The sequence below is a fragment of the Coloeus monedula genome, assembly GCF_965178545.1.
Source record: "Coloeus monedula genome assembly, chromosome: 1".
Classification (NCBI taxonomy): Eukaryota; Metazoa; Chordata; class Aves; order Passeriformes; family Corvidae; genus Coloeus; species Coloeus monedula.
The window spans coordinates 90876433-90948521 of NC_138781.1; positions in this window are offsets into that span (position 1 = coordinate 90876433).

The following is a 72089-nucleotide window of genomic DNA, read 5'->3' on the forward strand; positions in this document are numbered from 1 at the left end:
TAAAAATAAAAAATAAAAAAAAAAAAAAAAGGGAAACTGGATCTTCAGAAGCAGTTCCTGTCATATGGTACATAAAGCCTGCATGAAGATATGTAAGGCTGTTGAAAAGATCTCGAGAACATAAGTAAGTTTTACAAATAAACGACAAAATTTCTCTAAACAAGCAAGGAAGTACAAATCTCAATAATAATTACAGGAAGATATTGAATGCCAAGCAATATCATACAATGCTACACAATTTAGAAGAAGAGCATCCTCACATCTGTTGAAAGAAATTTGCTTACTTACTCAATGTCATGTAGATTTTTCATATTTTTAGAATAAACACATAATTATGTACTATTTTTAAACAAAATACTGATTTTTTGACTATTTACTCCAATTGTTCTCTCTCAAGCCTCCTTCCTCAGCCTTCCCTTCACTACCAAAAGAGAAGTATGAAAAATTCCATGATTTCCTCTGATACTAATTTTCTTAGTTTGTGTTCTGCTAAGTCTAACTTTGTGATATATGAAACAGAACAATATTAGGGCCTAAATGGCACGTGGTTTAGAATCACCTGGATTTCTCAGCATATTAAATAATTCTCCCCCTGAAATCCAGACCCCATAAACTAAAGCTGAAGTATCAATATTGAACACGATACCAAGAAATGTGATCCAGAGAATCTGTTCCAATGCTGTTATTCAAAAGCCAGCAGAGCTTCACCAAGGGCAAGTCCTGCCTGACCAGTCCAGTGGCTTTCTATGACAGAGCGACATCCTAGGACTGGGGAAGGGCTACAGATGTCATTTATCTGAACTTTTGTAAAGCCTTTGACATAGTCCCTCACAACACCCCCTCTCAAAATTGGAGAGAAATAGGTTTGACGGATGGACTTTTAGATGGATAAGGAAGTGGCTGGACGATAACATCCAGAGGGTAGTAGTCAATGGCTCAGGGCCCCAATGGATAACAGTGACAAGTGGTGTCTGTATAGAGACCAATATTATTTAGTATCTTCATTAATGACATAGACAAAGGGATTGAGTGCACACCCAGAAAATCTGGAGATGACAGGAAGCCGAGGGGTGCAGTTGTCACACCTGTAGCATGGCATGCCATCCAGAGGGATCTGGACAAGCTCAAAAAGTGGCCCACAGGAATCTCATGTGGTTTAACCAGACCAAGTTCACGGTGCTGCACCTGGGTCAGTGCAACCCCTGGTATCAACACAGGCTGGGGATGAACAGATGGAGAGCAGCCCTGTGAAAAGGACTGGGGGTGCTGGGTAAGAGGCTGGACATGACCCAGCAATGTCCACTCACAGCCCAGAAGGCCAGCTGTGTCCTGGGCTGCATCCAAAGCAGCATGGGCAGCAGGGTGAGGGAGGGGATTGTGCCCCTCTGCTCTGGTGAGACCCCACCTGCAGTGCTGCATCCAGCTCTGGGGTCCCAGCACAGGGAGGACATGGACCTGTTGGAGTGAGTCCAGAGGAGGCCACCAAGTTGTTTAGATGGATGGAGCACCTGTCCTGCAAGAAAAGGCTGAGAGAATTGGGTTCAGCCTGGAGAAGAGAAGGTTTTGAGGTGACCTAACTGCAGCCTTCCAGTGCCTGAAGGGAGTCTACAAGAAAGATGAAGGGGGACTGTTTACAAGGGCATGTAGTGACAGGACAAGGGGGACTGGTTTCAAACTGGAAGAGAGTAGGTTTAGATTAGATATTGGGAAAAAATTCTTTACTGTTAGAGTGGTGAGACACTGGAACAGGTTGCCCAGAGAAGTTGTGGATGCCTCCTGCCTGGAAGCATAGGGTAGTGGCGAAGCTGTCTACCATTGTTCATTGTCTTGGGCTCCATGGTGAGCATTTTTGCATGTGAATTACCCTCTCTTTTGTACCTTTTGTTATTAATATTGTGGCTGTTATTATTCCTTTTCTAATCTCATTGCTGTTTCCAGTAAAGTGTTCTTCTCTTAACCTATAATATTCACCTTTTGTGCCGCCAATTCTCAACTCCACCCCACTGCAGTGGGAAGGAGAAGGGGAAGGCAGGGGTGAGGTGGTGTGAGAGAGCAGTGTGTGGTTTGGGACAATCTCAGTGGGAGCACTGGATTTAGGAGTACCATTCCTAAACCACAACATGCAGATGGTATTTACTTGATACATTTAAGTGCAGATCAGATAGCCTCGTGTGGGAGATGTTCTTCAACAACTGCCTGGAATTAAGCCGTATGATACTAATATCATACATAGAAGTGGGCACAAAAAGAAAGGGGAAAAAAACTTGTTAAGGTTGGAGAAATATTACTAGTCCCTCTCTCAAGCATTACCTTACTGAGCCAACTAAGTTAGGTAACTGAGTTACCTGATATGGGAAACTACTTGAGGTGACATAAGAAATTGGTGGACATAAATGGATAACATCAAGCTGCTTACATGTTCCTGAAAGCACACTAAGAGATAGATGGATTTCACAGATGACTGAAGGGGGAGTTGTGCAAGGAATACCCAAAATTCAGTTGCTAATTGAGGGGAAAGTAGGAGATCTTTGGGGAGACAGCTCTTCCAAGATCAGCAGTGCACAGATAACCGCATTAATAATGCCAGTCTTATGAGCTGAGTGAGAATACATGAGTGCATGTGTTCCATGAGCACACATTAAGCCAAATTAGCCGAAGAGAAGAATCATGGAAGGCCAGTAGATTTGTTCATGTTTTCTGGGGAGGACCTGTATTGGGTTGACCCTGAGTTGATGGACAGTCTTTAAGACCAATTACGCTTCTCACAATTTACATATTTAAACCGCACAGAAAGGCGGGACTTGGTGGGAGCTCGCTTGCTGGGAGGTGGGGGCAGCTCGGGGCCTCCTGGCCCCGCCGGGCCGGGCCGGGGCCACTGCCCCTTTCCCCCTTTTCCCCACGCTGCGGCACGGACCCTGGGTGGCTGGGGGGGACTGCCTCAGAGCCGCAGGCAGCTCAAACCAGCCATGGACTGCTCACGGCTAAACCCATCCAGCGCGGCTTCTGGGGACCGGCGGGTCCCTCTCCTCTCCATGCGGAGCCGGCGGAGTCAACGGGAGCCGGCAGAGCCTCCTGTCTGCAGCCAGCACACTTCGTGCTGAACTGAAGAAGACACCACGCAGCCAGCAGCACAAAGGGAGCGAGGCTTTCCCCACCGTAAAGGCCGAACAAAAACACCCTTCAACATGGCGGCGTCAGTCAGAGAGAAAGAGAAGTGAGTCCCGTGGGACGGAGCTGGAAATGGCGACAGGAGAAAAGAGGGCGGTGCCGCGATTCTGGCGCGCAGCTTAAAAGAAACCTTCTTGCATGCCGTGGTAAGAAGCTGTAATACCACAAACTGTTTGTCTCTTTAATCCATTTGAAGAACATGGGGGGATGGAGTATCTTCGTGTGCCTGTGAAGATTGTGAAGAATGCCGATGCCAGGCTTTATAGTAGTAAGAGGCTGTTAGAGACTTGTGGCGAAGAAGAGCCTTTGTGTGCAGGCCAAAAGAACTTATCCTTAAAAAGATGAATAACCCCATGTGATGGCCCATGTTTTGCAGTGTGAAGGAACTGTGAGATTTTTCATGGGAGAGATGTTCTACACACAGCAGATTGTTTCTGGGCGGATCTGCCGTTGGTGGCAGTTTGGGAACCACGTGCAACTGAAGGAAAAAAACCCTTTTTTCCCTTAAGCATAAGAGAGAGACTTTTCAAGAACTGGAACACTGACTAACATCCCATGTTCTGTTATCCCTTGTGTGAGCTAGGTAAAAGGAGAGAAGTGCTGGCTGGAGGGGGGGGGGGGGGGATTTGCTCTAATTTTGTTTTGTTACTGTCTCTTTACTTTTAATTCTATTAGTAATAAAACTCTTTCATTGTACTGCAACTGTTTAAGGTTTGTGCCTGCTTTGCTTTCTCCTAATTCTTATCTCACAGAAGGAAAATAAGTAAGTAATGAATATTTTGAACCAAAACCACTACATTTAATTGGTGTTTTCTGCCCGGTTTCGAACTCAACCCGCTACAGGACCCCAAAAGTGTTTTTTCCCTGTCTGTTTTAATCTCTGTACAAAAATTTTTGTCTGTATTGTGTGGATGCACCAATTGGAAGCACATGCTCTGCCTTACAGAATCTGGAAACTGCAGACAAAAAGCGGAGAAATACCCTCAGGTCTCGAAGCCAAGGTATTTGGCTACTCTTAGCAATTTAGATGGAGATTTGAGAGAGACAGAAAGAAAATTGTTTTCTGTTTGAGAGAGGAAAGAAAAATGTCAATAATAAACAGATGCCTGAAGTTCTTGGTTTATCAAATGACCTTTCCAATCAGTTATTGCCTACTCTTATGATGCCACTTTCACAAAAAGGTACTGCTCACCAGTAAGTGATTTATGTCAATACAAAGACAAAATTATCATCTTTTATGGCACATTATTGTTACACATACTTGAATAAAGCTCTACTTTTTTTCTGCAATACTTTTATGAGCAGATTCATGCTGTTACATTGCTTTGGGAAAACCTAATTTGCAAAAGCATCTGCAGTCATGTTTTGGCAAGTGTATCCCCATTGCCTTCCCCATGGACAGCACAGATCTGACAAAAAAAAAGGTAGGAATCTGATGAAATCTATTTGTCACTAAACCAAATAACCTTCCTTATATATAATAGGAAAGATTTACTAGTACTGGGACCATGATTGCACATTGCTGGAAGCAAATGCTGTGTTTTCTAAAAATAAATGCAGCATGTTGATAATACTCCCTCATAATCCATTTCTTTTGTCCAAAAAGACTTTCATTTCCAGAGGCATTGGGTTTATACATATTGAAGATTTAAGCAATCACATCTTTTGAAAAATTACACACTTCTCTTCAAAAGTATCTCAAAGAGCCAAAATTGGACAGTGACTCTTTTGCAGGGATTAGATTACAGAATGATAAGGAAGGGAAATGTTGACACTTTGCTTTCTTGGCTCCAGACTCTGCCAAGTTACAAACTGTGAGCTGAGTCCTTGTGCTTTCAAGTCTTCAGTGAACCAAAGTATCTAACAAGATTTTCTCAACTATTGGTGGAACAATCATAACTTTTCAGAGATATTTTGGTCGCATAACCACGGTGTTGTTCTGGTCCTTAAGAAACAGTGGGCTTCAGCATATTTGCATACTTGGTATCTACTCCTATGTTCTGTTCTCCACTCTCATCATGCCTTTGCCCAGCTTCCAAAACAAATTGGTTAAAACAAACTCCACATTTAAACAAATAATTCTGTTCTATTACAAAAGGGGGAAAAAAAAAATCTTCTTTTATAAATTTATTTGTCCCATTACCAAGCAGAGAAAACTTACTTTATTCTTTTTAAGATGGCAAAGTTCCATTAGATTTGTTTAAACACTTTAGAGGTAAATCAGTGAATTTAAAGAGGGAATACACATGTATTTTCTGTTGGCCTACACACAGAATACCTGCAATACAGAAAACCATTGCTCAAACAGCCTACCATCATCATGACACAGGACTTGCCCTCAGGAGAGCTACCTGGAAGAACTACTTCTGCACTCCACACTATAATGTCTCAGGATAAAAAAGTGATCAATACAGTCAATAACAGTTATTTACAAGGCTGCCTTGAATACTCTTTAAAGGGTTTGTAGATGCAGCTGTGGCACTTGGAAGAGTACATTAAAAAAAAAAAATTCATACAAGTAGTTAAGAGAGCACAAGTCGACCTTATGAACTCAGGGCTAATAAATTAAAAATACAAAAATTAATATTACCCAAGGAGGACTCCAGTTTAGTTCAAAATCATCATTCAAATGGCAGTGATAGTACTGGAACAGGTTGCCCAGAGAAGCTGTGGATGCCCCATCCCTGGAAGTGTTCAAGGCCAAGTCGAAAAAAGCCCTGAGCAACTTGCTCTAGTGGGTGGCATCTCTGCCCACGGCAGGGGGGTTGGAACCAAGTGATCATTAAGGTCCTTTCCAATCCAAGCTATTCTATGAGTCTATGATTTTTCACCATCAAAACTTTTTTAGCTATTGAGGAAGGAAAAATGCAACAAATAAAAAACAAAACAAATAAAAAACAAAAACAAACCAAACTGCCACACCCAAAGAAAAGCAAGGTGGATGCATCGGTCTGTAAATTCTAGGAAACAAGTATACATTAATGCAAACCTCATAAAATTTCAAGGAAAACCTTCAGAGAAGGCTGCAGTTTCTCTGTTTGCTAAGCACTCATTGAACTTTAAAGCTTGTTACTTAAAATGCACCTTAAAAAGCATTCTACTTCAACAGTTAAATTTAAAGTACTTTCAATGCAAGACATGCAAAAGAGAACAAGTCCTGTTCTTGGGTGGAGAATGAAAAATTCTCCCAGAATTTCTGCTCACTTCTCCTGGATGACATGAATCAGCCTGGTGTGAGAGTGTCTTTCTGAACTGAGCTTATAACTGCACTTGCTGGGGTAGCAGTGATGCCCTGCAGCCCTCTTGCATATCAGGACAGGGCACTGAGGCAGCCACAAGGACTCAGTTTAGCTGGAACAGCAAATTAAACCCTCTGTAAATGCTCTAACATGAATTTTATCCTTGGTTCCCTGCTTCACCCTAATCTGGACCATGGCCTGCTTTAGAGCAGGGGATAATGCTTACACCTGTTTGGAACAATTATATCCTGCAGAGAAAAAGGAGAAATCTTTCTTTTGTCAAATTCTCTCATGATCATAAGAGTTCACTTACTGCCACTGACAAGGGGATATAATTAATTTGCTGTGCCTGTCACAGGGGTAGTAGGAGCAGTGCCATACTTGCAGTCAATTATTACCTTGAGGAGAGATTTTTTCCAACACTGTGCTGATACCAATATTGCAGGGTGACAGAGAATAGTGCTTCCCACAGACAACCCTGCAACGAGCTTTCCCCAAAGAAAGGCAGAAATTTCTTCTTGCTCTCCACCATAATGCACATTGCTCTCCCCAGCATGAGCTCACTTACTCTTTATGTTCCCCAGCTCTCAAATACAAACAAAGTTAGTAAGGGAGAACTGCTCTACTCTCCTTTTCTAGGAGCAGAGTTACCAATCCAAGTGATTTTTGATGTTTTGGAAGACTGCTCAAGATGACCAACTGTATGATGTTATAACAGGATTCAGAATCATGTCTGTGGGTTGAAATATTTAAGGTAAGTAGAGATCATTGAAAACAGGGAAAGAGGAAGCTGTCTGAAACCTTCAAGGTCCAGGACACTCACAGATTACACACTCTAAATGTATTCAATGATGGACTAGTGCAAAGATACAAAGATGTTCAGGTTGTAGGTTAAGATATGCTACAGCATTTCTGAATAAGCTTTCTTGTAATTTCTGTATTACACATGAGTGTTTAACTGAGACTTTTGCCAGCTCTGGTACAATACAAGCAGCTGCTGTTCTAAAAAAAAAATCTGTGGGTACAAAGGAATAGAGAAGCACTGGTAAATGGAGAAAAACATTGCCTGGATGCATTGCCAGAAATACGTTTTATAAGTAAATGGTCACTTTCCCTTTCAATACCTGTCCTTGCAGAAGACAGCTACTTTTACAGCTGTTTGGAATAGTCAGTGCAAGACATCCAACAAAGCTATGGACCTTGGAAGGGATTTCCAAGCAACAAAATATTACCTGGCATTTTTATTGTGTAATATTGTGTAATTCACAGAGCTGTTTGTTCGTTGTTATTTAGGTGCACTGTAGTAGCAAGCTGTGTAAAAACAACACTTGCAAATCCCAAAAGTCTTATGAATTTTTAGAATGAATGCTTGTTCATTCTCATTAGTAAGATAGTGTAGCATTCTTCTTTTCTGCGAGACACAAAATGACAACATAACAACAAAAATAGCACAGAGAATCACAAAAAAAAAAAACCCAACACTAACAAAACCAGAGTCTGATAGCGACTCACACAGATTATGTTGGAGATATCTACCAGTAACTTTATAATACACTGAAATCACAACTTAGTTGTTAGAAAGGCTATCTGTATCATGACATAGGATTATTCACTGAGTGAAATGATTTAATTCATCCCAATCTGTCTTCACAAGACACAGAAAGTGTGATCGGTTGTAAAATGTAATACAAGCCAGTTCTTTAAAGCACCTTCTCAGCTAAACTCTACATAAGATATAGAGTTCACCCTACAAACAACTTGGAAGTACTCACAAAAGATAATAATTTAACTGGCTTAAGGGGGTACAGCCTACGCAGTAATCAACAAACAAAACTCCCCAACTTTAAATTCAAATGTTGCATATTCAATGAGAAGTAAAGTACAGCTCAAAGGACCAGTGACTCAAGACAATGCTTCTAATTAATCCTCAAGTTTTGTACAGCCTTGAGGTACATCTGTAAGGTTTAAGTCCTAAGACACAAGCTGTCCTTTTAGTAAGAAAACAAAATAAGATTTGTTCTTTGGAGCTGGTAGAGCAGAGTAGTGAGATACCGAAGTGCCAGTCAACTGTTTCATACCACATTCAGAAGGCAAGAAATATGTCCAAGCTTTTCATAGAGCTACCTTACTTAAATACTGCATTTTGCTACTACAAAAGTCAAATAAATAATAGCACATAATAACAATGGGGAAAACAGGAAGAAAAAATTAAGATTTTGGTTTAAGTAATTTTGCCAATTGACTGAAACATCTCCAACTCTTATACCTATGAATACAACTGAGTCTGAAAAAAAGGTAAAATTCACAAACACCATCTGCAAGTTATTTACATTCTCTCTCCTGTTTATCCATATAACCTTATGAATAAGTGTTGATCCTTCCCAAAAGGGTAGTAAGATCACAACTGGAATAACAGGTAAACCACTATTGCTGCCTCTAATCTCAAATTTGAAACACAAATCTAATTATTTTTAAAGCCTCACTTAATAATATTCTGATTTTTTATTTTTCACATTCACTTTCTTTCTCTTAAAAACTGGTCAGCCATACATGACTTATTTTCCTAAGACCATTGGGCATGTACTTACAGAGGACTGTAAATCACAACTGCAAGGATGTGCTTTCACAACACTCCTCCCCCCTTAACCACTTCCCAGCATTCAGGGTGAATTTAGAGAGAGTTGTACACCAAAAAACTGCTTTCAGAATCATCAACTTAATCATCCTCATAAAAAAAAAGTACATAAGGGGTGACAAATTAAGAAAAGCTGAAAACCGCAGTTCCACATGTTACAAAAACTTAGCTACAGAGGTGAAAGTTAAATATAAATTTTCTTTGATTGGCTTATTATTCCACCTCTCCTTCCTCAATCAAGCTATTATTTCAACAAAGATTTTTCAAGTTGGGTTTGTTGAGTGTTCACACATCATATTGCCAACAAATTAGCATAAATGGAAGACAGCACTAATGTACTGTGGCAATAAGTAAGGAAACTCCACATACAGTTTTTTTAACTCCTGAAGAGAGAACTTAACATTTTTCCCCCCACAATCAAGTTACAGCATGATTCACTTTAAAAGAAAAAGAATAAGATACCAGAGGATTTCTTATGCTTGATCATAATCAGACCAATAAATACATTCTACTTTAATCATTCAGGAATGGCTCTGTCCAAGCATGTTCACACACTGGAAAGGGTCTTTTTCTTCTCAAAATCTTTCCCACCAACCTGACACATTTAACACACCAATGATCATTCCTACTTGGATTTCATATTTGAAAAATTGATCTCTCAGCAAGACAGAGGTACACTAAAAACAGAAGAATAATGAGTTATTGATTCCATGCAAAAGGACCAACAATTTGAGCAGTAACACTGATTTTGGGGAATGAGAACTCAGAAATTGAGAATGCACAGAAACAAGCTTGAGGAGAAAAAACAATGTTGAGATAAGTGGTATTATATTTTGATTGCTTATCATTTTGTTTTAAAAAAACAAATGACCAAAAAAACCCCAAAGCTGATCAAGTATCCATTTTCTTATATTTAGACACAATAGAATGAAGCAGTAAAGGATTTTACCTTCTGATGAAAAACATTGTGTCCATTTTAAATCTCCCATTGAAAATTTACTTGCTCCTTCACTTACAATGTTAAGGACAAATAGTTTAGAGGACTAGCTAAACTTCACCAGTAGTCTATTTATTGTGAACCCCTTTGCCAAATCCCTTCCAAGGACAGCACGAACTGCTATTATTGATTCACTTGCAGTATTAAGGACTTCTGAAAAGTACCAAATGACATTGCTTTTGCAGTGGTGGTATACCCAGAGTTTATATAACCACTAAAGGAGTGATAATGCTCAGTCCAAAAAATAACCTGCTAGAACTGGAAAACAGGCTGAGTTAAACATGGTCTGTAACCTTCCCACAGCTATCCCCTATAGGAAGGCTGGCTAAGACTGCAAGTGTTGATGCCTTTTGAGTTAACCAGGAAGACTAATGGAATCAATATATCACAGACATGTGGCAAAGACATCATAAGTATTCATGAAGCAGAAAGCAAATGAATAAGAAATAACTAGTTCACACTTAAAATTCTAGAAGAAGATAACTGTTATTTGCTTAACTCCCTTTAAGAAGAATAGCCTGCACTGCCACATGCAATCTTTAAAGACCATGCTTGCTTACAGATTAGTTCAATTCCTTTGAAGAGTCCACCACGTTCCTAGCATATATGCAAGAAATAGTATTTATAGCAAAGATTTAATATTGACAAGGGCATCCATGACATTCAGTTCTAATATAGTAACATTTGCAGCAATTCAGGCTGCTGAGTAAGAAACTCATTTCTTTATATCACATCTAATTCATAAACATTCCTCACTTCATTTACTCAAACTATTTCTTTTCTTTACCTGGAAAAAAATGCTGAAATTTTAAGTAAATGTGTTTTGCCATGCCTCAGCAGTTACCTCTGTCAGCAAGCATAAATCCTCCTACTACACACCAGAATTGGATATTCCAAAAACAAGGTTTCTCAAGCAGAAAAGTGACATTTCCAGGCTAAGCCTTCAAAAGTTTTACTACATAAGTTATAAAGTTATGGAAGTAGAATTTCAGCCTTCGGAGTGCCTAGAAGAAAACTTACTGTATCAGGAAAAGATAGTCAGAACGGGTAAGGATGTGGCAAACTAGTAGCCAAGTAATGCCTGTGAGTTCTGCCTATTTCTACAGCCAGGGGGACTCTCAAGATGCTGCCAAACAACTTCAAACAGAATGGGGAGTAGCAACATCACCACCTCATTTCAGCCATACCAACGTGCTTTGGGAGTGTCTCGGTTTTGGAGACAAAACTTCAGGAGGAAACACTCCAGAGTGAGTGTCTCCTCCGAAGGGAAAAGGGCCTCCCCTTTTCCTCCACCAATTAGACAAGTGGGTCACAGCAAGTGAAAGTGGAAAAAACAAACTGTTTATTAACACCAAACAAAACAGGGTAGAACAGGGAAAAAAAAACCCTCAAAATACAACAAATTCCCAGACAGAGAACAGAGACACCGGCTCGGACCAGCTGGGGCCACCCCATGGGCCTGCCGGGGCCAACCCACAGGCTCCATGGGCAGGAAAGGAGGGAAGGGAGGCAGTGACGCAAGGGGGGAAGGGAAGAGAAAAAGAACAAGACAAACCAACAGAACCTTTTCCCAGCTATCCGGAACACAAAAGAAACCCAAAAAGCAGCACAGTGCTCCCAGCACACTCCCTCCCGAGCCCTGCCCAGACCCTGGAGCCCTTGGGCTGAACCGTTCAACTGCCCCCTCCTGTCAGCGGCTCTGGCCCCGCCCCCGGGTCCATCCCAAAGGCACAGAATCCTTGGGCACTGAGCGGAGAGTTAAGGAATAAAGCGGCTTCATAACACCACCCCAGGACAGGGAGACAGAGCACAGTGCTCATGTTGTTCCGAGCCAAAATTCAGTTCTGTCTCTTGTACCAAAAAAAATTATATGTCATCGCAATCTTTCTACAGGCCTCAGATCCAACCCTCAAGCAAATGTCATGACCAGATTTACATTTTTCTAGGTGGCAGACATGAATCTGAAGAACAAGCACATATGTGTATGCCATGTTCTTAGACCTAATTTTTCCTACTCACAGTGGATGAGATTTGTCACCTTCTTTCCCTTCCCAAGTACTATCAAACACATCAAAAGCTACTTCTGTGCCTTGGAATGAACCCAACCAGAAGGTGTTCACACACTTACATAAAAATCTGATTACAGCATGGGGTTTTTGTGGTTTTTTTTTTCCTCTGCACAGGTGAAATACTCTCAGGCTCCCAAAGGCTGAAAGCAGGTGTTAGTGCAGATGGGGACAAAAGCAAGAAAAACAGTCATCATCTGGCTGTTGCTTGTTTTTAGTGCAGTTATTCTGAAGACACAAAGATTATCAGATCAAAGATTAAATGACTTCTAATAATAAATTGCAGTCTGCCTACTGAACATCTTCCAGAACTAGCAACAGCAGTAGCTGGAACGCTTTATGTTTAGCCTGCTATTCATAGATGGGTAGTTACAAACTACATTCTACAACTAACTCCATCCTACAACATTCAGAGTGGGCCAGTCTGTAGAACATTTTAACTACAGATTCACACGCCTCCTTTTTCAAATCATTAAAAATGAGCGATTTTCCTACAAGACCTCAAACAAGTAAGGGTTGACATAAACATGATTTACAGTCTCAGGCCTTTTTCAATGAAGGTTCAAGACAAGTTTAGATGACAAAAAGGCCACCACTGTTTTGGTAATGACATCCACAGAAGTCTCTTTTAAAACATAAAACGATCTTTAAATCATTAGCTTTCTAGTCACTAAGGAATGTGTACAGACTACAAAGTAAGCTACCCTGACATAAGTAATAGTACCACTTTCAGGAGGTAATACAATGTCATAACGTAGCTCCCACAGTCATCCAATATAACTCCCCATAAAAACGTCAGCAGACAATATACACCTGTTCTGCCTATGAAACTGACATGAAGGGCAGTAAGAAAAAAGGCACATTATTGCATGTATGCTCTAGCGTAGACACTGTTAAGTCCGCACCCAAAAGGTTTGCTCCATTTTCATGCATTGCTGGGGTAGGTATGTTGCACCCAGGGCAATAGAATAAAGGCTGAATTTAAAAAAACAATTCTTGTGCTAGACCCTATCACCTACTCTCTTGAAAGGAATTTACACATGAGAAGAAGGTGGAACCCTTAAGAATGCATTTGCTCATGTTGGAGTCCTGGTCTGCACTGCTAGACAGAAATCCATGGCAAAAAGTATTTAAAGTGCTGCCACTGCAAATCAGTCACACTCGTTTAAAGAATTTGCTTCTCTCATGGTTTAACCCCAGTGGGCAGCAAATCACCACCTAATCCCTTGCTAACTCCCTCACTGTGGGATGAGGGAGAGAATCAGAAGGATAAAAATGCAAGAACACATGGTTTGAGATAAAGACAGTTTAAAAGATACAAAAAAAAAATGTACACAAGCAAAACAAAACAAGTTATTTGTTCACCACTTCCCAAAGTCAGGCAGCTGTTCAGCCATTCTCCAAAAAGAAGGACTCCATCACAGCTAACAGCAACCTTGGAAGGCAAACACCATCGTACCCAAGGTCACACCCTCCTCCTAATTTGTCCCCCCCCCTTCCTTCTTTCCTTTGTGCCCCCTGGGAACATCATTATATACTATGGGTCATTTGGGGTCTGCTGTCCTGGCTGTGTCCCCTCTCAACTTCTTGTGCACTCCCAGCCTCCTCCACTGCTGGTGGGACAGTTTGAGAAGCAGAAAAGACCTTGATGATGTGTCAGCACATCCAAAGCATAGCACCATACAAACTGCTCTGAAAAAATTAACTTTATCCCAGCCACAACCAATGGAATCACATTGCTTAAATAGTCTGAGACAACTGTCAAAAAGATAGACAAGGAAAGAATTGGGGTTTTTTTATACAAGAGTGAATGATCAGTCAAGCTTAGTCAAAACATAGATCTTCCTGCCAAAACATTCAGAGCAGTGGCAAAGATACCACTCAGTTCAGCAGAGTTCACTCATTCTGTCCGAGGTAAAGGCAGCACACATAGCTTACTGCTCTTAAGAAAGACATGTCTGGAACAGACCTGCCCATGGAAGCATCTCTCTGGTTATTAATTTTGTCTTGGTCTGAATTTTTACCTGGTACAACTCCACTAAACATTCCTCAGAGAGTATACATTTATGAGCACATGTCTGAGTTCGCACAAACTGTACAAATTAAGTGTGGTTTATTGAAGAAGACTCTCTAAGTCCCCTTCAAAGCTAAAGATATTTTGCTGAAAATGGAAAAGGTTTCCTAAGATGCTACAGGTTTTATCACTTCCACATCATTCACTGATAATTCACACATAATCCCATTTGTGACTATTGAACTGATGGACATTTTTTTTTGCAGACATGGTCTTGGTCCCTCTAGCATACAGGCCTGTTGCCATGTCAATCTCTTCACAAGATCACCACAGTGATGATGCAAAGTAGGAGTTATTGGCATTGCAATACTACAACTGAAAAGGCTGCTGTAGGAAAGAGCTTTTAAAATTCATTTTTAAAGTTGGCAGAGTTTTCTGGGGCATCAAACTAAGACATCTGAACTTTAAAGGCTTTGTGGGTAAGAAGGGTTGATGGGCAAGTAGAAGATTAGGACTTCTAACAATATGGTAATAGTTGCTTGTAGGAAGGTTTATAAATACCCTTTGGGTTACAGCAGATTAAATTTCTTCAGGAAAAAAGGAAACTCTGTACAATACAGTGGGACGGTTGGTTTGGGGGGTTTTATGTTTAAGGATCTGGAACACTGGGATTGTGCCCCTCATAGGAAAAAAAGAGAAGGAAAAAGAAAGCAAAGATTAAAAAGCACATTATACCACATTCCAACACAACCCCACCCACACTAGATGTTGCAGCTGCAAGAGAGTCCAGAGTTTGTTTCAGTGTGAAGAATCAATGAGGAAGAACTGTTCATTTAATTTAATAAATAAAAAACCCACAAGCAGAAATCTTCCAAGCAGTCTGCAGAGACCAAATGCCCTACTGCATGAAGAAATGAGAAAAAAAGGCTCATTGCAACCCAGGTTAATGGTTAATTAAAGAAACCACCTGCACAGTGAAGCAAAAAGTCCTTCCAGCATATCTGAAATTCCTAGCAGAAATAAGTAGACATTACTGCTGTCCTCAAGGGAGTCAAGTAGCCAGAAACATCTTCAGCCCTACTATACCAAAGCATTCTCCTGTTAAAGACAAGGCCAATTTGCTGCCTGTTACTTGGTAATAGATGGGGAAAATATAAAGCAACAGAGTCAGAGAGAACCAAAATAAAAGGGAAAAAGAAGTGAGCCTAAAACCTCGGTCTTCAAAAGGGGTAGGGTTGGGTGTTTCTCAAGCTAATGAAATATCAAGTCACGCTCATCACTTGTAGTAAAGCTTACAAATCAGTTCAGTTGTTTTAGTTCCACTTGCATTCTTCCCAAGAAAAATGTTCATTAAATTCAGCTATTCTTGTTAAATAAATTCAAAGCATATGGCTGCTGTTGCTTAGAAAAAAGGAACAACTAGTAATGGTGAGACTCCCTAAAACTAGAAGTAGCAAAAAAACCCACGAGGTTCAGTTTCAAATTTAATGTAAATGGAATTGTCCAGGATTGTATAGAAATGAGTCAATATCATTTTAGTGAAGAGCAAGCAGAAGACAGTACAAAAGAAGTGAAAAAATAGTAACCCTTACCACTAAGTACAACAAATGTGAAATCCATTTCAATGAGCGTCTGAAAGATGCCAAAATAGTATGTGTAATGTTGTTTATTTGGGTTTTGCCTGATTTTTTTTTTTCCAGTTTCAGTTTTGAGACTCTGGCACCTGTTATACTTCCCAGAGCTTACTGAAATACTCTTCTGTTACTGAGTTTTCCTTCCCTGTGAAAGTACTTTTAGAATGATCTTAACCTTTTCACAGCAACAGTAGCAGATGATAGTAAAGTGCTGCAGGCAACATAACCACAAACATAGAAACTCAAAACATTAAGTACTTTCAATGTAAGCAGATCTCAAGAGTGTTTAGCTGTCAACAATCATAAGGTTAGGAAATATTTCTTAACTTCAGTTTTAGATGAAAATAAAGTTTGACAGAACTTCTAAAATCCTATAGTAGAGAATCTAAACAGATTTCTGTTGTGGGAATTTAGTTCACTTTCCAGTATTAAAGAATGTAACATCATTCAAATAGATCAACTGATACGACTTAGGACATTTTAATTTTTATCTGTTCTAAATAAATTTTGTTGTCTCCAGATGAGCAGGATCATAGTCTTCCATTTCATATGTAGTGCTATATAACAAAGTCATCTATCTCACTGTGTTTTTACCTGATTTGAATTTTGAGTCTTCTCCATCTTAAGTATCTTTATCTTGTTCTCCTTCATGTCCCCCTCAGAGATCACTCTACCACCTTATTATTCTCTGTAGAGCTTCATAATCATCCTGTATTACTTGAGTTGTAGTTCAACAAGTATTAAAAGTGCCATACTCACACCTTCAATCTATGCTACTACTTCAGTGTTCCTAAATAGGTGTTCTAGTTAAGCCCACTACATCTGCTTTGAAATTAAGAAAAGTACTTGAGTTGGAAAAGATAATTAGTTAGGAATTTTCTTCTTGCAAAGAGGTGCTGAGGAACATCTTGCCCTTATCCCTCTAATACTACCACATACGGACATACCAGTTCACCCTCTGAACATCAGGTTACTGTTTAGTTACTTCCATGTGTCTCCTTTCTCCTAAGATTATGGTCTGTCACAAAAGTCTTCTCCAATATCTAGAAAACTCCTGAGGCAACAGAGCAACTCCCACCCCAGAGAAGTCCATGGGAATGCAGAGCTCCATGAAAGCAGAGCTCCCATCCCAGCCTTAATTAGGTTGGTAATGCCTTTGACCACCAGAGGAACTCCATTGAACAGTTAGAGTAGTTTGTTATTCAGAGCCCTTGCTCTCCAGATCCGCTGAATTCTGAAATACTTCCAATAAATTTTCACTTACTTCGCATGTTAATTATTCACAACTACAGCATTTTGAAGGGCTATAACTCTAAGCATGATAGTCATTTATTTTACCAGCTACTGCCCCAGAGCAAAGCCAGGAATACATGTTAGAGGATTTTAGTGCCTCCTGGAACCCTAGGGGCTTGTGCTTCTGCAGGTCTGTGAATTATCTTGGAAATAAAGTGAGAGGCTCTCATACAAGAAAAATTGTAGAAACAGACTTGATGGAAAACAACGCATTTTCTAGGTCAACACTGCCAATATAATAAATGTTTCTCACAGTTTAAGAGTGCACCAAACTCTGAGTACTCACAAGAGCAGCTTCAGCTCTGCAATGCTGTTCACTTTTTATAACCCAGAGCAATTTAGCTAATCATTTCAATGAATAGTGTCAGATGACTGTGTTTTAATGTTGATGACCATTTTCTGCCCTGGAAATTTAGATTAAGCATCTAGGATGACTTAAGCTAAAATTCAAAGAGTTAATATTTTCCTATTATCTGGAATAGGCACTGTGTGTTCTGACAGCTGTGTTGGGGAAGGGGAGGGGATCCTTCTCTCTAGCATCGTAACACAGGGCTAGGAAGTGCAGCTCTTCAGATGCCTGCAGATCACAGATCTATCAGTTGTCTGCTCATCTGGTTCTCTATGACCCTTTACAGCAGTAAGAACAAATCTCTGGAAGTGAAGAGAATTCTAAAAGCCTCATAGAAGTCAGTTCCAACCAAGGAAAAGTGATTTGAAGAAAACACATTGTTCCACTTCTTACTGGACCAAAAATACCGAGCATTGACCTGGGGGCACTGAAAAAACACAACTTTCTTTGTCCTGGAGAAAGGCCAAAGAAGTCTTTCCACAAATAATTTTAGAGTAAGACAGAAAGGAAAGTTTAGAAAAACAAAAGCAACAACAAAAAAGAAACAATATGTAACCATGCAGAAAACACACATAGCTGAAGCACAATGTTATTCTGCTCTGAAACAGCCTCATGTATGAAACATTCTCCACAATGAAAGGTTTTTTTTATCAGCTGTGCATAGAGAGGACATGTACCTAATTTAACCATCTAAATAGTGGATATAAAACCATGACCTAGGAATACATGTGGATTGTTCAGTTTAAAATATATGGTTCAAATTGCATTCCAAGTGATTTCTCAGTAAAACATCTTTTGAGACAACAACTAAAAACTATTAGCAAGAGAGAAGAGGGTTTGTGTAAAGTAATATAGTGGAACCAGGATTTTTCCTCATTTCACACACATCCCAAGAAAGAAAAAGAATAAACGTTTCCTTTTGTCCCTAAAGGAATTTGTTTTGATAATTTGTTCCCAAATAAAAACATCTCATAGAAACATAGAATGGGAAGGTTGGGAGGGACCTTAAAGATCACGTAGACCAGTGTATCACAGGTCTTTTACTGTGCTTTGAGATACCTAAAGAGGAAACATGCTGAAATACCAGTGGAGACCATATTAATTTTTTATTATTTGCTACCTTAGTATGGGTACAAAAACAACTTGGACATTTCTGAGGGTTCATATTATCCTGCATTACACCCTTAAGCTCAACTGAAGGCATTCACATTAACGTGACAGCACTTCCTTAACTCTTTATGAAGAGACCTCATAAAAAAATCAGAATTTCTAATATATTAAACAAGACACCACACACATGCATTCACAAGAGATTCACTGGGAAGGAGAGACCACCATAAAGTTACTTCAAGTCTGCAGAAAAACGAGCTGCAGAGTTGAATGTGAACTCCTACAGCAATACTAAGTTATACACTTCCAATGCATATTTCAGTGTTTTAAAGTAATTTTTCCTAAAATAACACTCCCATGGAAGTGCTCTTGTTGAATGACACAGACCTGTTTAAAGAGGCTTTTTTTAACATTATTAGAGATGTCGTACTTAGCAGTCCATTCATCCTCATTTTGAATTAACTGTCTGCTTTTGGCACAGAGAAAATCTTCAGACATTAGCATCTGTGTGTATTTTCAGGTATAATAATGGTCCATTACATACAAGGAAAAAAAAAAAATTCTAGGACATTTCAGCTTTAAATTATGATTTTATAACCGCAATAAAATACCACCTGTTTCATCAAACTAGCGAGACTACTAAAAAAATCAAGGGGAACACTCTCACTGTAACAGGATAGCAGAAAAGGCATGCTTTCCTAGTTAGTTAGATTTGTGTCAAACACAGCTGCTTGCACTATCCATAATCATAGCTTCAGCTGTGATTTTAGTGGTGTGATATGCTGCTGTTGCTGCACAAAGAAATCCAAAGCAGAGAAAGCCTCATCATTATTTACCTGACAGAAGACATATTTTTCCTCATTTAAAAATATAGGGTGAGGGTGATAAAAACATAGGAGAGTGAGTTATTTGAATTTACTTCTATGCAAATACAAAAGATGGATTCTTGTTTGTCCTTCACACTCTTGCAGATCTCTGAGCACCAGAAGAAATGCAGGTTATTTGATGTCACAAGAAGGTCTTTTAAGTTACATGTTCAGACCCACCCTTCATTCTCAGAAATCACTCCAGATCTGCCTTGAGTTGGTGGCATGAATCACCTCCACTAGGGAAAAGAGTGAACAACAAAATAGGCTATTTCTGCAAAGGAGTGAGCAGTGTCACAACCCATCAATGGGACAAGTGATGTTCAGGTTGTACAAAGACACCAGACCACATGTCAGGGAACTTGTATGTTTTATTGTACAGTTGTTAAGGACACTTCACTTTCCAACTGTCCAGAAGCCGCTCTGGCAGTCACACCCACACCACCTGAGCTGGGATCAAGGCCTCTTTTCAGTTATACACCCCACACTCATATAATCAGACCAGGTTTCCTTACTTGCTCAGCCCCAGATTTCCCTTAGCAGACTCTTCATCACTTTGATCCTTAAAATAATCCAATCATGGTGCAGTAACAAAATAACAGTTTCCAAATCCGATGCCTCATTCCTGCCTCAGCATCCAACACCTCCCTCAATAATTTCTTCCACTTCGCAGCCATACAGAGCACAAAGTGCAGTTGTAGGGCAAGACCTCTTTCTATGTGCAGCAGAGTTTCTGATTTCAACCTTTCATTTTGCTCCCTATCTGAACATTTCTGTAAGGAGACAACCAAATTCTGTGAATGTTTCTGTAAAAAGTCAACCAAAACTTGCGAATGTTTTTGTAGAGGCAGACATTTTGTAGAAATCTCTCATTTTGCACCTTATCTATACATTTTCATAGAGTCATAAGTCTTTTTATTCTTTCTGGCTACCATCAGCATGACACATAAGGCACATTTTGTTTATGAAGACAAAGATGAGGCAAGTATTGTCCACAAAGGGAAAGGGTTCAAGGCTTAGCATGCTCTGTTCCTGCATGTTCTAGATCCATCCTATCTCCCAGTCAGGGATGGAGAAAGCTGAGCTCATCCTAGCTATAAATAGCTAAAGGGCTGTTTCCTTTCAGCCTCCTGTCCACGACACCAATTTACTGTCCCAACCCACTGGTAAGAGGGTGAAATTCTCATTATAAATTCTGGTCAGGCTGAACACCACACACATTTCAGGAAACTCTTTTGTGTCACCTTAATTCCAGAAACCAACCCACTGCTTGGACACGAAAGTTGTTGGTTAACCCACCCTTTAATTCTTACAATACACTTTGCAAGGATGGTGACTAAGAAGCCCCTAATTTTGTACAGTACACTTCTGTGGGGTATGCCCAGCCACTACCCTGGAGGGATGTCTGCTGAGATTGCATAATTGCCCAGCAGGAATCCCTAGAAAGGCAACCACTTCTTTGGTCACGGCGAGAAAAGACAGACCCTATGCAGATCCTTTGTAACCCATTGGCCTTTGCCCATCCGCTGTATCCCTATAAAAGCTAAGCCCTCTGCCCCTACGACAGAGAGCTCTCATCCCTGGATTTCCCCTTCACCGGAGTATAGACCAACAATAAAGCTACCTTCCATGTGGAACAGCTACACGAGCCTCTTGTCTCTCTGTCTCTGGTCTGGCCTGGAGGCTGCCCTGCAGAGCTGAGCTGGAATCACGAGCTGATATCACTAAAGAGCTGACAGTCTCTGCCCGGGCCCTCCTGGCCAGAAGCTGAGGGAAGACACCGGGCCTCAGGAAGGCGATTCCTTTCGGGACCATCTCCCCGGACCAGTCACCACTTCCTTGGTCAGACCCACTGACCCCATCACCAGCTGTAATTTACTTCAACTGTGGCGGTGCAGGTGGCTCCAACCGCTCTGTCCCCTAAGGAGACCTCACACAAGCAGGCCTGGCGGTCAGCAACCCAAGTTTAGCACGTAACTTTCAGTCATGGTGAGAACCCATGATTCTTTTGTTCTGTCTTTTGCATGTTTTCTCCCAATTGGTTAATATTTTTTCCTTCCTGTTTTATGTATGAAGTTATGTATATTAATTTCCCTTCTTTAATATGTATCATTTCTAGAAAGTTCTTTGTTCCTCGACGCCCCATTGGATCCTTCCCTAAGTCCCTCCTATGTGCTGTTCCCATTGGTTTCTTGCTGTCAACCCCACCTACTTGCCCCCTTTCCATTGGCTGTGATCCCTCTCCCCACCTATTCTGTACCCAGCAGAAGATCCCTGGACCCTCCTACCAATGGGTTTTTTTGTCACTGTCATTTCAGTGGAATAAACCTGTGTGGAACACATATGGAGAGTCCCCTCTCTTTACTTCTTTGCCTTTGCCTGTGTGCCTGCTAAACAGTGATAGAAGGATACAGCCCCTTTTGGGTGAGGAGCTCTGCCCTGTTTTCATTGTGTGATGGGCACTGAGTGCCGCCTTCCAGAGGGGTTTCAGCATTGACCTCCGGGCTTCTTTGTGTCGGCACACGAGGGGTAAACCCCATTCTGCCAGCTCCCAGTGGCTGCTAACCCCTCCATTCATAAGTTGTCAGCTCCCATAACAAACTCCTCAAAGCTGCTGGCTCACAAGCCACAAAACTCCAATTCAAAAGTGTGATTCCTGATGGTCAGAGCCGTCACGCTGATTTGCACAGGCTGACATACCCCAAATTCCAGCAGGACTAATCAATACAGCCCATGTATTTTATTATTTCTGCTCTCTCTTTTTCCACACTATTTAAGTCTGAATCATAAATCAGTATAATTGTGTCCTGTAGGCACAATATTGGACATAAAATGTATGTCAACGCCACACAGAAGACAAAGTAAATGTTTTTCCATTGAACCGGTGTGGTTTTCAAGCTTTCAGTAAAATGGACACCTCTAGTAAGCATCCATCTTCACAGCCCAGTCAGCTATTTCTTAAACAAGAGACAGATCATGGAAGTCCTTGACAAGGATATCGTTTATATTAAAAATTTACACAAGTTCAAGAAGAGAGTGAACATACTCACAAATTAAAAATCCATTATGGGTGACCTAACTGTGGAGAAATCACAGGTGGCTCTGAAATTCTTTGGAAATGACCAGTAAAAATGGACAAGAATCAGGAATATGTATTGTAGACACTTGCTGTGTTCTTTTATTCTTTACAAAGATACTTGCTCTGTTCTTTTATTCTTAGGTTGTTTATATCTCTCAGCCTTTTATCAGAGATATGATATGAATTCACAATGAATTGGCTGGCTGAGTATAGGTGCTCCCGTGGTGTATTTTTTTCAGGGCTCTTGGCATGAAAAAAATCTTATTTCCTTGTAATTGGCTTGTTCAAATAACTTATACCTTTGTAAAGGGCTAATAATTAGACTTCTACACATCAGCATCAGCTCTTGGATAGTAAAGATACTAGCTAGTAAAATCTGACATTTTAAAATAGATTGTGGTAGTGCAAATCACAGATTAAAAGCACTGTTTTCTATTGCTTTAAGAGGACAGTTTATATTTTCAAGTAATCCAATAAGCAAGGTTTTTCCCTAAGACAGTATCCCAAAAGTTCCTGCTCACTTCATCTCAAATTAAGGAATTAAACTTGCACATCACTTCTCCAAGCATACACCTGGCAGTTTCTGTTTTTCCTTCAGCTCTAATGATCACTGAAACTGATGGCATGATCAGCTGTGGTTCACATGGTGTCTGCAGCAGTGTTTTGCTCAGTCTAAGTCCATTAGTAAGACACATTGTTGTCACTTACTAACACCTAGCTTGTTTGCAAATGACAGCCCCTCTGGACATACGACATTATGGCTCTCTAATCCCTTCTGGGAACACAGCCTTTCTTTGACTTTGTGCCTCTGAAATACAGCACCTACAACCAATGTATTTGCACTGCTGTTGGAATCATAGAGACCTTTATGAACTCACCTGTGATAAATCTGTCCATCATTCCTAGCCACCCAGTCAAGCACAGCTGCTGGCAATATCTACTGTTTTGAGCTCTCTCCTGTTTCTGCTAAGCCTGAAAACACTGTCCTGTGGTTTATCATTCCTGTCATTGCTATGAGGCCCCAAACTATCCTTGGACTACTTGCCCTTGAGGCAATATATAAAAATAGATAAACACTATACAGATATAGACATACTTCATCTAACTCAGACTACAAAAATATACCATTTTAAAAGAAAATTACTGTTTAGGAAACTGTGCTTTTCACATATATCAGTAATTAAAATTTACACGGACAACTAGGTTTATGTTCCACTTTTTTCTATTCTATCTTCATTTCACTGTTACCTCAAACAACTTAAGAGCACTAGTTTGTTTGCATATCCATTCCAAAATACAGACAAAATCAGTCAGCCCATTTCAAAGTTCATTTCCGTTCATCTGTTCAGATACCTGTAACCAAACACAAGCCCTCACCACAGGGAAATTTAACTACTTCGAAGACATCCTTATCATTCAGTTTACTTCCAAAACATCCTTTAAAACTCATTTCCACCAAATCTACTCCAACACTTTTGTGCTTAGAATTTTGATAACCTGAAAATTTCTCAGCCTTGGAGAAGTGGGAAGACTAAAGCAAAAGCCAGGTTTTCCAGGGTGTGTTGGAAGACCATGGTGACAAAGAGCAGTTTCAACAGGAAGATGCAGAGGGCACAGGGGCAGCAGGAGAAGAACCCAGCTTCATAAGGAGCTGTCCCATGGGATGTGGGAAGAGGACCTGGAGACTACCCCCTGAGGCTGAACAGTGTCCTCTGAGAGAGCGGCACAGGGAGCACAGGAGTGATGGATGCAGGGACAATGCCTCAGGCACCCAGCTGTCCCAAGAACATCCTGCTGCCAGATACTCTTGGTATCCCATACAGTATCCCATTGTTTAAATTAGGATAAGATCCTTTGGAAGACACGAAGGACACAGATACTTCCCAGTCACAGCACTTGGGTGTTAGAAGCTAGCTTGCACTACAGGAGAGATGCTACTTACAATGATATTTATCCATGAAAACCTGACTTTCAAGCTTGCTCAAATACATTGAAATTAAATAATATTTATTTTTTCTGTGGTAGATCAAACATCATTTCCCAGATGGTTGAATAACATAGACTTAGGAAAAAGTCTGGGTTTCCTGTCATACAGCAAGAAGTATTTTTGGTCCTTGGCCTACAAAACTCAGAAGTGAGAAAAGCCAATAAATTATTTGTCCCTCTCTACCACAGAGCGTTCAAGAAGTTTCTCTATCCACAGCAGGAAATACAAAGTATGAGGTGGTTATCTACTATGTAATTCATCAGCCACATAAAATTTATGAACCATGACAGTCCAGAAACACACTCTCACCACTCTGCAAGGCCATTTTCAAAGGAGTTGGTGTAGACTATTCACACTCTACACTTAGATATATTAAAACATTAAAAAACCCTGACCTAAAAATGCAAAAACGGAGATTTACTTTTTTCCATACACCAAGGAAAAAGTAAAGAACTATGGCAAAGATACTGCTTACAACCACTCAGTTATAACAATGCTCAAACTGTCATCAGAGCAGGCAGAAGGTCCTAGAGGCAGAAGTTTGGCATATAGTTTGCAGGAGATTTTTTCTTCACATCTAATCAAGGTCAGTTGAAAATCTGGATACATGGAGTTGTCCACAGCTACCCACAAAATCAGATTTCTTTTGTCCAATTCAGGCATTTTTTATTTATACATAATATTTAATTATGTCTTCAGAAAAATCTTAATCAAGAACCTTATTGGGAAGCAGCGTGGAACCTTCACTGCTGAGGAGACTTTCAAGGAACAGAAATCAATGCAAACTTTGGAATATTAATCTTGAGACAGAACCTCCTCCTGTTTGACTAGGTAAGATGGAAATACAATGGAAGGTGGGACTTACTAAAACCAGAACCCCAAAAATCTGTGTCAAGATGGTTTCCTGCCCATTTTTGTAGTGTTTTGCCATTGCTGTCAAAGCCATGTTTCATGAGGCCAAAATCCATAGAAAACCAGACTTTATTTTCTTCACAAGGTACCAGTTCTGCTCTCGTTTTAATGTTCATATTATTGAACACTAAATAAGTTCCAGAATCCCAACAGCAAAGTAGAGCCTAAGAAAAGAATGATAATCTGCACTTATTCTACTGCTTCAGCTTGAGCAACTTAGAAAAAAACCCCACACAGAGTTACATGAGAAAGAATGGGAGAAATTAAGGCTGGGAGAAACAGCAAGAGTGAAGGACTTGATATAAAAGTTCACTGGTGCTTTATTCTGAACAAAAATAAGGGCTCACGAGATTAAAAGGAAATACAGAATAAACCCCAGATGTGTTTTACTTTGAAACCCAAAGTCAAGTCTCCATGCTTTTGATAACTGAATTTTCAACTGAGAAGCAGAACCAGATGCACTCTCTTAAAAGCTGAGCATTACATGTTACTTAAATAATAAACACATTTTACTCATTATTTATGTTCATTCTGCTGTACTCCTAACATAGCTGTGGGAATTCACATAAGCAGATGGAAAAAGGAGTTCAATTTCCTTCCTCAATATTCAGTATTTTAACATTTATCTGTAAATTAAAATCTGTTTATAACAAATGCATTGTCACCAGTGACATTTTATGCTAACTACTGATAAATTACATGATTACACAGATTTGAAGGATGCAGAAATTAAACTGATCATTCTTTCATATTAAACATCTGACTTATTCATTACATCCCCAGGGTACTATTTTGTAACAATAACTTCATCCCAACTCTGTCTATTTCTTCTACTATTTCTCTTTATTTGATATAAATATTTAACACAATTAGAGTAGGAAAAACCCCTCTCAGAACTGAAATAAATTTTGAAGTAGAGGGGGCTCTGGAACTGAAGCGAAACAGAAGAAAATACACAAGTGTAAAAAACTAGTTGGAAAGTTACCTCATATGAGAACAGAAACAATCTTTCTTAACAAAACTAAGTCATTGTAAGTCCAAAGGAGTCTTGAAATAAAGAATGGATACAATGATCTTCCGTGAACAACAGGGGAAAAAATTAAACTACACTACAGCTTTGAAAAGTACACAACTATTTTTAAAAACTTGGAAGCAGTGGGTTTTAAAACAAGAAGGTAGAAAACTTCCTAATATTGAGTGGCAAGTAAATAACCTTCCAGGTTTCTGTTGAACTACATCCTCTAAGATTCATTCCTGCTCTCCTTGCACTCCCCAGTAGACCTTTGTGAATATTTTGGCAGTACATTTTCTAGAAAACGGAATAAGTAGTGCCCCACCAGTTATCAACACAACATGTGAGCAAACTGCAGTAACAATTAGTCCTCTGATCTCCTCCTGCTTTCTGAAAAGCATATGTGAATCCTTTTTAGGACAAGATGAGCAAGTCCAGAAATTCAACATTTTCTAGAAACACACACACCACCCACCCTCTATCATTGGGGATTAGCTCTAGACATGTCACCTGCATGGTAGAAATGGATACAGCCCATTCTAAAAGTCCTGTTTGGTGCTCAGCACCAGCACAACATTTGTAATCAGTGCAGGGGGTGGTGGATGCAGAGGAGAGGCTTGGTCTGTTTGTCCCTTACAGTTTGCTTTGCAGGGCAAAGTAATTGCCAGAGCATAGAAAAAATGGTGCACAGGTACTGATAAAGGTAATACAGGGAAAGATATCCCAGGTTTATAACTGACCAAGTGGAAAGGGACTGCCTTTACAGTCAATCAGATGGAAAATGCACAGGAAGACAACACAAAAGATAAGACTCCAAGTAATTGCTTATCTATGGATTTGAGTTATGCCCAAGCTACCTCTTCCCATGAATACAATATACCAAGCATGACTAAAAACTACCAGAAAAAGCATTTAAGCAAAAAAAAAAAAAAAGGAAAAGAAAAATCACTTAATACAGTATTTTCTCCTCTTGCCATATTCATGACAAAGGCATTTCATTGTCCAGAAATTATAATTGCATCAAGAAAGTCTTATCTCAGGCCTAACTTGCACACCTATAGTTTAAATTTTAGAATTAGTCTGAATATATGCAAAGTTATGTCCTTAATAAATGCAGATTTAAGAGTTGCTTCACACAAAAATAGCACTAGACTTTTGAAGAGAAAGAAAAGACTGAAATAAGACTATAAAGATAGTGACATTAGCTGAAACGAACATGAAATGTCATTGATTGCATTTCCCTGTGCAATATAATGTGCTAATTCGTTACCACAGAGTAGTGCCCAATATTCACATTAAATACATGATTAGACATTCATTCATGTAGAACCAACATAAAAAGCACCATGTTGTACCTTCAGGTTGGCAGAGTTTTGCATCTCCACATGTCTTTCCTCAGGTCATTAGTCTTTTACCATTAATTCAAAAATTGCTATATAATCAGAAATACAAGAACATGTATATAGTTCTGTAGAAGAAATAAATCTTCATTATACAGCTTGTATTAATAAATATCTGTCATTGGGGGAAAAGAAACTGTTAATAGAAGGACGTTACAGACTAGTCAAGGTGTCCTTGGCCGACTTGTACAGCAGTATTTCACATAATGAGGACCATGACAAAGTTTGTGTTCCAAAACATTTTATGTCATTTTAACCTTCCCACAGGCACCGAGGTTAGTGCTAATCACTCCAGTCAAAGCCACTCACTTTAAAAAGCTAGAACTTAAAAAAGGATATTAATGAACTCCACAAAACACCAGCGGTTAATACGTAGACCCTTTAGGTGAATTCATTACTCAGGCACTGCACAACACGTGTCTCAGAGTAACAGCAGCATCACAGGACACTGCATTCTGTACCTGACACAACTGATTCCCCTCTGAGGCAGCCCATGTGAAGTGAACTGGCAAACCACAGGAAAATTTCTGTTCCCCCACAACACCAACAATCTAGAGTGTTATAAGACATCAAACGAGTGAATGATCTAATCTCTATTTGTTGTATAAATGTATATTCTCTAAATCAGCAGTTTCCAATTCTTTTTCTCATACATGCCTATTGGTAAATAAATTTGAGCATGCACTCCCAATACATAAATAGTTATTTCTTTAAAAATTATGTACATGTCATACTCTTTTAATACATTATGTGCATTTTAAAACACAAAAAATACAAATTAAAATAAGGATTAGATATTCTATATTTTAATCATTTTACTTATTAACATCACAAAAAAAACCCTTCTTGCTTTCCCCCAAAAATATTACTTATTTTTTCAATTTTTTTTAGGGAGAGGTATAGGATCAAATATGGTCCATTATTATTGGCAATTTGGTTTAACACTCTGTGATGCAGCAATTCAAAAGTCTGGTTCAAAATTCAGTTTATTTCTATACTGATAATTTAATTTGTTTTCCAAGTTCTTGTCAGATCTGGTAAGGACATCATTGTTTTCACCTCATAATGCAGCTGACAGCTTCTGCTATGACTAGGAGAAGTGTCAGCTCTGCCATTTTCTTCTCATTCACTTGTTCTCACATTATTAATATTACATTTGATCCACAAGTTTCTTTGCAGAAACTTGAAATTTCTTTTCAAGTCAATGAACAAGTGAAGGTGCCATTGTCAACCTCTCTACATTTTGGAGAGCCACTCTTCCCTGAGCAGACCTTGGGACCTTACTGTGGTCATCTGACATGGACCAAGTGAGAGCACCAGTGTCAAGCTGTTTATTAAGTATTAGTAAACTTAATCTTTCTTTTTTTTTTGTCTAAAAAGGATACATAAATGGGGGCTCCAGTACTTCCTCCCACACCCCAGTGGACCATCTTGCACACACCCTGAGGTGCACATGCCTCACTTGGCAGATCACTGCTGTGTCTCTCTCAAAACAAGATGCCATACTGTATTTTTTTAATAGAAGAATGATACCTACTTCATGCTTGATGGGGATAGTAGCTGCAAATTTATCTTTTTTTTTTGTTACTATTTTTTTCTCACCATCACTATTTGGGAAAGGAAGAAGTCCAAGTTATTACATAGGTAAGATTGTCCAACTTGTCTTTGGAAATACATGTTTGAGTCCAAAAGACAAGACTGCAATCCCAGTTAAATGCCACATATTTTTAGTCTGCAAAATGATTATGTTTTCCTTCAGCACCTGTTATGATCTAACTAGTGCCTCTGCCTGAATTAAGGTGCAAACAAGACCATATACCAAGGTCAGTAATACAGATTTATTTAACATTGAATGTGAGGTAGAGACATAGAAAGAAATGGTGGGGGGAGGGGGAGGAGGGAAGAGCCCCGGAAGTGAAAAACTTGCTTGTTCAGTTAGTAAATAAAATAATATTTGGCTGGGATCCAGAGCCCTCTCACTACAAGCAATAAGTGAAAATTGAGTCACACCCTTGAAAAATATTCACAGAACAGAATAAAAAGGAAAAATATCTAGACAGAAGCTTTTGATATTATCATTCATGGTCCACAGAGGCTGTCAACCAAGATTCCTTTTTAGTAGTCTCTGGTATTCACTGCTTTGTTCATTAGTATCTCTTGAGGCCTTTTTAGAAGTTTTGTTCAACGACATCACAGATTTCCTGTCTGTTGTACTGCTGAACCCAAACTTTGCTCTACACAGACAATCTCCAAGCAAAGTATGCTGCTTCAGTGTACAAATTTTATTTTAATGTTTTAAATTGTCATGCGATCACTCCAACTTGACTTTGCATAACAGTAGAATAAAGCTGGTGATAATTTGAGATTTATATATGTCACCACTTACTTTTTATTTCCAACTTACACAGAGGCGTTGTGCATTTGACAGAGAAGTCCTATATATCTATTGAATATGTAAACTTTCTCTCTTGCAAGAGGACCATTTTGGGTACAAATGTGTTCTGTTTATATTACTAATAAAACAATTATATACAGGGCCATAGATTTTGGATATCAGAAAAGAGTAAACATCTATTGTGTTTGGTGCAATCCTCACCCATTGTACACCCTCATTCTTTCTACAGTAATTGATACAAATGCAAGTCATAAGAGACACTTGATTGTTTCAAGCGTGGCTAGCATAAATAGGCACAAAGCACAGAAAGAATCAAAACTGGTTTTTTTCAGGTTTTCTTAAAAACAGGAGGTCTAAACAACAGGAAAGAGGCAACTTCTTAAAAAGCAGTGAACAATCAATTTGCAAATCCCATCCATGTACCAAGTCTAGTTATAGGGAACAGCAATGTTTCTGCTGCAGCCAAAAGGCTCTAGGACTGTTCACAGAGTTACAAGAGCAGGATAAAAAAGAAGCTCCCAACCTGGAAGACAGTCCCTCTCCTGCCTTTAACTTCCCTTTGTCTTTGTAATCTACATTCTATGAAATCTCACTGTACCAACCACTTTCCAGAGCCAAAAAATGCCTTGGAGAGGTGCTCATGCACGGCTGCCACAGACCCAACCACAAAGTGCTCTTTACTCATAGAGGTCTGTTTAAAAAGGCTTTTCCATAATATTTTTGTTCTCTCTATATATATCTTATAAATAATCACTTTTAGAAAGTGGCCATTATATAAAGGCCAAGAATGATTCATGATGAAGGACTAACCAAGGATGACAGTGCAAAAGAAAAGCTCCTTACTTTAGTCTTACTTGCCTTAAGAAAGAACAGGCAAAGTTCTAGGAATAACAACCAGATGTCAGGGTTGGGGGAATGGAGAAGCTACAGACATAAAGAGATGTCTCTTCAAAAAATTTAGGCTACATAATGTTACAATCCTTAAACCTTAGACATTTAACCAGATTCTTCAAGATGCAATTTGTTAAACCAGGTTAGGCACAGAGCACAGGAACAACAACCCTACTAAATTTCACAAAAGCTATCCACAAATTCATTTATTCAGACATGCAAAGGACCCTTATAATCTCATAGCGAAATTGTTAGCCATACGCAGACTAGTTAAAGCTACACATGTACACCACATATCTACAGTATTAGAGTTAGAAAAACCCCATGTCAAACTCCTTCTAACTCAGGCCAAGAACATCAGAATTAGAAGGAGTAGAGTACGCAAGAGCACCATCTAAGTTAAACATTTACAAGTGCTGAGAATTCACATAAAATAACTGTCACAGATTTGCAAAATATAAACTCACATGCATTTTTTTCTGCTGGCACTAATGCATGTAATGCTGTTTAAATTAACTTCTGAATTTAACATTCTTACATTCATTTATTATTCATCTACACTGAACTCCACATTCCAGAAGTATATACATGCAGCAGGACTCTGAATTAACTAACATGAGGCATATTCAGTCTGCAAGACAAATTACCCTTTAAGTTAGAGACTGCGCCTTAGTTTTCAGGCCATTTCTCCCAGCCTTTCCAGAGTTTCTATTCTCTTCCTAGGATACCTGAAAACCTTCTTTAATCAGAATACAAAGGTTATGTCAACCTCCCTCATTGAAGATGGAGCTCTTCCTTTGTGCAGTAAGAGCTGTAAACTGTACAGGTAGTTTGGCAACACACGGAGTGAATTGCTCTGTGCTTGCCTGAGCACTCCTCTGCTGTTTCAGTGCAAAGGAAAGCAAGTGATCTTCAGCAGAGGAGACAGCTACAAACCAATTCTTTGAAAATACACAGAAATTATCAGTGGTAGTTTAACAAAAACGTTATCTAGTTTACAGACCCGTGACTCAATAACAGCAAATCTGAAGCTTAAGCTCAGCAAATCTGTTTTCCTCCTCACGTTCTGTACAATTAGTAAGCCATATCTATATTCCTTTAATACAAGAAATAGTCAGTACAGCTCATTATCAGACCAAGAAGACTCAATAAGCTCTACAGACTCTGATATATGACACTTGAACAAGGGGATCTCTCAGCTTTTAAACATCAGGCACTCAATTTTGTTCTTCCAATTGAATGCCCCAACTACTAGGCTACTAAATCAGCCTCACAATCAGTGTCTTGAAGAGCTGTGCATCCCAAACCATTATGACCCTTCTTTTCCAGTTCCAACTAGCCAGGCCACTCTACAGAGCAGGAGGAATACCTTCCTCTCCAGGCATACTGTGGTTTTGATAGGGAAGGGCTTCTACCATTTCTTCTTTCCTCCACTGGGTCCATCCACAAAGTGATTATTATTCCTGGTGTCAGATCTATCTGGTAAGCCCCATTACCCTGCTCCCAACAGGGGTTTCTCAGTCGAAGGTTTATTACTTAACTGAGGGAAGAAAAAAAGGAATCATTATTTCAGTTATAATGTTCCCAGAGTGTTTTTGAATGAACAGAATAGTTGTGAAATAACTTTATTTTTAAAAAGAAAGGCAAGGAACTGTCTGTCCCTATTCTATTTTTCCCTCAAAATACCCCTGAGTATACTATAGAAATCGCTGTTAGCAGACCACATCCTCTCATCTCTACAGCCATCAAGTGTTATACCATCTCTAGCAGAGAACAGTCTTTCCTGCTACAAAGATAACTTTCAAGAAAAAGCAACAGAGAGTTATAGTAAAATGGATTCTGCATCAAGCCAGGTGATAAGACTTTCAAAAGAGAGGTCAAAAAAAGGACATTCTCAAATGAAATTCCTTTATTAACAAACATTTAAAAATTCAAAAAATTACTTGATTACACATATGTTTCCACATAAGGTAGTTTGGAGACTTTGTAACAACAAGAAATTTTTTTTCCTACACCAAACCATCTTTTAACCTTTATTTATCAATGTCTTCCTCATGAAAACAGATAAAAAAAATCAGCCCCCTGCCTTCTCCAAAGTTCACAGACAGCCTTTCTAGCCAGGTTTGATTCTAAGCTCACCTCAGAGTTCCATCCAAAAGAACTTCTATTTTCAACAAATTCTGCACAAATACATCACCTGCCCTTTTGCAGTCACAACCACCAACACCACCCATACGCTTTTACTCTTAACTAATCTAATCCCACACGTACAAGCACCAAGACCCAGAGAACACACTGTTAAGCAGGTAGGAACTTTCCCCCTCCTGAAGAGCCAGCAGGCTGCATATTTCCATGCCTTCAGATGAAAAACACAGCGTAGGTACAAACACTGAAGCAGTGTGATGATCTAGCTGTAGCTTCTCCTTCAGCAAATCCACCCTTCAGTCTCTATGCAAGACAATTTTACTGTGTAAAGATGGCACCTGCTCACTGTGCAGACTCACTTTCCACCAACATTCAGAGTCATCTTTGTTGAATTGACTCATCGAAGATTTTCCTACTCCCAAAAACACCAGAAAGCCATCACAGCCACAGGTAAGGGAAGTATGGCTTGCTTGTTTGAATATATAAAGTCTGACACATCTGCACATTGCCCTCGTTTCACCTGCTGAGCCAAACTACTCTCCATAAGCCCCAGTCCCGCTGAAGACAATTAAGTGCATCAGTGCAGACTCACAGTCATGGTCACAGGTGTAACAGGGCACAGTTTGAAAACAGGTTATTCCAGCCTGCCAGGCCTTCCCATATGTAAACAATTAACAGCTGCCCTTCACAGGGTGTCTTTTACAGACAGAGACCACTGAGGTATTTTTAAGGCCTTAGCTTAAGCTCTAGCTAGATAAATTATATTAAAATAAAAATTTCTTCTGTCTCCTCTGCACCTGCATGGGACATAATGTAGGTCATGGGAACTGAAATCTTCCACCTTGGTGCCCCACAATGAAAACCATAAGCCATTAACACATTTTAACAACCCCCCAACTGCATTCAAGATAGCCTCTCAGCAGTAATTTAAACCTGATAAGTACCTGCAGCGGCTACTTAAGTAATCAGAAGTCCCAGTTCAGGAACACAGCGTGCCTCTCTTTAATCTCTGTCTTTCTTTGCCCAGGGCTATAGGCAGCTAATTCTTTAAAATGTGAAAGGATAGTGCACAGAAAAAACAGACGTCATGGATAAAGCCACCTGTACCACACAGGTTCAGTTTTCATTTGTATAATCATGTCTGTATAGGTGGAAGACACAGGATAACTATGTAACTTTGCCAGTGGAAATTTCTGGTGTTGGTAATGGTTCATAAATTAATGCAACAGTTTGACCTCTGGGTCCCAAAGGGAGTACTTAGGATGACTGGTTCACACATTTCCTTTCTCTCTGTTTTAAAACTGAGCGCACTTTGTCTAAAATTAAACACAATAAATAAGGAAACCATAATCTTTTTTTACTACTTCCATTGTAAAGCTTCACTTTAAACCACTTTCCATTTCTTGAATTTCAGTCTAGTGTTCCATCCATTAGCTAATGATTGCTATCTAAAAGTATTGCTACTCCACCTTGTATTTATTGAAAAAGTACTGCCCTAGAACAGAAGATGCATATAAAGATGTACACAAACTCTGTATAATAAAGGCTGCTGTGAAGGAAGGGATGGAGGAAAGGTGGGGTCATGAGGAAAAGGCTACTTTTTATCAGCTACCTACCAAGCCTTGTTGCTACCATCACCTGTGAATTCTGAAGCACTTGAAAGTATTATGGCATTCTAAAACTTAGACTGGGGAAAACAAAGAAGGTGCTGGCCTTAAAAGGAAATCCACATTTTCCAGGGTTTATGTTAACAAAACAGTGAAAGAGCTACACATTAATTGTGTTACCCTATTAATAGCTCAGGTTATGCAATAATGACTAAACTCCATGACGAGATGGTTGTGCTGTGAAGGGAGTAATAAATTGTTTCAAAAGGAGAAAAAAAGAAGGGATTGCAAAATACGCTAAAGGTGTCTGAGGGGAATGCTTCATGACAGATACATGGCTGCCACCAAGGTGCAATCCACCATTAGCTTAACTATCCCCAGTAGTAGTCAGGTGAAAGCATAAGCTTCCTTAGGAGAGAGTGGCTTACCCTTCCCCAAGATGCTCCCCAAGAGCAAAACTAAATTCTCCACTAGATTATGGTCTTGTCCACACATAGCATGTTATTTGGATGAGCTACTTTGGCTAATTGTTTTTCAACAGACTGTGTTCTCACAAAGAGAGAGCCCCAAGGAAATGCTAAATTGACAAGGATATCCACCAGCTTGTTATACAATCAAGGACAACCCTTGCTAGGACAACTGCGGCTTCTAGTACAATTGACAGGAGAGCTAAATCCTCCCAAGAGAAGTTAACAGACCTCAAGTCCCCTTAAAGACCCACAGAACTGCTGGCCATTTTAAAGTGTTTTGGTCAGAGTCAAATCTCTGGGCTGCTCAGCCAGAAAGAGAATCCCTATCCAGACCGCATAACCGAAACAGTCTGAAAATTTTAGAAGATTCGAGAGAATAGAAAACCTGAAAAAAAAATGTCAGGCACCTATATTCACAAGACTGCTTCCAACATAGAGAACCTTAGCTGGCATTCCAGTATCTTCCAAATAAATATCAGAATCACATAGGACAGACTTGAAAGTTTGTCAGGAAATATATCACATCCTTCCTGTTCCATACAGGGTGGCACAGCCAAGGTCTGCAAGTCACGAAAGGCAGTCTGAGCTTGTGACAGTCTGCATCATTCCCCATGACTTAATTCCTCAGGGATCTCCTCCTTTGGTTTTGTCAGGAAAATTAAAAGACGGAAGTTTCTTTAAGTGCAGTGCCACAGCTCTCTGTCCAGGCAAAGAGCTGCTTTCTGCTGCCTTGGTCTATTTCCCAATACAGGAAAAGAAGGACTTCACTTTCCCTGTGCTCCATCTGTCAAGTTTCCCAAATGAAGCCTCCTTTTTCATAAGATGGATAATTTTGCACATCTAGTTTAAGAATCCCTGGAAGATACTTTCTTAAGAAAGGTAATTAGTTCTGAGTCCTTTCTCCCCTCCTACAATCTGATGTTTCTGCTGTCATGTATCTGGGTTCAAAAACTCACGGCAATGGGTCTTCCCTTCAGGCTTTTTGGAATGAAGTAGTGACTGCCATTCCTGTGAGGAAAAAAGCTCTAAGTCACTGCAGAAGAAGAGCAAAACACACATAAATACACACACTGAAAGGGAAGTTTAAAGTCTGTCGAAAGGAGCTTGCATTAAGAGATCAGAGGCCAAATGCAGCATTTATGTCATCACTTCCTTAAATAACTCCAGCAACTGATGGATTGTCTGTGGTACTACTTTGAAACAGCTTTCTGAAGTTTCTCCTCACACCATTTTGCCCATATGTCCCTTTGTGAATATATGTGTGTGTGGCAGAAGACAGGACTACGTTACACTTTCAGGTATTCACTGTACTTTCAGGTTAGGAGCAAGCCACCTCTGACAACCCAGACACTCTAAAGTACTAATGTTCTGCCTTCAGACAAATCTATCCATATCTCCCCTGCTAAAAGCGTAAAATCCTTTTTGAATTAATATTGAAGTAGGCTTACTGTGAAAGAGGCACAGGTTCCAGCCACCACTAAAGAAAGCGACAGTTTCAGATAGATTCAGAATTCCAAATACATAATTATGAGTAGGTGCAAAGGCAATAATGACTTAAAACAGGGCAAATTGATTACCATCATCCACTTCACTACAAAAGAAATAAAAATAACATTGGGTGGTTTCCCCTGTAAAATGACAGATTTTGTTCTGTCTATAATGTGCTTTTCTGCACTAGGCTGACAAAAAGTGTTTTCTTAGGTTTATAGCTCCATTGTTTTTCATTATTTCATCTTAATATCAAAACAGTGCTGCCATATCTCAGACAATAGTGCATGTAAGGTGCTACCTATTAGGGTTAGAAAGTATTCTGGGGTTTTCATCTGTTGTGATATAATAGGACATTGTGGCTGACACCACTACAGTCTGCAACAGTCCATAGAAAAGTCATCCTGTAACATCTGTTAACATAGGATAAGCATAAACATTTCAATGCCTGGGCCTGTATTCTCAAGACCAATAATACACTGTGACCTCAGAAAGGTGAAATTAAAATATATTTCTAATAACCCTGGAGTAAAAGTAAGTAAAATAAGCTGAACAAATAAAATATATTAATTTTTCATGTTTTTCTCTTCCCTTTTGAACTGATTGGCACTGCCTGCTTCTTTAATCTTTCAGAGCACCAACATGCACCATCACCTTTAGCTCTCTCATCTTCCCTGACTAATGTTTCATCCAGCCTCTGTGCTGAATTCCTTTCTGTTATCCTGGTCTCTCCTAAACATTTTGTATAGTTACACAGGGATTTTGCAAAATTTCATTTTAATTGACAGACTTTGGCATATTTACTAGCCAGAGGCTGTAAGTTTGGTTTCCCAGAAAGAGGTGTGTCCATTTCTTCTTATTTTTGTTTTGGTTTTCCCTCCTTTTCTTTTTTCACTTTTAATCTGTGAAATATAAACTTGACAAACACTCTCAAAATTTTCTACCTTTTAGGATTTCAGCCCTCTTATAGGGCAGAAGAATGACAGATTTCATGAACTTGCTCAGAAACTATCATCACAGCAGTCATGAGAATCATATCCCTCCCTGTTCTTCACCTCGGTGGTCTTCACCTCGTTATTTCCTTCCTTTCTGCAAAGACAGACTCTGAGTAGTCAGAACATCACTGGTTTAATTTTCTAACCAAAAGTCTTTAATAATAATAACCCACAGAAAAGCCTCCATGGAATCACTGCCATGGCTCAGCAGAGAACAGAGCTCAAAGCAACATTTGTTGTGTCAGATATCCACTTATGCACTCAGCTGTGAAACCGCTACAGTAGCAGGCTGCTTTCTGTGGGCTGCATTCCCTGCTATCCCTTCTTTTTAATTGTTCAGTTTTAATCATTTCAGCTCAGCCCCAGTAGTTATCCAGAAGATTCCGACAGCAAACAAAAATCTCCAGAGTAAGATTCAAAAAGCAATGCTTCAGCAGCATCTGTGGCAGAAACTTGTCTGCAAGAGACACCCCAGCAAAAATTACTGATGGGAGGGGGTGTTCAGGTGGCCACAAGAGTATGTCTAACACAAAAGGCCCCTGCAGTGCAGATACTGGGAGCTGCTGTTGCTATCTGTGCAGTATGTATGTGGAGTGGTATCTTCAGTACCAGAATGGACATCTGTAATACAGCTTGAAGTCTGTTTGACACCCTTTTCAAGCTTCGGTCTGCAGCTTACATGTATTAGAAATTACATCACTTTCTAGAGCTGCATGCAAATCAAGCAAGCTATTGAGAAGGACATATCAATCCAAGTGCTGCATACATGGGGAACCCTTCACTTTGGTGCTGATGATTCAAACTCTAAAAGGCACAAGGAGGAGGAGTGTGCAGGAATGATTTTGAGTTACATTCACAGTCCTTGCCCTCAGGGTTAGGGTTAGGGTTGTCGCATTTCTTCATGTGTTTAAGGATCTAGTCCCCACTTTGGTTCTTGCCTTGAGACTTGAAACTACTGAACTTCTTAGGAAAAAAGATAACAGGATTAAAGATCTATAACAAAAGTAGCAAAAACCTGCAGCAGGCCTAAAATCCATTGCATTTCAAATCATTGGAGAGTCCCTATAGAACAGCAGAATTTCTTTCCACTAAGCAAATCAGAATTTGACTGAGGTTGAGATCACAGCAAGTTCACTTCTAGACAACCTACTCAACTGAAAAAATAAAGGGGGAGATGCTAAAGTGTACCACTTGTATATTTACTTGGAGACTTATTCATTGTAAATACGAGTTTAAAACACAGAATCATAATCATAGGATGGTTTAGGTTGGAAGGGACCTTAAAACAACACCCTTTGCGCTAGACCAGGTTGCGCAGAGCCCCTGGCCTTGAACACTTAGAGGGATGGGACAGCAACAACTTCTCTGTAACTGCATCATAGAAAGCCACCAGATTTGTCAGACACTATTTGCCCTAAGTGAAGCCATGCTAGGTGTCACCAGTCACCTCCTGATTTTCCATGCGCCTCAGCATAGTTGCCAGGAGAATCTGCTCCATGATCTTGCCAGGCCCCAGGGTGAAACTAACCAGCCTGTAGCTCCTTCTTTTAAAATGAGGGGTTTTTCTCCTTTCCTAGTCAGTGGGAACATCACCAAATTGCCATGACTTCTCAAATATAGTGCGTAGTGCCTTAGCCCCTTCTTTCACTGCTTTCCTCAGGATCCATGAATTTATTTCACCAGGTCCCCTGTGCACCTTCAGGTTCCTTAGATGGTCTTAAACCAAATTTTTTCCTACATCAGGGAGTTAATTCTCCCTGTCCCTGCCTTTGCCTTTGGAAAGTAGTACAGTGTGGCTGGAGCACTTGCCAGTGAAGACCAAGGTAAAAAAGTCATGGAGTACTTCAGCCTCCTCCATGTCCTAGGAAACCAAGTCTCCCATTTCCTTCCAGAGAGGGCCCACATCTTCCCTAGTCTTCATTTTATCACGATGGAAGCATGATAGAAGTATTTCTTCTTGCCCTTGATATCCCTGACCAGATTTAATTCTATCAGTGCTTTAGCTTAACTAACCTGATTCCCGACTGCTCAGCCAATTTCTGTGTAAGCAGCCCTTGTAGGCTTCCTTTTTGAGGTGGATCAGCTTCAAGAGCTCCTTGTTCCTCCTGGCATTTTTGCCTGACTTTCTTTTCATTGGGATGCATTGCTCAGGAGCTTGGAGAATATTTGATGCCTTTAAGTCACTGAACTATGTCCAATTTAATACAACTTTCTCTCTAAGGGAACCAGTAAACTGTGCAGCTGGTATGTTCCTATAAATATTCATTAATTGCTAAGAAAGCTAATAGGATCAATAAGAGTACGGCCTAAAAGTCTACATCACTCTTGGTAAGTAAGGATCCAATTCTCTTGACAGCCAAGTCAAGACAACAGTTTGTCATTGCCTCCCAAAGAGTCAGGGCAGAGAACAAAATTGCACAGGACTGCTCTGCAGCCTGTGTTGTGGTCTGCAAGGAGCAGTCAGCTTGAGAATAACTTAGGAGCTACCAAAAATAAATAGGCCTAGTGAGAAAAAGTATCTTGCCATCTAAAAACTATAACAAAAATAATTTTACTAAACTGCAGAAGGAAAACACAAGTATAGGTTTGAGGAAAAGATTCATGTTCCCCCAATCCTTTTATTGCTGGCTGTTTCCTTTTCACTCCACCAGACCTTTGAACTGAAATGGCTGCATGCACAGTTCTCTACACTGTGTTTTACCTTCTGTGCCTCAGTCTTCACCACTGCTGACCAAGGGCTCCCACTGCTTCCCCTTGTCATTCCCTCTGTTTTTGTCATATCACAGGAATATTCTCTAGACCATGGAAGAAGAGACTCCTCCAGCTGTATTGACCAAGGACACCCCATTGGGCTCACCATCCCTCCAGTGATGAGTGTGCCAGGGTTTGCTGCCAGTAGAACACTGTCCGTATCCAGAGTCCTGATGTGGAACAGCCCATTCCAGGGACCACAGAATACTCTCCAGGCATTTGAGTTTGGCTCTCCCCAGTCCTAATGGGGTACACCAAGGCAGGGCGTGGCCGTGTGCTGCCTTGTGCCTCCTGCAGTCAGCTGTAGATGGTTCTTTGGCTGATCAAACCCACTTCAGAGCCTCCACCAGTCAGAGGGGCCAGATAAGGCACATGGAGAGGAGCATGAGGAGAGAAGGCACCACACACTGGGGCCAGGGCAGCCCTGAGGGGCTACAGCCCACACACAGTGAGTCTAGGGCAGCCCCTTTCCCTAATATTCAGTCTAAACCTTCCCTGGCACAACTCAAGGCCATTTCCTCTTGTCATATCACTTGTTATTTGGGATAAGATACTTACGTTCCCCCTGGACACAACCAAAGTGATGCTGCTGGCATACAGATGATGTCTTTAAGAAAGCATTGATCTGCATAACTTGAGGGCTGTTCCCCTCATAAAAGCTGTCCTGCACAAACAAGATGATCTCATCATCAGTGATGGCCCAATCCTCCTGCTCCTGCAAAGGAAATACCCCCTTGCAGTGGCAGAGTGTGGAATTTGTAATGCATGTTTAATGAAACTGCTGTAGTGTTCTCGGGACAGAGAAGTCTTGCACAGAGAAGGCCATAAGTTTGTAATGCAAGTTTGTATTATTACATAGTCTAGTGTGTAGAAATAAAAGGTGGAGTTTGTAAAGGATATTTATTCAAACTCTTGTGACCTTACAGGTTCGGTGTTTTTTAAGTAAGGGGCATGGAGTACTGCAGGTGAAATAGAGTAGGGAGCAAGAAGCAGCTGACAGAAACATTATGCACTGATTCCAGCCTCCAGCACCACTTGTTGCCTCACAGAGGGAATTAAGAGGGAACTGAACATAACACACAGTAAAAACAAGAGGAATTAAGACTAGAAAGGGAGGAGGAAAGGTACTGGACTGAAACTGAGCCTGGGGAAGGAAGAAGAAAGATGTTTCAGTAAATGTTTAATTGTTTATCTTCTTGGTTTATTTCAGTACCCAAACCAGTAAATTGAAGTTTGTTAATTGGCATTAAATTAAGTGAAAGTCCTGAAATAAAGACTAGCTCGCCTGTATCAGTGGTGCTCATACCTCTGCACAATTCCTGTAGTCCTGGGCTACAGGAAAAAGTGGAGAGATAACTTTCTCCCACTCCAGATTTCAAGGAGTTAGCTCTGTTTCTCTTGTTTTTCTTTCAGCTCACAGGATTGGAAGGGTACATTTCTAACTTCAGTTTCAGTTTTGTTTTGTAGGATTTCATTTTTGGGTTTGAATTGAATGGTCAAAGAGAAAAACAACCACATAAGCCACTTTTCGTGCAGCTCTGGTGTAGAGGGCATGTTTTTCATTCCTGTAGAAACCCAGCTATATTTTGCAGTCTAAAGTTATAACACTAAATTTTCTCTTTGCCTTTCATTCAGATTGTTTTTGAAGTTGGTTTTAATACAGTTGAAGAAACATTGTTTTACTTCTTATGTCAAAAACTCACAAGAGCAAGAACAATTGGAAGAAAGGCATCCAAACAGATATCATAAGTCTCTCTCAGTGAAGTGTTAAAACAGTGGTGGGGCAAAAATGCTGCTTATATAAAGGAAACGAGACCATAACATTGAGAGAGCACCACAATTAAAAGTCCTGAAGGAACATAAGAACATAAAAGGGAAATCAGTTAACAAAAATCTGTTCCACATAGAATTTGACTGCTGTAGTTAGAGGATAACAAGTGATATACTGAAAAATATACAGTCTTTGGGTTTAGGGAGATAAGTAAACCTTCTTGTGATAGCAAATAAACTGGTTAAAGTGTAAGAGACTCGCTTTCTTCTGTTGAGTTACTGTGTCAAAAATAAACTAATAAGAGAGAGTCAAACCTCCCTTACTTAGACTAATGAAAAGTTTCTGATCACCATCAGTGGATCAGGCCTGACACATTTCAGCAGGATGTATTAGGAAGCATTTATGCACAACCAAATGAAGAAGCGTGACCCCATACTCTGAACTGTTCCTAAGACAGACCTTGAATAGTCTGTTCCAGTACTGGAAAGCTGAGTAAATGGGCTTCCACTGAAAAAAAAACCCTGTTTAACTGTTTAACTGGGTAAGGGCAGCAGCTTGAGAGGAATTCCTTGAGAGGAAGGAAATCAAAGGCTTGCTTTTTTGCCAAGACCTGCTTGCCAAAACAGATTGACCCTTTGGCCTTGTTTGCCAGCGCTGACAGAGATGGTGAAATGTTTTTTCTGTCCTTCCTTAGGCAAGCTCTTGGCAAAACTGGTCAAGATTCATCTCTTTAAAAATCTGCTCTTTTCATGTCCTTTCTATGAGGCATATGAATATTATCTTGCTAATGGGTTTTAAATGCATCTCAGTAGGATATTAAACGCGGATTTGCATGGACAATTTTAGTGGTTTTGAAATGACATTTAATCTCAAGTAACCACTCAGAATTCAGTGTCAGGGTCTGCGTGCATGTACATGGATCCCAGCAGCATCTTGGACTAGTCTCATCTAATAGTACTTTTAATTCCTTTGGGCTGTCTTTTTTTTTTTTTTTTCTTTTTAATTGTCTTGTTTTGCTTATTGAAACAGATGCATACCATTTTCCTCCTAAATATTTTTGTTTATCATATGTGCAGTAAAAAGGTCACTTTTCCCATTTCCTCTCCCTGGGTCCAACACCAAAGAGATGTACCTAGACAGGAGATGTACCTAATCTCCTAGCTCTAATACCAGTGGGAGGGAGGTCTCGAGACCCTCTAGCCAACATCCACTGATTTTAAGTGACTCCAGAGTGAACAGTCTTCTGACTGACAAGCTGTTCCACTTGTCAAAAAATACAGTACCTTCACAACGTCTTTAGTGGACACAGAGAAAGATAGTTTTGTAATAACAGAGGCCAAGAGCTAAAAATTAATTATTATTTCTAGGTGGTCTTGTTGGTAAGAAAACAGCAGGTCTTTGAAGGACTCAGTGCTTTATAAAATCCCAGCTAACTCCTCAGAAGCCAACAGCTGCTTCCAGAACTCCAGTCTGTGCCCATTCCCAAGCAGAATAGGCATATCTCTTCTCTTAGGTGGTCCTCTAATTGTGGTAGAACTGGTGACACTCATAACTGACGTCAATCTGGAAAAATGTATAAATTTCCAGCAATGGGATGCTATGGAGTGACAGCACAAATCTCAACTCTGTGACCTGCCTATGTGTAGCTTGAGAGCAAAGAAAATTATTTTTCTTCCATTGACCTTCACATAAGGCTGTCTATGGCTCTTTAATCTTTGTGCCCCACTGGTAGTCCATAAAAATACACGTACTGGAATTTGTAATGAAAAAACCCTTCATTTAGAGAGCTTTCACTGCATTTCAAGATTCTGAATTGGATTATGTTTCCCAAGGTCGAGTCCAGAAAATGGGTGGACTGTGGAGCTTTTGTCCTCAGTAATGTCACAAACTTATACACTTTAAAATTTGGCATACTAAGATGGGCTTCATTTCATTTTTTTGAACAAACACTGAGTGTAGTTGAAGTATGGATCTGTATCACAGAAGCTTACCCACTGCAATGCAAGTGTAAGATTTAATGTGGTAGGAACCTAGTTTTGCTGTCTTGGATAAGAACAGGTACAGGGAGGAGAGGAGATACATTCCAAACAAACCTTGCAATGTTTGTTGGAGAGAAGAGATTAAACTGCAAATGGAGCCTTCAAAAAGGTTAAACAATAGCAAAACAAAAAGGAAAGAAAAGATGAGGAGGGAAAGGTTGAAAATTATGGTAGAGAACTCCAAAACAGAAAACACATGTATCTTTATGTTCTGAAGGCAAGTCCTTCACAAAGAATTTCTCAGACTTTCTCCTGATCACAGTAGAGCAGGAGTGACATCTGCCCCAAATTCTGATGGGAAACCACTGTGGGTCATTGTAATAAAATATTATTTAATCCCATTCATAAACTGATTGAAGTCTCTCTGAAGGTCGTTGTTCTTTGTTGATACCACTCCCACTGAAAAACTATTCCAGAACTTAATATCCTTTATAAATTGCTTTCATAGCTAGTTTACACCTATTCCTCTTGTGCCAACATCACTTTCCTGAGTACTTCACAGTTTACTCTTCCTGCTGCTCGTTTCCCACTGAATGTATTGAGAGTATCCACATCTCTTCTCAGCCTCCTGTTAGCCAGTGATAACATAATTTTAAGTCTTGTCTGTAAGTAGGAGTGTCCACTCCTCTGACTAGCCTTCTGTGTCTTCTCTAGTTTGTTTGGACTATATCTTTCCCAAGTGCAGTAAAAAATCAACATACACTACTCACAAGGGTCACAGATATTCTGTATGTGACCAGTGGAAAAACATGTCTGGGTACAACTTAAAACTCTGTCCCAGAATCAGAATGATTTAATAAGTACAGACGTAGCTTCTATTTAATAAATTCTTACCGTATGGCAGAAATTCTTGTTCATGACCTTGTATTATATCCCCTTTTTATCACTGCAAGTTCTTCTGGGTCATCTTAGCTCTTCTCTGTTTCAATCTCCTCTGTATTGACAGTAACTTACAGCTTCATTTCAATTCATTAAGTATATATATAATGCATATGCTACTTACTGTGAATGGAGATGTGTCCCAGAATTAATCCTTGAAGGTCTTCTTTATGGCTTGGGGATAGATTATATCTTGGAAGTGTAATATGATTATTTGCATAATACAAAGCACGGTCAATAATACTTGGAATGCCCTCACAGGGGGAGGGGGAAGGAGGGAAGACTGACATTTTGAATATTATATTTAGTATGTGCCACTTATAGGGAGTTAATACACAACATATTGCCCATAAACCTACCATAAAGGTTGTGTACTCTGATTATTGCAGAGACAAGCTCACATGTCAGAAATTGTCTGGCCCTACGAGCCTCGTACTGCATGCTGACCATTTAGACTTCAGGGAAAAAATACACAGACAGCTATACAGCTCCCAGGTGCCTTCTGCTTCCCAGGCATGTGTGGGCTGATTTGCTTTCTACTGTACAAGCCATGTAGCCATTTTCCCCATCTTGTTGAAACAAATAAGCCTGTAGTACAACCCCACTGAATTTCTCCATCTTTGCTAAGCTTTGAATTCAGCAACACACTCATCACGCAGAGGCACACAATAGCTGCACACCTGCAGCTTTATTTAAAGTTTCAACTCCCTGCATGAAATGTTGAACTCTTTATTCTGTTTGTTTTGGTAAATTGGTGTAATCTAAATAGACTGAAAAATATATTGACTAAGGTTAAAAGGAAAAAGTAGCATATGTTCCTAACTGTGCCTTTATATTAGTCAAAGATTCTTATTTGTTAGTTGAGAAAATGCCCTTTGTTGTTGAGCTGCTACAGTAGGAAGCAGATGGCTGTTTAAATCCCAGAATTCCCACCAGAAAATGTGAACAGATGTCTGTAAGCAGAAATAGAAAAAAAAATTCTTTCTGTAAGTCCATACACTGGGAACAGAGCTATTTATGAGATTTTACAAAAATCTGTCTGCTTCCAGAAGCCAATAAAACATTTTGTCTCCTTTTATCTTTTCTCCTTCTTCCCCCTCACTTTAAAAGTACACACCTGTAACATGGATGGGGCTTTGGTAGAGTAGCCCAACTTTTATGAGTATAGATATCGTCCTAGTAACACACCTGGCAACTTGCTGCGTCTGTCTTCCTCAAAAGGATAGCTTTTTTTCCAGATTTGTTGACGTTACAAGTACAAAAGCTGTCATTTACACAGGAGCTGTACTACAGAGCAAGGCTCAATGCAAAATAGACCTAATTTCAGAAAGCCTAGCCATTAAAAAGGAGCAGAGATGAAGGTGGACACGGTTGAATGTTCAGCAGAGGTTTTGTGAACACAGCCTAAATCCTGTGTCTCTTTCAAATGTTCATTTTCCTTCCTTGTTTTTCAGAGTTTTGTATCTATTATCCTAGAAAGGAAGACTGCTTACTCTTAATGGCACCATTTCACCTCTAACAGTACATAAAATTTAATGCACAAACATGCAGCAAAAGATTGACAGCTGCCCAAAGGCACCATTTAGTGTCCTGGATGTGTAACAGAAGTTCAGAATTTTGAGAGGGGAAAAAAAACCAAATGTAAAGTATATATATGATACCCCTTGGAGATTACAGAATATAAAACCAGCTTAAACTCAGTTCTTGTGCCCTTAAGGATTCCTCTCTGATTTTCTCCTACAGTTGACTTTCAGCCCTTAGAACAAAAGGAGCCACATCTGAGGTTTCTCATGAAGTTGCTGAGAAATAAAGTATTTTTATGACAGTTGAGGCAACACGGGGAAAACAGTCCTATATTCACATATGGAACAAGGAGTTTCCAGCCATCAGAATGTGCTCTTGGGGTTACTGTGAACTCACTGTTTATTAGTGGTCAGAAAAGCAAATCAATGCTAGGAATTACTAAGAAAGGACTAAATAACAAAATGGATACAATCATTCTCAAATTGTGTATGATCGTGGCTGAACACCATATACAACACTGGCCTTCCTTTTCCTTCCAGAGAGGGTTCAGAGAAGGATTTAAAATATGCAATGGCTTCTAAAAGAAAAAACAAACAAGCAAACAAATCCCAACAAAGTAGGACATGGCAGATGTCTTTAAAATCTGTGTATAATGATAGGAATAGATAGACAGGAATTGATTGCTTCCTGCTCTTACCAATGTGAGGGCTGCAGGCCTTCAATAAAGTTACCAGTTGCATAATTTAGGATATTCAGAAGGTAGTGAAGATATAGAATACACAGCTGGTAGTGAAGACATAGAATGTACTATGATACGTGATAAATTAAAATTTTACACCAAAGGTGAGAAAATGACTGGGTAAGTTCATGGGTACCAGACAGACATTTATACCCATGACTATAAATGCATAGAACCCCTATGGTAAAAATTCTAGACTAGACTAGACTAGACTAGACTGGAATAGACTGTTTCACTTGGAAGGGACCTACAGTGATCATCTAATCCAACTGCCTAACCAGCTGAGGGCTGACCAGAAGTCAAAGCATATTATTAAAGGCATTGTCTGAATGTCTCTTAAACACTGACAGGCTTGAGGCATCAATCACCTTTCTAGGAAGCCTTTTCCAGTGTTAGATCTCCTGGTTGGTAGAGAAATGCTTTATAGTGTCCAGTCTAAGCCTCTCTTGGCACAGCTTTGAATCATTCCCATGTGTCCTCCACTGGGAACCCAGGAAGACGAGCTCAGCATCTCCCTCTCCACTGCCCCTCTTCAGATTGCTGCAGAGAGCAAGAGATTGCCCCTCAGACTCCTTTCTCCAAGCCAAACAAGACCAAAGGTCATAGGTGCTCCACGTAGGACATCCCTTCCAGGCCTTTCATCACCTTTTTTACCCTCCTCTGGATGCATTCATGGACTTTCACATCCTTCTTAAATCGTGGGGCCCAGAAAGGGACGAGCATCAGGCTCAGTTTGAGTGAGCAGTGTGTGTGTACTGGCAGCCCAGAGCCCAAACACCACCCTGGGCTGCATCAAACATAGCATGACCAGCCAGTCAAAAGATGTGATCATCCTGCTGTATTCGGTGTTGCTGTTTGTAAAACCCTTGAAGGCTGAGTTTTGTTCTGCTCTTGTTCTCTGACATTTTAGCAGTGTCAGAAACAGGATGCTGGACCAAACAAATCTTTGGTCTAGCTCAGGCTGGCTCTCTGCTATGCTGTGCAGAGGTTCCCACAGCCTAGGCAGATACCTAATGCTACACAGATGGACTGTAGAAAAGGAGTTTCTGTTCTTCCATGCTGTGAGGAACTACAGACATCTCTCTAATGCTAGAGAAAGGAAAAGAGAATCAGAGCGATGGTAAACATAAAAGGTGTATGTAAATCATATAATTTTTGCTAGGGAAATTCTGAAGGTTATTGCATTCCAAATGTATCCTATTGGGACTCACAAATATGGCTTTTAAATACACACATTCCATGTAGCATGCATGAGAACTTTAGACAGCAACTGCACGATTTCAGAGATAAAAGAAGAAATAGATGTGAAAACGGAGTTATTTCCAAAAGCACAGCTACAAACAGCCACCTGATTGGATGGAGTATCTTGACATTTTTTATTAAAACTGGGGGAAATGTTGCAAAAAGAATATGTATCAAGCAAAATCATGTTTAAAAGTAACTAATGTTTCAAGAAAAGAACATGCAAAGAAGCATTCTCTTCTTATTAACTACTAAGCTAACATATCAGCATGTTTGGCAAAGCTGATAATCTCAGTGGAAACCATTGTCATTGGCAAACCCTCAAAAGATTATTATTTCAAGAATTTTAGCTTTGTGCTCTTAGTATCAGTCTTAGTTTGTGATGAAAAGCTGAAGCTGTGAGTTACACAGATTAAGATGTTTTTATCTGTATGATTAAATGAAGATAATGAATTCATAAATCCGTGCTAGTGGTAATCACAAATCCATGATTCAGCTTAGAGCTATGAATTTCAGTGGGGTATGCTTTTTAAACAAAGTTTTATCACATATGCCCACAGTTCCAGAGTAAGTCTATTCCCGAAAAAAAAAAACCAACAAACTAGGAGGCACAGTCAAAATGTCCTGTTAATTCCGATTAACCCATAATCAATTTTCTATGCAACTCATCTGGTCTACTGGGGGTTTTTTCAACTATAAGCACTTCTAGGTTTTGACTTTGATTAACAAGTACTTATTTACTACTAATTTCTGCAGAAACTATGTTCCTCATTTCTTGCTAGGGAAAAGAAACACTGAAATCCCTAAAATGAAGGGGGTTTTCTGCACCTTTCCATGCCATTTCCCCCCAAGAATCTTTCAGTACTTATAGACAGTTATTGGCAGCAGAGTTAACTTGACATAAACCCATCATTTCTTTTACTCCACAATCAAGAGATGCCAGGGTAATATTTATCAGGATGCACTAATTTCAAGCAGACTTAGCCTTTAATACTTCTTCATGCAATTTCTTTGTTAAGCAAACTAACCATATGGAAAAGTAGATGCTGGATCTGTGAGTGGGAGGGAATTACCCAGGTTTTCTAATACTGAAATAACCAACAGAATTGTTTACTAAATTGAAACTACTTTCTAAGGAGTTTCTGACAGCTACCACATGTTTTTGTCAAAGGATCTATGTGACAGTCACAGGATTATAAGTAGTTCTTTATTACTAATTAGCCATGTGGTTGGCTTTGAGATCTTTCAGCAAGAGCTATTGCTCTCAGAATGTGGGTTACTGTACAGAATGCAAATCTTCAGGGTTCATTCACACAAGGAAGAGATGTCATAGTAGGAACATATATCAAGTCATGGAAGCCATAAAAGGGAAAGGAAACAGGCAGTAATTTCAGCAAATCTAGCACTCGTAATAAGTAGATGGTCTACAAAGCTTTCAATTTTAATGCTTCTGTAAAACTGAAACCAATAAAATCACAGCTGTGCTGGTCCATAATCTGACCCTTCTTTCCAGGCCATGGACAGAACTGCTGTTTAGAACCCCAGAATTAAGATTTCTGTCTTTTCCATAAATGGTGGAACAGGTCTTCTGTAGCCACCCAATGAACACTCAGTGAGAAAACAGAAAAAATATTAAGCTGTTCACATTGATGAAATTAATTTCTAAAAAATATCCCAACAAACAAACAAATTAACACCATCATGCTTGAAGGAACTATCCTGTTTGTTCAACAATGCAGCATTGTTCACCTTTATGCAGAGTGCAAAATGTCTGGGAATTTACTTTCTGTTGAACCGAAAACAGAAAGTTCAGTTATTCTTAGCCAGATTTTTACAGGATTAGCATAAAGCAGAGAATTTCCATAGAATCTGTGGTCTGAATGTCATTAGAGAAAGCATCCAAGCTAGTTGAAGGCTCATACTTGTTCCAGAGTTATAGATCAGAAAGACAGCTTGAAATCTGAAGCACCACTCCTTCAAATTTCTATTCCTTCCTCCTGCCCTGACAATCAAGTAAATGCAATAACTCCTTTCCACCCTCCTCCCACTCATTCCTCCCTATCCCCAATCTTTTCTGCCCAGCCTTTATTTTCACTTGAATGAAAACAGGAGTTTTCCTCCAGAGCGTACCTGACAGGAGTCATACAAGTCAGCAGTTTGCTTCACAAACACAGATGCTGGGCATCAACACATGCCAAACACTACTTTGCCCTACATGGAAGAAGGACATGTACACTGTGTGCACTTGCAGGAATTGAGACAGTAGTTTGACCTTCTTTTCTTTCTGAAGATGCAGAAATGAGGCAAAGAAGATGTTTTTGAGACAGAGAATATAATGAAAAGGGGGTCCTGGCTACTTAGAGAGGCATGAGAGGAGTTTCCTTACCCTCTCCTCCTTCCTGAAAAGAGCTACACAGAAAGTAAAACAGAAGTAGTCAACTGTTTCTTTCAGGATGTACCTATGTTACTTTTAGAATGCAGTGTTTGTTGAAAGAGATGCCTTATCTAAGATGTAAAGTCAGGTGAGCTGGAAAACCTGTATGAAACATTTTTTTACTCTTGGCTTATGTCCCAGCTGCATTCACCTCCAGACAGTTTATGCTGATAGGGGCAGTAATTTCTTCATCCATCAAACTGCTTCTCTAACCCAGCACGAGGACTTCCTCATTCTAACTTGAGCCTCCCAGAAGTGAGTCCCTGTGGGCTGCACATTCAGTGTTTCCCATAATAGCAAAGTGGCAAGTCAAATTTGTGGAAAAGTTAAAGACTGGGGCAGGCCACAAAATTTTTCAATGAAAACAATTTTCAAAATCTAGACTTGGTTAAGTTTGTTTGGGTATTTTGGGGGGTTTTTTTAACCACTGTGAGAGACTTTGTCATAGGACATTTAGTGCCTAGTGATCAGATTATTTTAAAAGGGCAAGTATAACATGCAGTGTCCAGTCCTTTTTCTCTTTCTTTTCATAATACAGTGTCCATCACATACAACAATTCACACCACTTAAGAAACTGGTCCACTGGCACTAAGTGTTTAATTTCTGCCACTGCTGTAATTTCGTGATGCCTTTCTCCCTGAATTGCTAGTTGGTTTACCATCTGCTTCCATGTGTGCAAATCTGCATCTCACTGACAATCTTTTACAGGTTTGTCAAAGTGCCTGGAGTTCTGTGGGTATCACCAGAACACAATATTAAAGGGGCTGTCAAAAGAGCATTAAATATGTGACATAAACATAGTATACAAGATAATTTTTAAGCAGGCTTTTTTTTTAGGTCGCTATTGTATAGACCAAGTCAGACTTCAAATAACAGAATTTGAGACTTCCTTTTGCATCTAAGACTGGAGTGAACAAGAAATACTGTAAGAAAAAAAAATAAAAATCACATTTTAATTCTTCTTTAAAAGAAATTACAGGCATGATCCCAGCCTTCAGAAGCATAACACTTGTATAAACAAAGCTGTTTCATAGAGGCAAAGGAAGACTTTTGTTGTGATGATATAATGCCAGAGCAAGTTTTTTACAACATAATTCTGGAGACCTGGACCAAACAGAACTGAAACATAAAGCTGTCCCACAGATGATCATCAGAGGAGTTCTATGGAGCTGTTCCATATGGCTTTAGAGCAGCCACTTGCATGCTCTAGAGTTTGCTCGTGCTCAGTTTGATTTGCGTTTGAATTCAATATTTGAGATAGCAGTTTGAAGTAAAAATAGTTCTCTGCATCCTACATGAGTGGAAGTCAGTCACATTCACACCTCTGGGCCAAGGCTGGAGGTGGGTAATAGTGGGTCATGTGCATGGGAAGTAACAGTCTGTCTGGAGATGGAATATAGTTGTTTGTTCTTAGTTCAGACAGTGTCTTATTTAAAGTACATGTGGGGCACACTGGGATTGAGGAAGTAATGTAAAGTGTACATACAGCTGCAGCAAGCAATAAAACAAGGTGAATCAGGGCTGTCCTGGGTGGCAGTGTTGCATTTCATAGTGGTTTTCTCACTACTTCACATCCATACATAGAAAAATACTGAGTCATCTAAAAATTAAACTGGATCTTATCTTTCAGGCATAGTAAGTGCCCAGTTTATTCTCTTAGATGATGCTCTGCCAGCTATCTGCCTCTTGCTACATCTTTGCTGCTTTAAAAGTATTTTCCATTTGTGCAATATTGCATATTGGATGAAATGTGTGAATAACAGGAAAAAAAAAAGGGATACTGAAAACCTTATGATAAGTTTTGCTCGTGAAGAAATAAAATGTAAAATTAACGAAGGTAGCAGAAAGAGAATATGGAATGATCTGCCCATATATTCTGGCTCATGCATTATTTTCACTTTTTTTTTTGCTTTGAAATCACTCCAGTAACCAGAACAGCCTAAGCATTGGATACACAATAAATATTACACTTGGTTCTTCTTTAGCTTTACCATTACTTTTTATCCCAATCCTGCACAGCACTACAGCACACATATCACCACCTCAAACTCCTGTGCCTGAAATCAAGCTATAAACTGGCTATACTTTGCTGCTGTAGTGTGTTAATATTCTGGTTGCTAAGGTGATGCACTTATCAAGTTAACTCTTGACGAGTAGTTTGCCTGCATAACACAACAATATGAGCCAGTGCAGAGCACTGTACAATGACAGCTAGATAACTCCTGATTTTTCAAGCTGAGTCCTTTAAAATTATTATAGACATTCCCAACCTACACTGCATTTTGCAGCACAGCTTATAGATATGCCTGGTGTTCTATAGTAGCACCAAAATAAAACAACTAAAAAATTCCCTCATACTCCAGAAAACAGAATTTGTTGCTGCTTCCTTTTCTCTCTCAAAATGACAGCAATATTATAGCATTCTGGACACTGCTTTAAAGGGAGAGAGAAACCAACATGGACACTTTTCTATGTTCACTGGGTGTCTATTCATAGCTGAATGATGTTAAAGCCTCAGTAAAGAACGCACAAATTTTGGATGCCTGAGTCAGAATAAAGATGAAGGGACAGGAGACAGCCTTTTGGGGAAAACATTCTGTTTGCCTTCTACTGCCCCCGTCTATCTGCACTTGTATCTTTACTTAGCCAGAAACATCTCAGTGAACACCCATCCTTGCAATTTGGGAAAAGCATTTAGTGACGCTATCATCTTCCTACTTTGTACTTCTAGTCACCTACAAGTGACATTGTGTTTCTCTAATAGGCCATTATGCTGTCTTCTTGAAAGCATTTGTTTGATACAACTCCTTACAAAAGTACTAGAACTCACATTTATTTCTATCTTTCTAAAACATATTTCAGGTGTTTAATGCTTTTTCTCTTTTCTCATTTTTTTTTCTTCTTTTTTCTTTTAATGATGCTACTTTCAAATGAAAGCAACTGTCTCTCTGTAACTTCAGATCTGCTCTCCCATATTATGGTTGATCCTTCATAACAGAGTCAGGAAGGCTGTGGTTAAGCAATTCAGTGTTAACACTCTCCACTGTCCCTGCATTACCACACAAAAAGCTCCGATTTAGGAAAAAAATTCCCCTATCTCTCACTATCCCCAGACATATCTAGTTAATTCCCACTGAATGAAGGGGAAGAAGTGCTAGGGGTCTGCTTTGAGAGCTGACAGCCTTTCAAGAACAGCTGGTAACCAGATTCAAACAACCAGTAAGGACCAGTAACAACCAGAGACAAGCTGGAAGAGAACAGTTCAGTCCCTTCCTTAAATTGTAAGCAATTACAATTTTTAAAAATAATTTTTCTTATTCAATTATTCATTGTCATTAAAAATCAAAAGTGAAATCAAAACTCATCTGTCTTCTGGACACAACAGTTGCACATCCATGTTGAAAGCAGAGAGACCTTTCATTTTATAACTTTATTTCATAGTCATTCTGCTTGGAAATAGCCTGAAGATCAGCCAGAGGAGTTAGGTGATGCAGACTGGAAACTGCAGACCACTCGAAGCATGTGACAGAGAGCAATCATCAAGGTGAACAGTTACAGATGCAAATGAGCTCTAATACTGAAAGATGTGAACAGCCAAAGTTCTGAGCTATCTGCATACACAAAAGTCACTCTGTGCCAGCACTAGGTGATATTGACAAACTAAAAAGTTGAGGGGAAATGGGATTGTTTACTCTTCTGCCCCTCCATTTTAACATTCAACCTACAAGTGATTTTTGAAGGCAGATATATCCAAAGCCTTCTTGTGTGTGTAGTGAGGAGACTATTGAACAAGAAACTACTCCCAGCTCTTCCCTGATGGTCTAAGACCTTACAAATAGCACACAGACAGCATCTGTAGGACATTTGCATAGCCTTTTAACTCATGTACTTAGATCAAGCAACTCCTGGAAGATATGAATATCCCTTCCCTCCAGCCAGCACACTCCTGCTCTCCTGAAGGAAAAGAGAGAAGCAGAAATGGCAGGCAGATGTTCCTGACCCCTAGAAGAACTCCATGCTGTGGAAACAGACATGAGAAGTAGAATACATTTGTTCCTCCATAAGATCAGGCCTTTCTTGATAGATTTTGCTGCTAGGGTCAAGTCAGCATCTTTATGCCCAAGTTTCAGGTTGAGTGATCTTTCTTTGGAAGTTTTCTATTTCTTGGCAATCACCATTTCCAACAGTGAGTCAGTTCCATAATAATATCTTTGTGGCAGTCACCCCACACAGCTCCCCAAAATCCAGACAATGATCAAGCATGGAGCATGTCCATGTGCCTTGCCACTGCTGATAGTCTCCTACCCCAAGCAGAGCTACTTTTCCAATGCTTATGCCAGCCCTGTTATTGTATTTTTTTTCTTTCTTTTACTCCTTTGAATAATCTATCCTTTGAATATTTCTTAGGATGGGATTCCTGCGCTCTAAGGCCCCTTGAAAGAAAAGGAAGAAATCCAGGGTCACTTTCCTGGACGACAGTGGTGGATTTCTGTCTCTGCCCAGCACTCTGCAGTATTTATTTCATCTTCTGGCTTTCTTATGCTTTGCTCTAAAGTAACGAGAGTTTCTTGATCAGCAAGAGCACTGATCAGATCAGTGAAAGTCTGCTTACATGCTTCATCAGTGAAACAGAGCTAGGCTACAGCAGGCTTGTACTGCACATCGTCACCATATCCACTGGGGATTAGGATGATCATAGCAGTGACCAAGGCCATGGAAAGGATTTTGTCCCAATCATGCTTTTCCTGCTGACACACTATCTATGGCAGCCATTTCCTTAGTTGGGTTAATGAAACCCCCTTTTGTTTGTGTTTTCTCATTTAAGATGACAACTGCTATAAAAAAAGATAACCTCTCTGACCTCAGCCATTATGTCTCACCGTGGTTTTCCATCGCTGAATCTGTTAATTGAAACTACAGAGTCAGAAGAGCAGCACTCTACATAGTTTAGTTCCTAATCATGTGAAACCTGAATCCCAGTGAGAAATTTATGTGTAACACTAATTATGACTGACATTCCCTGTTAGGGTGGGAGATAAAAATCACATCACAGTGTAGCTGGAATGGTCTTGCAACCTCTCTACAGCTGGCTTAATGTTTCTATACAAATACCTTGACCTTTAGAAAAGAGAGAGGGGAGGAAAAGCAGGAGATGTTTTTAGCGTTAAATGATTCCCATTTGTAACTCTATGAATGGCACATTTGGTCCAATTTCCAGTCTCTGGCATTTCTAAACTGCCATGTTACAAATAGGCAGGAGGCTATAAACTTTCTCCCTAGAGGGAAGGCAGGCAATCAAGTCAGTACTCCAGCCAGCAGGTCTGTGATGCTGCGGTGTCAGAAACCCAGCACCTGCAGACAGTGTGGTAGCAGTTCCATGAGGTTACAGCACAGGGTAAATACAGCAACAAGGAACTAGCGAGGTATCTGCATAGATGATGTCTCTGCAAAGGCATAAAGGTGCTGGAGAATTGGGATTCAGTTCCTTTTACTGACTCTGCATTGCTCTTAATTCACATGGGTACTGGAGAAGGTGGTTCCAAGACTAGTATTTATTTCTCTCATTCTTAAATGCTATAAAGGGTCTGGGAAGAGAGAGGGGAAAAAAGGGAAATAATCCATTTGGAAAGAAAATGGAGGCTTTGAATGAAAGTCACACAAAGTTGGTCATCCTACAAACCTTGCCTTTTTTCCAGCATCACTAGGAGATATTGTTCATATGCTGCATGTAAGGAGTAGTCACCAGTCACCAGCCAGCAACTTTATAATGTAAATAACTATCTCAAGTGGGGAATTTGTTTAGGAATCTGATCTGACAGTTTTCCACAGGTTTAAATTTACTCCTGTTCCAGCATAGCTTCACTATGATCCAAGAAGTGTTGAAAATTGACTAACAAACAGGTCCGCATAAAGTAAAGACATTTGTGTTGTGGGGTGGCAGGGAGAGAAATTCATTCTGGGCCCTTATGTCATCTCCTAAAAAGACCAGGAGACTGTTAACTGGTGTTTTCACACAAGAGAGAAAACAGGAAAGGACAAGGTTGAACAAAATCAAGAAATAAAGACCTCATATTTCAGACAGGTGCTCTTAAGTTCCTTCTGCTTGTTTGCATGTTTTTCTGTAACTGTCAACTCAAGTACATTGCTTGTTTTGTTTTCATAATCTTAGCTTCACTGGTTTCCATGTACTAGAACTAGTTGAGGGAACTAATTAAATATATTGAGCAAAAGATATAAATTTCTTGCCTTAAATGCTATTGAAGAAAAAACATTGGGGTTAAATTGGGGTTCTCATCAAGTTCAAATGAAATTTTTTGTTTACATGGGTTTTGCCATATTGTTTCTAATACGAACAGGAAATAACATATTCAGACTTTTCAGCACCTGATAGTGATGAAAAGAGAGTAGAGAGTTTATTAGAGAGTAGCCTTGATAAAATTTGCACTCTAGCTCCCATTTGGCACCTTACAGTACACAAAACCTACAGCAGTGCCTTTATCATGAATTTTGGGACTAGAACAGGTACAAGACAGTCACACCCAGCAAACAGGGGAGTGTAAAAGAACCATCCTGTGGATGGACAGCTCTGTAACTTTAGTGATGCTCAGCAGGTACGCACTGTGTGTGACAAGGTTTGCTTTTTGAAATGTTCACATTTGTTGCTGCTCTTAGCAGCACCCACTGCTTCAAGACAACTGTGGAATCTACCTTTTTATCACCTCCATCTTCATGCCAGTCATAAGCAGGATCTGAATTCAGTCTCACAATTGCAACAAATTATTTACTGGCAGCAAGAGTGAAAAATGGGAAGTTTGGCAGATTTACAATTCTGTTAGCCACACAAATATTTTCAGATGTTTAACATTTACAGGAGTGGATGGGATTGTGCATTAGGTTTCTCTATCTGTGAACATAGTTTGTAATCTTGAAATTGCAAGCTGTGTGGACATATGCTTTAATTGGATTGCCTGAACATTTAATCTGAGGAATCATGACAGCAGCAGGAGTTTACATTTCTGCATATAACCTAAGGTATGCCCCATGCATCATCACATGTGTCTGTCCCCAGTGCTAAGAACGCATAGCAAAGCAAATGAGTTCAGTCTGGCATATTTGGAAACAGGCAGAGCTACAGACAACTGGGGTGATGGGGGAATAGACACCACATGAGGGGACCCATACATGACACCTCACCTCAAAAGCCATTGTTAGTGCAGGGCTGCCAACAAAAGGAAATATAGGAAATATACCTAAGTCTTGCCAGTTCAACTAGCAGGTGAGTTGTGGGAAAATGGGTTGTGTGGTGGAAGGGTGTCCTGGCTTCAGCCACAACAAAGGGGAATACCCACACATGACAAGATGTTTTGCTACAACTCTGGCAGCAGCTTTAAATTTTAGTTCTAGTTCTGTAAGGCAAAACCACAATCTCTCTGCTTTCTGATTTGAAGAACAGGTGGCAAACAGTCATGTCCAAGGGAGCAGTATGAAACTTGTATCCATAGATGATGCTCTGAGGGGAAAGGACTTATTAAATCAAGGGTCAGAGAAACAAAAAGAACTTAGATTAATAGTCTCAATTTAGTGACGTTCCTGGGAAACAGGACATTCACTTACACCCTGAAGAGCAATCAGGAATTTTTTTCAGAAGTTTTTATAATGGCTTCAAAGTAGTTTTAATTGGGAAAACTGATTGCACCACCTCTGCACCACTTCTAGTGATTGAAGAGCCCCAGAGGCAGAAAAGTTAGAGTGTCCCTCTCTGGACTGTGTGTATGCCAGCCAGCAGCACAGCACTGCTCCTGGCTAGTGCAAGCTCCTGGAGCACAGTGGGATGGCCATACACCCACTGCTGAGCACACATAGCTGGCTCCAGGCCTGGAGGAGCTCCTACAAGATGCCCAGATCTTAAAGCACATAGCACAGGAGTGCTGGTACAGCTGGTAACTCTCCCAGCCATGGTCAAGAGCCTGGAGTAACGTTTCAGTGGGAAAGTGATACAGAACCCAAAGGGAAACATGGCATAACTGAGACTGTGTGCAGTGTAGGTGCTCCCAGCCCTTCCTGCAGAAGGAAAGTAGCTTCCATGGTGGCCAGCAAGCCAAGTTCAATGAGAATAACCTACTGAAGTGATTTGTCAGGTGTCAGCAAGAGGCTGATGTCATCATTCTCACAGGAGCTGAAGACCCCAATAACAGCAAGGTGCAGTGGGGCTGCAGATATCTGACTCCCATCTGCTGCCCAGCCAGCCTTCCCAGTGCCTGGGTTGTAGGAAGGGCTTTAGGCAATCACTTGTCTTCCTTGTTAGATGGAGAATAAATGCCTACAACACACCACCATCCAAATATGGTATGCAGGGTGCATCCTCAAGTGCAACACTCCAGCTGCCATTTTCAAGAGTAACTCTTGTTTCTCTGTTGTGCTGGGAAAGACAGCTCCATTTCTGTACTCCACTGGACTGGCCACTGCAGGCAGGAACAATGAGCTGACAGATACCTGCAAGATGCCTCTTCTGTAAGTATACTACCTCTCTCCAGCACCACACTATGTTCACATCAGTAGCAATTGGAAACTAAGACAAAGTTTGTTTGTTTCCTTCCTGACCTTGCTTTCCTGACTGAAACATGTGAAATCTGCTCCCTGTTCCTTTGAGGCTGCTGGAAGTTTCCAGGAATGAGTGATTTCTCTGACACAGATCTTGCTAGAAGGAGTCCTAGACAAGCATACATAATGTCTAAAGGCTGGCAAACTATTCCCAGTAAAATATCAAGAGGCAACATTTACAGCTTATGAGAAAAATGAATGTTTCAGAGCCTAGGATGAGCATGCTTTCCATGCACAAATTGGCATCAACAACTCTCAGTTGTAATACTAATGTGTTTGTTTAAAACATATAGTGAAATGCATGAAAAAATAGTATTTCAAAAAGGAATCATCAAGAACAGTTGCATCATTTGTGCACTACAGAAAAGGCAGGGAAAGGAAGAAGATGGCTGAAATCAGCTGTAAGCAAAAAAACCCAGCAAAAACTATATAAAACTTTTCTATAGTGGCCATCAGCATAGGGTCTATGGTTCTTTAAGAAAATGGGTCATCCTTCTTTGATTGCTTTAACTCCAAAGTACTCCTTGGCTGCTCAGTTTTTGCTAAGGCAATTAGATTTTCTGAATTCGTTCTTCTTTCCCCATTGTGGGTGAAGTTTAAACACTAAAATTTTGCCTAAAGCTTTTTATATGACAAAAACAGTCTCATAAACCTGCTTGAACTTAGGCCCAGATGAGAGTTTTAATTCAATATAGAATTATTTGGAATTTGTACTAGAAAAAGGAAAGCAAGGCTTTCAGAGGAAGCCAGTGCAGAAGTTCACTTTTTAAGAAAACCAGAAGCAGTATATCTATACATGTGTAAAATCATTCTCTATCCCCCCTAGACACAGATATGTAATAGAATTGTTTTAAAAAAGGTTCAGTGTGAACTGTTACTGATGCCTTCATCAAAAAGCAAAATAAAAATGAAGAAGTAATTCCACAGTTATTCCAACAGGGAAGGAAGAGGTGAAGGGAACAGAGGGAATGCTTTGACAAATGACAGTCAGCAGGCATCCATCTATTTGGCTAAAGCAGTACAGTGTGCCAGAAGCACCACTAGTACACTTTGCATTGTAGTGCCTCTTTTTGACTTTTACTTCAGATGATTTTACTCAAAACTGGTATGAAAGAGTTTCTTTCCTTGTCTAGTGGTCCCAGAAGACTTTAAACCATCTGACTGGCATAAGCTATGTCCACAAAAGAGAAAATAAATACCTGAAAGACTCTGAAAATGCACTCCTTTGGAAATTTGCTTCCTTCAGAATATTGTTAGCCCTGCTCACACCCTCTTCTGTAAGGAAAAGTTGGACATACTGGAATTTATGCCTGCAGGCACCATGCTCAGACCAAAGGTCTTTATGTTAGGATGAAGTACTATGTGTACTTGGGATGCATTGGGAACAATAGCCACAGCAGGTGGCAGAAAAATGCCTCCTTGGAAGACAAGACAGAAGGCACTAATTACTTTCAGTATAAAGATTAAAATACAGACATTTGCATGGTGTTACACATCACTAGTCAACTCCTCCATATCATTAGTCCTTCCACTGACTTCAAAGCAGAACAAATTTCTTTCATGGAGAAGCATACTTTCATTAGTTCCATAGTGAGAAGGACTAATCCCTCCTGCCCCCTCCCATCCTGTCACTGCCATTCCCCACTGAACAGGAAACTAAATCTCAAATCAGCTTTTCCTTTTTCTTGCACAGGTGCTCAAGAAAGCCCTCAAAGAATAGCTGTTTAGGAAACAGTGGGAAAGAGCAGACTTTGAAAACATGGAAGAACCCAACTGTGAGCATCTTTCTTGATGGAACCTGGGCTGTTATTTACAACAAGGAAATTAAAATAATCTTGCAAAATAAAATGCTCCTTTTCAGTACCTCACCTCTCAGTCACATGGGGAACTTAAATAACTCTGTGTGTGCTACAGTATAATTAACAACTCCATCACACTTAGTACACAACTTCTGCATTTGGCTCAGAGGCTTGTTTCAAGGATAAAGTCTACAGCGTTCCAAACCTGGTGACCCAAAAAGCAAGCACTGAGCAAAACAGTAATTTGGTATCTGCATGCATCCGTACATGAGACCACTTAAAATGATTTTACTAAGTTTGACAAACAGCAAGATTGGTTCCTGAATCATATTTTCTCTTTTCCTTCTCACTTTAGCCCATTAGGAAATCCATTTTTCTTCTCAGCCAATACCGGGCAGGAGGAGGAAATGAAATATAAAAGCAACAGTCTCATACTTCTTCAAAAGCATTCGGAAGAATAAAGTCTGGGATGCAGGAAAATAGGTAGCTTGTTAAGGCTGTCCAAAGCAGCAACAAAAACAATCTTCCCCATCTGTACTCTTAAATACAGCATTTAACAATTGAAACAACTTCCTGGTACCTTCGGACTGACCTGGCAATTACAGTATTTCTTTCATTAAAACTTTATCTTTTAGAGGCAGGCTAGCTCAGTTCCAGTGTCACCACCTCTGCTTCTACAAAATGCTGAAGATCATTTCACATTAAATGCTTACTCCATTGAAATGACACCCCCAAGTCATAAGCAAACAGGAGAAACAGGGACTGGAAACAGCATGGAAAGGAAAAAGGTTTATTTGCAGAAGACAGGCAACATAACCCGGCTTGTACACACACTCCAGGTTTGAGAGCAGTTTCTCCTGAAAATGTATTTGGATATATTTTAGACTTGAAATTACAGCTTTAGCTACTTACTTTGTATAGCTATGACAGCCTCTAAGAAAGAAATAGCTATTTCAGCACTCAGGCTTCCCACCTAAATGCTCACAGCAAGGTCTCCTAGGCAGATTTCTACAGAATTTAGCCAACCTATACCGCTGATCAGTAATCGATTTGATACTGAAAGGACCATTGGTAATCAGATGTTAAGCCGAAAGTAATTTGACAGGAAATGCACATTAGATCAGGAACAAAGGGACATGTGGAGATATGAAAGAATCAGTATTTGCACTTGAAATAGGCTAGTTCAGACCAAATATTTAGTTGTGGTTTTGCTTGGACCTAAGATAAAGCTTTAAAAGTCAAGTTCAGAAAAGTTCACTTAGCTTATAATAATATTTCTCTTTTTCCTCTTAACTTCTTGAAATACAGGCACATATAAATGTATTTGACCAAATCTGCCCCAAGTTTTACTCACAGAGAGATCAGTTAAAGGTTCACCATCTGTCGGTATTTTTTGCTGACAATTGCCTCAATACAGTAATTGCACATAGACAGAAGTATACTGAACTTATTTATTTTACTTTTCCCAAGTACAGTAAGTTGTCATGGTATAACTTGGGGCCACAGGGATGTGAGGCCATGTGAGGGATAAGTGAGGGAAGATTACAGTTAAAGGCTTACTGCTTTAAGTACAATACTACTTTTCTTAAGAGTAAAGATTTAGTAGATTTTCAGGCTTTAGCAGCTAGCAGTATGATCTACACAAGGGAATATTTCTATCATTTACCAACATTTCTAAGTATTAGGAGAAGGAAATATTATGAATACTTTATTTAGCTCTTGCAAGACTAGATTTTAGTAATAAAACAGATACTAACACAGGAATGGTACGGCTTTAATATACATCATAATGTAGTCTGCTATTAAAAGTTTGGTTTTCCTTTTTCCCCCACTCCCCAGCTTAAAAAACCCAAAAGGAACATAGAAGGAAACCAATAATGGTCTTTGTCTCTACTGAGAAAAGTATAATAAAGTTACATTCTCCTTTATATATCAAGACTTTAGACAGGACTGGAAGTGCTCCAGGCCAGCTCTGACACATATGGTAAACACAATTTCAGACTTCATATGTAAACAGAAAGCAGAATAATTTGTTCTTAAAGAAATAATGCAAAAGAATGCAGACATGATGGACTGACATGAACATTGAAGGAATAATTCATTTGTTTATTGCTGACTATCAGATAATTTTGATTATTTGGAGTAATATTTTTGAAGGCTGCGAGGTGGGAGTTTTTAGCAAGCTCACCTTTTTGGTGTCTTCCTCCTGTTCTCCTACTGCAAAAATACCCCACAAAATTGTTCATGCAGCAGGAATATGTAGTACACATCCACGTTCCCATAGCTGGCTCAAGTATCTAACTCATCTCAATAGCTGACAGTATTTTTGCAGAAGGCCCCATGTGGTAGAGCCTTCCCCATCTCCATTTACTTTTGGTAGTGCTTTAGAAGAAAACAGTTCAGGAAAACAGCTCATCCTCTTCAAATAGCCACTCCATGGTGAGAAATGCAGCAGCACAAACTAAATAGCAGTGGATGAGGAAATAAGAACCAGAGAATAACTGCTTTCATGGTTTATCTTCTGCTACCTCATTCCTGCTTGGAATAGGGTAAAGACATCTCTTTCTTCTACAGCTATCTAACTTAGTGGAGCTTGGTGCAAATTTAACCATAGATTTCATATTCATTCATACCACACCATATTCATAATTCATATGCAATTATAATAAAAACATGAATTATAGCATACAGATTAATATATTATGTGCTATATATTATAATAATTCAGACAATAACCATATATTTCCTCTTAGTTTCATATTAATTCAAAACTGAATATTTATATCTGGGATTTTTAATAAAAAAATACTATTCTGAGAACCCAGATACCCACATATGTTTAGGTACTTAATTCCTCTTGAAAGTGGTGTGGGATTTAAGCATTTTCGTATTTCAGGGGCTCTTGAAAACAGTCATTATCCAATGAACCCCTACAGACTTCAGGAAGGGCAGATACAAAGAAAGCAAATATTCAGGACTCCTTCCAGTAGGAGATACAGTTTCCATGAGAATCAGGCATGGAGAAAAATTGTTAGTCTGGATAATAATCATACTATATCTAAAATACCACAGCTACCCAAAATTATGAGCTAAGAAGTGATTCTTTTCTTCTAACAGCATTCCACATTTCACTGCTGTTCAGAGTTGCTAGAATAACTCTGTTCTCCATATTTATTCTGGGTTTATTTTCCTAGGTTATCTGTCAGGGACGTAGCACACAGAAATTCCCTCCTTTGCAGCAGTGACCTACTGAGGAGCTATTTTCATAGAATCATAAAGGCATTTACATTCATGCACACCTCTTTTCTACAGAGTACAATTGATAACGAAGGATCCAGAGGATGGAACCTGTGGGTGATACCAGTGTCAGCTCTCTCCACCAAGGCACACCAGTTCCCCAAGCCAAGCATTTCCAAGATCAGTAGTTATTGCAGTAGGAGCCAATGCACATACTTACAGCCAGAGAAAAGCTCAATTATTTTCCAGAATCCATCTAACTGCATAGCAAATAAGTTTCACAGGGTGGTATTTCACAACTATTATGTCAACAGGGAGACTTAATTCCCACTGCACACCAAGCAGCTTCAAGAGTCTGGGAGGGAAACATATGAGAAGCCTCATTTTTAGCCACACGGATCAGCAGTTCTTCACAACAGGAGCAGAGTGACAGTTTACAACTTTCAGCTCAGTCACTGAAGCAAGCCCTCTTTTACCTAAATTCACCATAGGATTCAGAGTCCAAACATGTTCAATGTCTGCAGCTGAGCATCAGCCATCCCCCATCAGCAGCATCGATACCTGGGCTTTCTACACCCTCTGCAGATCCAGTACCAAGAAGGGAATGCAGAACAGGTAGCCCACTGAAAGCAGAGGTTCTCATATACCTGAGGCAATGTTGGAGACTGCACCTTGACTCTAGCCCAAACCCAGGAGGTGCCCAGCAAAAAGATTCCAGTGGTAATATAGAGGGGGGGAAAAAATCCACGCAGAATTTGAATGCCCAAATTCTTCAGGAAAGAAAAAAGGGGGCTTACCCAATATAGCTTTGTGCAGCAAACTAGCAGGGAAAGGCAACCAAGGCCGAGTTTTTTGCCTTGGGAGAGATAACAAAGGGCAGTTTCAACCATGTCTGGGTGTTTTTGCTACCTATCCACAAGCTGCACTCCCTACATCAGCCTGAGCCGGTAAAAACTGTGCTGTAATTCTTATTACTCATCTAAGTGATCTAAGTATGTAAGTATATGATGATTTTCACTCTTTCATGCACAAAATTAATATGAGAAGATTCCAAGCTCATTTTCCCATAAATAGCCCATTTCCTACAAATCAATGCTCTTTCAGGTAATTTGGAAACTTTAAACATTTTCTGGCAGTGGAGAATATTTAATCTAGATCTTTCCATATTCTAGGTCAGGTGTCTAGTTGCTGGTTTCCAGTCTGGTCCTGCTCCACTGAAGTACTTTGTATTAGGTGATTTCACCCACATGCTACCTTTACTCTGCTTCTATTGCTCCCCTCAGACCTGGAAACCCTTACTCAGATACAGCTAATTTTATTTGTATTACACAACTGAAAGTTTAACTCAATATCAGAACTCTAGCAGAGGACAGCAGAGTGAGAGACAAGCATTACCCTGAAGTCAGGCAAATTAAACTGCTATCTCCATTGTACAGGCTAAGCAGCAGAGGGGAAGATTAGGCAAGTTGCCAGAGGTCAAACGAGAAAACATCTGTGATAGCATGAGGAGCTGAGATGCCTTGAACCCTATTCAAAGCTGCAGAACATCACTTTCCTTTAGCCTGTAACTAAAAGAACAGGGAAAGCTTTACTTCTGTGAGCCTGGAAGGCAGAGTTGTTTCTCAGGTGTTACCAACTTTGTGAGTATTTTTGTTCATCTGCCTGGTGACATTTCCCACTGCTGCTGCATGCAAGGTCTCACACTGCAGCGGGGGAGAAGAGATTGCTGCTTGCAAAGCCAGGAAATATGAAACCTTAAGGAATCACCAGAAGAGCTGACAGGCAGGCAGAGCATCCTAAACAACTTCAACTCATCCCTTAATCAATTGAATTTCTTTCCAGCTCATTGAGCCCCGTAGGCTTTCAAATCCCAGAATACAGACCAAGTATTAAAAACTACCTTTTGGTCTGCATTTGTAACTGTACGATTCAAGGTCAATTCCAAATAGGAGATCTTCACACAAATCTTCAAGATGATGACAAAAAAAAAGCTGGGAAGAAAATTAACCTCAGATGAAAGCTAGTAATAATCTTGACTCCTGACTCCTGATGCTCTCCATGGCAAAAGAGGGCTATTATTCCCTCCCTTCCCCTCAAAAGTGGAAATCCAAGCAAAAGCAAAAATATAAGAAATGGGTTTTTCTGAGACAACACTGCCACCTATTGTCACTGCTGTGGTTTCTCACTTTTTAATTAAGCCTTTTACAGTCAAATACAATCAAATATCTGGTCAAAACTAAACCTTTCCCCTTCTTCCTCAATCAAAAACTGTTTGAATCAACCCCAGCTCTCATCTTCTGCTGAAGATACATCCTCAGAAACAACTCAGAATTTTGTTTCTGGCCTTCCTGGCTACAACAAACAAAATAGAGACTAAGCTCATTTCCCAGTCCATGTCCTGCAATTTAGACTACTCTTCTTTTTCATTTGGTGACTCCTGTCCTTTCCAATTTCTAGCTTGTACACTGAACAAATAACAGTTTCCTCTTACAATGCAACTCCAATGTTTTTGCTAATATCCTTGTACATACTCACACACATCTTATGTTCAGATCACAAGTTTTAGGATAGGCCCAGAAAATACCCAAGGGCACCAAATGGGCCCATATACAGCCACTCTCAGTAAAACTGTGCATCACTGCACTCCCATAGACTGGTTTCCTTAGCAAAGCTGACAAGAAGGCTCATGCAGCAAATGCCTAGCGTCTTTCTGCTCTGAAAATATTTGTGCGTTTGACACTAACCGTGCTGTAATTACACCTCCCCTGATGAGGGAGAAATTCAGAGTCTTTGCCAGGAGTTTGGGAGGTGAACGGACATTCAGCCTTCGCTGCTTTCAGATAGTTGTTTATTAAGTCTTATCAGAGAAATAGAGCCACTTAACATGACCCAAACATAGCACAGAGCAGAGAATGCAGGAGAATGCCCCCTTATCAAGATTTACACAGTCTTTTAAAGGTAAATCAACCAATGGCCACTAAAAACGTACATTATTTTTCCTTTTCTACCAATGTATAAGAATTCATCTAGTCACGTAGACAGGAACTGTGGAATTCTCTATCCAAACATCCCAAACTACTTCTACTGCAGATTATGGAGTAGCAGAAGAAGAAGAAAGTCTGGAGAACAACAACAATCCTCCATTTTGAAGTTTTTTTGCTTTTATCTATTTACTATATTAACAAACCCAAATCTTCTAAATTTTTCACTCTGTGACAATCTTACATAGTATTCTATCTCCTAGTTCACACCAGTGTAGATTCTAATGCTTCCCAGAGGGTAGGCAATTTTCCCCAAGGACGAAGGCCAAAACCAGTGTTGTCCAGGGGGGTAGAACCCTTCAAAACAGGCAGAGAAATACTCTCTGCACTCTGGGTTCCTACATGCATTAACTTAAATTTATACTTGAGTAATTCCAAATTGAAGGGAAAATATTAATATTTCTATGTGTAAGCAATGAATAGGCAAAAAGCGTGAAGGGTCAGGTACCTAATATAATTTCTGGAACCATTTCTTGCTTTCTTCCGTTACTTTTGGTGCCACTACATGGAGTGGTGCTTAGAGATGGTAAAATAATCACAAATAAGTTTGGACACAAATGGAAGTATTTCTATATTAAAAGTGAGTTTAATATGATTGCTGCCACAACTAGAAGAAATAAGTAGCAAATCCCAGCACTCAGCTAGAATTTTCCTTTGCAAAGGTAAAATGTTCCTTGCCACAATACTAGAAACCTTGCAGAATCATTTTAATCTTTGCAATGTGTTACATGTGGAAAAATCCCTCTAATACATGAATGAAAAATTTCAGCATTTGATATCACGAAAGATGAACTGAGAGAACATGCATATTTTGAAAGGAAAAAGAGGAAAATTTACTTGATTTTCTTTTTAAATTGTGGATGCTTTAGAGATCCGGTGGAGATGGAGGTGCTATGTTTAGCACCAGAAATTGTGCAAGAACAGCAAAAGCAAGCAGAATACATTTGCTTTTTAAGGTATTTTCAAGTAGCCCTGGGGAAGGATAGCAGTGATGAGCAGGACTGTAGTCCCTGGCTCGGGGCAGTCCAGTGCGCCCTTGGAGACCTTCTCCAGGTGATCACGAGTTGTGGTCAGAGCCCACCAGATGCTTCAGGTTATCTGGAGGGGGAAGGCCCAGGTGCTTCTGCCTTCTGCTACTCTTCTAGAATTAAAACGATTTAATTTTTTCCTGACCCATTTTTGGTTGCTTACAATCAAGGTGATGAGTACTTCTCCGGCTGGATCCAGCCCCATCTTTTCCTTACAGGTGCTGAAAGTATCTCCTCTCCCACCTTCAGTCCTTTAGGAGCACACAGGGTTTCTAAGTGTTATCCTTCCCCTCCCATTAAAAAACAGACCCTGTTTGGTTTATACACTTTAATTCTTTCAGAAGAATATTAACAATATTCCTCACAGCAAATTTGTTAGAAGCATTATTAGAAGAGCAGTTTTGAAGGGTGTGATCATTTCTTGCAAGTTGTTTTTCTAATGTGTTTTATGTAAAAAAAGTTCAGAGCCGAAGGAAGTTGTTCACAAAAGGGGATCATTCAAGCATGAAAACTCATTTGAAAAATAATTACTTCAAGTTCAGCCAGTCCTATATATTCACCAGAAGCCGTTGGATCCTCCAAGTTAACAAAATAATATATAAACAAATAAATCAGGTGGGAGAGGGAGCAATAAAAATGTAAGTATTTTAACAAAGACCCAATAGCAAAGTGTGGTAGGGAGCTGTTTCTGCACAATTGAATATAATGATATTGTAATATGGGATCTGGGGAATATTTTCCTCAGGTTCTGTGAGCGTAAGTGGCTTTAACTGTACTCTAAAGAAGAAAACACCATATCAACAAGATATACAGCGCAGTGCTGCTCTGTGTATACATACTCTTTGGCAGGGGAAAATAATTTGGCTTTAAGTCTTCACTTTTTCTGGATGACTTCTTTCAAGAGAAAAGGATATTGCAATTTAGAAGACTCTTGTGGCAGATCTCAGGCTGAATCTTGGTGGTTATAGGCAACATTTATTGCATGGAAAAAAAGCATTTGGTACAAGCAGAATGCACCATATGGTTAAATTGTAAAGTCTCTGTAAACACAAGCCACTTGGGGCCCTTTTTCTTTATTATAATCACTTCTGTTTATTTCTTCTCTCTTTTAAGTCTGAATTCACACCCTTTGACATGGCTGAGCTATCAGGGCTAGCAATCAAATGCACAGCCCTGGCAAATAAACAGGAGCATGTGGGATGGAAGGACACAGGGCTGTGAGTGGACTAGAATGACTAGATGGCCTGTGCCCATCACTGAACAGCACCTGGAGCAAGCACAGTCGAGGACACGGTCAATTCTCTGTACCTGGCAATAACTAAAACACCAAGGACACCTATTTTCATTGTATTTTTTCTCTTAACCTTCAGTGTTTTTTGTCCCTTTTTGTATTGTTTGTTCAGGAGTTGCTACAATTCCCTCCCAGACATCACAACCTATTTTTCCTAATTATTCCTTCCATTTACCTTTTTTTTCCTAGCCCTTTCTACAAGATCAAATTCTCCTGCTGTCTTCTAATTGACTGTGAGTCCAGCAAGCAACCTAACTATATACCTATATTTCTAAGTAAATCCATTCTCTTCTAACAGGGTAACTAATATTAAGCACAGTCTCATGTTATTAACTGGGCAGGGGTTATTTTTAGTGGAGCATTGACCCCCAGGATCTCATTTCATAATATTTTTTTCTGTCCCATCAGGATGATGGGAGCTGGCAATAGTACATGCATATTCTGTGCTACAGATAACATGGACGACTGATATTTGCTGCCTCTTATTGCCTTTATCTCAGTCTTAAGAGTTTTTAATCTCAGAACTCGGGTAGCCCCATGAAAATCTGAGTGAAAATAAATTGCATCTGATGAATCATATTGTCACCAACATTTCCACACACAGGCTCTGGAAACTAATGCTATTTTAATATTTAATAATGCCCTCTTGTGGAGATTCTAATACTAGATTTTTTTATTTTAAGACTCAGTCAAAATCAGCTGTTCTCACAGGGATGTTTTTTTCCCTAGAGACACAGCCAAAACTCCCTGCGGCAGCTCTGCCTGGCTTTCTCTCACACACTCCAGGGAACACCTTGTACCTCAGGTAATGTAAAAGGGAAGAGATGGGGACACCACTGCTGATGGGTTGTGGGTTTGGGAAGGCCACGTGGCATAAAGATCAGTTATTTCTCATCTGTGGTGCATGGACCTAAGTGGCTTAAGCTACCCAAGCCTGCCTTGCCAGTCTGTAAACTGTGCATCTTCTGAAAAAAGAAAGAGAAAATTCTGCTGGGATCGCTGCCTACCTCAGAGTCATGGCCTTTCCACTGAGTAAACTGGAATTTGGGAGGAGTGTACAAACCACACCACAGTCAGACATAAGTGAAATGTCCTTATCACAAATTTAGGTTTTTCTCTCTAAGGTCCCATGGGATAAAAGGGTCCTCCCTTCTTTTCCACCAGCAGTGTAGGAGATAGAGCTGTAACACTACTACGAGCTATTTAGATTTTATTATTGTACCTTAGACTTCCAAAATTTGCAGTTTCAGAATCCTTGAATATTACCCAACATAATGCATGAATGTATATATATAAAAAATCAGCGTTATGCTAAAATTGAAAGTACAGGAAGAGAAAATCTAAGTGTTCCAATCTTCCACTGCAATTCTACCTTTACTGCATAGTGGGAATTTTCACATTTGAAAACCACTAATAATGGGACAGAAATGCAAGCTGCTACACTTTGTATTAGCTGAATATTTTATATTTGCTGAAAATCCACTCTTATGGTTTTAAGGCTTTTTTCAGAATGAGTGACAGAGTTATTTTCCTATTTTTTCTTTGAGAAATATGACATCACCTCTTCAGATCCTTTATTAAGAAACTAAAAGACTTCATTCTGTCCTTTAAGTAATTGAACTTGTAAAATGTGTTTCCACTCTTGATAGCCATGTTAACCGTGACTGGCTTATTTTGATTAAATTGTCTGTGCCTAATAAAGTTAAGAAATAGATGACATTTTTAGAAGCAAACCATATGTCAGAAGTTGGTTATACTTCCATTTTAGTTTTCCATTAGAGTTTTCAACTTTTTTTGCTCAATTTGAAAAAGCAAATCCCTAATCGAAAGAACACTGATGTCTTCAGAGTCCTATTGACTTATTCACAACACCTAGCTCCCAAGGTGATTTTAATGACTGTGTTTTTCTCATCTTGGATTTTGGGGTTTTTTTTTGTTTAGCCTAGAAGCCAGCAGACAT